Source organism: Ailuropoda melanoleuca, chromosome 12, assembly GCF_002007445.2.
Source record: "Ailuropoda melanoleuca isolate Jingjing chromosome 12, ASM200744v2, whole genome shotgun sequence".
NCBI lineage: Eukaryota > Metazoa > Chordata > Mammalia > Carnivora > Ursidae > Ailuropoda > Ailuropoda melanoleuca.
This window is the reverse complement of record NC_048229.1, coordinates 54,409,864-54,476,759: the sequence shown is the minus strand read 5'-3', so window position 1 is coordinate 54,476,759 and position 66,896 is coordinate 54,409,864. Positions and strand designations below refer to the sequence as shown.

General features: G+C 44.4%; 2 protein-coding genes and 2 long non-coding RNA genes across 9 annotated transcripts in view; 1 reads left to right on the top strand and 3 right to left on the bottom strand.

Moving 5' to 3' along the window:
- Window positions 1–1,864, bottom strand: part of LOC109489374 (metallothionein-4) — a 2,554-nt gene extending 690 nt beyond the window's left edge. The window contains exons 1-2 of the mRNA XM_019797986.2: window positions 1,790–1,864; window positions 352–417 (exon numbers count right to left, since the gene is read on the bottom strand). Of these exons, the coding sequence (XP_019653545.1) occupies window positions 352–417; window positions 1,790–1,820 (97 nt within the window). The 5' untranslated portion in view covers window positions 1,821–1,864. The remainder of the gene's footprint in view (window positions 1–351; window positions 418–1,789) is intronic.
- Window positions 1,865–5,829: 3,965 nt separating this feature from the next.
- Window positions 5,830–8,914, bottom strand: LOC109489367. The gene is made up of 3 exons (XR_002142343.2): window positions 8,753–8,914; window positions 7,672–7,823; window positions 5,830–6,182 (listed from the first exon to the last, which is right to left on the bottom strand). It is a non-coding gene; the product is annotated as an uncharacterized LOC109489367 (long non-coding RNA).
- Window positions 8,915–20,794: 11,880 nt separating this feature from the next.
- LOC105241145 lies at window positions 20,795–34,226 on the bottom strand. Of its 4 annotated transcripts, none has more exons than XR_004619237.1 (6): window positions 34,040–34,226; window positions 32,694–32,800; window positions 26,624–26,757; window positions 25,178–25,480; window positions 22,877–22,900; window positions 20,795–21,377 (listed from the first exon to the last, which is right to left on the bottom strand). It is a non-coding gene; the product is annotated as an uncharacterized LOC105241145 (long non-coding RNA). The 4 variants fall into 4 exon arrangements; XR_004619239.1 differs by having other exon boundaries at window positions 25,178–25,469; XR_004619240.1 differs by having other exon boundaries at window positions 25,178–25,406; window positions 34,040–34,225.
- A 78-nt stretch (window positions 34,227–34,304) lies between these two features.
- On the top strand, window positions 34,305–61,718 carry BBS2 (Bardet-Biedl syndrome 2). 3 transcript variants are annotated; one of them, XM_019804007.2, is made up of 17 exons: window positions 34,305–34,580; window positions 38,904–39,131; window positions 42,093–42,218; window positions 42,486–42,548; window positions 43,363–43,440; window positions 46,418–46,522; window positions 46,606–46,692; window positions 49,439–49,655; window positions 49,817–49,956; window positions 50,818–50,962; window positions 51,050–51,221; window positions 51,648–51,777; window positions 52,899–53,030; window positions 53,517–53,654; window positions 54,326–54,438; window positions 60,623–60,771; window positions 61,585–61,718. In XM_019804007.2, exons 1-17 carry the CDS (start codon window positions 34,464–34,466, stop codon window positions 61,689–61,691), a joined length of 2,247 nt encoding a protein of 748 aa, XP_019659566.1. In that variant the 5' UTR covers window positions 34,305–34,463; the 3' UTR covers window positions 61,692–61,718. The 3 variants fall into 3 exon arrangements, with proteins under 3 accessions (XP_019659566.1, XP_002912294.1, XP_019660320.1); XM_002912248.4 differs by having other exon boundaries at window positions 34,306–34,580; window positions 49,439–49,574; XM_019804761.2 differs by lacking the exon at window positions 34,305–34,580 and having other exon boundaries at window positions 38,957–39,131; window positions 42,486–42,537.
- Window positions 61,719–66,896: the final 5,178 nt, after the last annotated feature.

Genomic DNA, 66,896 nt, shown 5'->3' with positions numbered 1-66,896 from the left:
CTGAGCCACCCAGGCACCCCATGGTCAGTGGCAGATCTGAAACTAAAACCCAGAGCTCATGACGCTAGGCCAGTGCTCTGTCCCTTTCTGCACTGGGCACAGCAGGACCTCCCTACAGCCCTCTTCTTCCGTGAACACCCGCAACCCCGGCGATGCCCTCACCCCCAGGTGAGGCTGCCACCCTTAGGAGCTTTGCCCCAGGCCTCTGCTCAGCTGTCATTTCAGATCCCTCCCAAATGGGTCCCAGGCCTCCAGAACCCGCTTAATCCCACCATGGCTGGAGGGTTGGGAAGGGAGGGGACAGACTCTCCTAGCTTCCAGCCAGCGGTGCCCCTGGTCAGCATAACTCACTTTTTCGGCACGTTTTACAGTTGCAAGTTGTACATTTGCAGTTGTCTCCGCAGATGCAGATGCCTCCTAGAAGAGAGGACAGAGCCCCAAGCGTAAGGACTGAGATCAAACAGGGACGAAAGGTGTGAGGCAGACTTTCACCGTGGCAGGGTTTCTGGGCTGTCCTTGGGGAGTGGCTGGACAAGAGGACGAAGAGGCTGCGGGGCAACACCCCTGGGGTATGGGCCCTTGGATGGCTCCCAGTCACAGTTCCCGGATGGAAACTGGGGTGGCTGCATTGGGCCCCTCAGCCGGGATACTTGCTAAAATGCAGATTCACGGGACCAACCCTTGAGATACTCTGATTCACAAGTCTGGGTAGAGAAGGGGAATCATATTTTAAAAAGCAACCCAGATGATTCTGTTGTACAATGAGGTTTGAGAACCACTAGACCAGGCCAATGTCCCCCAGGGACTGTGAAAGCCTCGTATATCCTCTTCACCTTTTCAAAGCATCAGGCAAGATAGAAACCCAGAATGGGCAGGAGAAAGACCAGGGACATAGATAACCTTAAAATGAGAGCTGTAGCCACAGCTTCTTTTCCGATAAAAACCTTCTACACTTAAAAAAAAAAATCATCCTGGGGCGCCTGAGTGGCACAGCGGTCAAGCGTCTGCCTTCGGCTCAGGGCGTGATCCCGGTGTTGTGGGATCGAGCCCCACATCAGGCTCTTCCGCTATGAGCCTGCTTCTTCCTCTCCCACTCCCCCTGCTTGTGTTCCCTCTGTCGCTGGCTGTCTCTGTCTCTGTCGGATAAATAAATAAAACCTTAAAAAAAAATCATCCCACCTATCATTTTGAATGTCAAATTTTGAGTGTCAAAATGCTGGAAGTTTCTCTTTGGCAAGTTTGGGGTACAGACATGTCCTGTTAAGGACCAGAGAGGCTTGTGAGAATTCTCGATACCATTTCCAAAGACCATAAAAGCCCAAGATGCCTCCAAACTCTGACCTCTCCCCTCCTGAGCTATGTGCTTCCGTAGAATTAAGGGATTTCAGAGACTCAGGAGCCCACATACACTTCTAATGACTCCCCTGACCTCTGCAAGTACCTTACGATTTTAGCACTTTCATAGCAGCCCTGGGAGGTGGGCAGCTGGGGAGGAGTGACCTTAGTTTTCAGGTGAAGATACGGAGGTTCAGAAATACGAAGTGTCAGGAGTGAATGGCAGCAGTGGACCAAAACCAGATTGCCAGGTCCTTAACTCTGGTGGCTGCCCCTAGGGACCTGACGCTAAGCGCCCCCTGAGCCAGGGTCTCCGTTCTAGCAAATCAGGCTGGTAGGGAACAGAGTGGGAGCTCCTAATTGGAGGAAGAGAAATATTCATCAGAGCCCTATGGGCTCCAAATCTGAAGCTGGTGCAAGGTTCCAGGACCCCAGAGTGGGCATCCTTACTCACCAGACATGCAGGTGCATTCCCCGGGGTCCATGGTCCAGGCGGCCAAGGGGCTCCAGTGCTAGCACAGCTGGGGAAGAGAAGTTGAGTGAGCAGCGGCTGGAGGCTCCCTATTTATAGCTGTGTAGGTGTGCACTTGGGCGCTCCCCACCTGTCCCTGGGGCCAGACGCCCTGCACACGGCCCAGCCAGACGCCGCAGGCTGGGGGCTGGAGAGAGCGGGCAGAGGGAGGGCAGAGGAGAGGGAGAGCAGTACAGTCATTCGGATGCTTCTCACAAGGGGAGCAGGTGGCTGCACCCACCCATCTACCCACGTGCCAAGGTGTCAAGGAGCCAGGCTCAGGCTCCAGTGGCACTCACAGTGCTCAGATTGGCAGCTACACCTGTCCGGTTTCCAAGTCCTCTGTAATCTGCCATTTCTGCTCCCTCCTTCACAGGGCCTGGCTCAGGGCCTCATTCTGTCTTCCCTGGTCATAAAAGCCCTTACTGTGGGCAGAAGAGGGCCCTATTCGGGCCTTCTCTTGGCATGTCCCCCAAACTCCCTGGGTGAGAAGGCCAAAAGTCAGGGGCACGTGCCCAAAGGGAGCGTGCAACCTCTCCTTCTAGATCACACATGTAACGCTCTGGATTCTGGAATTTTCTCTCATCCCAAGCCATCCTGCTTCCAAGGGTTTGCTCAGACCTCTGCCCCAGGCTCTGAAGGGCAGATGCGCAGCCACTGTGTGTCCCTTTAGGCCTGAAGCCTGGCTGGAGGTAGCTGTGTGCTGGGGATATGAACAGAGTTTGGATGCATAGGCTAGGTGCCCACAGGCATGCGTGAGGTCTCTCGCAGTGAGGGAAGGGGGTAGGGATGGAAAAAGACTGGACATGGGCCCCAGACTGGAGGTTGGGGACATGGGGCAGATCTCTGGGCACCTTCCGGTGTGAAGATTTGAGAATTAAACATTGAACCTGGCCCTTCAGGTTGCTATGAAGCTCTCTTTGTCAGTGTAGGGGGATAGAAAGTATTTTATTTGTTCATTTGATTTATAACTTTTGGATATTTTAGCCAGTGACCTAGGAACCTTCAATTACACTCCTGCTCTGACCGCCCCCCCCGCCCAAACATTAGGAGGGGCTTGGAACCAGCCTCCTGTAGTCTTGCCTTCTCCTCTTCATTCTCCACCCTGCCCCGGAGATCTAGCCTCCAAATAGCATTGGCCATGTTATTCTCTTGCTCAAAACCTTCAGTGGCTCCCACCATCTGCTGAATGAAGCCCTGACACCTTAGTCTTGCGTTCCAAGCTCAACTTACCTTTCCAAGCTCAAGGTCCACTCATCCCTTCCACCTGCTCCACCGAAACCTAAGGACTCCAGGCTCCCTGTACTTGGCCTTGAACTTTTCCACCTCCAGGCCTTTGCTCCTGTCAGGTGTTCATCCTTTCCTGATCACCCTGAGTCCAAAAAAATCCTCCTCGTTTACCGAGGCACGAATCAAATGCCATGTCTTGAGTGGGAGAAGCAAAGGGCGGGGGGGGGCTTTGGGGGAGAATAAATCCCCCCAATCTCCATTATGACCTTTCTTGGACACAGGCAGCTGACTGATCTTCCGTCTTACATAATGTGCCCTCCTGATGATGCAGCTTCAAGCTGCCCCCAAAGCTGCCATCTTCACCACCTCTCCATGTAGAAATTCTGGAGCTGCCGCTGCTGACCTTTGCTCCAGAAGCTGTCTCTGATCTTTTTCTACTGGAAGAAACCTTTCCTTCTGTGACCCTCTCAGTGACCTGGTTGTATCTTTCTCATGCCATTTACTCCTTTTTACTCTGCTGTGTATGTGGGTTCACGGCTCTCATGCCCTGCACCCCAATCTCAGAGCTCTCGGAGGCCAGATGTACTGTCTGAAGCATCTCGATTCCGCAGTGGTCTGCACAATGTTGAGGAGGTGAATGAATGAATGAGATGAATAGTCAGATGACTGAAGACATGAGGGAGCACCTGAGTGGGCATGGGATGAACAAATGAACGAGCAAGTTGAGTGAGGAGCGGACACGTAAATGCACGAGGCTCCTGCATGTGGGACCTGGGGACCTCTCCTGAAAACCACTGTCACCATCCGGAAAGGCAAGAGAGATGGGGCGTGGCCAGAACCAATGGAGATAGTTCCTCCCTTTTGTAAATTGCTGGGGTCTCCATCCCTTATCCAGAGGAGCGCTGGAAGCATGGGGTTGAGCTGAGACATTCTAGGGAGGACAAAGGCATTCACCCCCACGGGCATCAGCAAGGCACAGGGAGGGTAGGTAGGGGCAATCTTGTATTGATCCAGAAATGGTCCCAGCCTGCAAGGAGTTCACAGCTAGCTTCTAGGGGATCCCAGCACGTTCCATTCATTCACCTCCTTCTAAGGGCCAGCACTGTGCTGGGCACTGGGGAGCCAAGGGTGAGTAACACCAGAGCTTATAGTTGAGAGGGTCAGGAGGACATCTCAGCCCAGGAAACCTCTGCCGGGGCAGGGCTGCTCTCAGAGTTCAGAGGCTGGTTTCATCTTCCTAGGCCCAGATTCCCATGGGCCTAGTGCCGGCCCATGTCTTGGCAGGACCAGCTTCCCCCACCTCTTGCGTGTGTGCCTTGCAGCGGATACCAATACCTTAGGAGGTCTAGCCCAACCCATGAGCCCACAGCAAGGAAGGGATTTTTCTCCACCTTCATCCAAACCATCTCTCCTCCCTCTCTCCTCTCTGAGCCAGGAATGGCTTCTTCCTTGGATGACTGACATCGTGATGTTGCTTAAGGCCCCAGCTGAATGATAATCTCAAAATTCAATCCCACAGGTAGCACAAACTTTCCCAAGTTCTGGGCTGTGCAGACTGAAAGGACCCTCTGTAGCATCGGGCAGTCAAGTTCATGTTGAACTGCGCTATCCTGTCCCTGTTACACGGTCCTTCTTCCGGTGCCTGGGGAAGCATATCCATAGCCCCTCGTGCCCTTCTGCCTGTCTTCTGGGTCTCAGCTCCGAATCTTGCATGGAGCACAAAAACAAAAATACACACACCATCCTGAGTGGGTGCAATGGCTGTAGGCATAGCTTAAATCTGCACTTCGAAAATTAATGTTTCGGGGGCACCTGGGTGGCTTAGTTGGTCAAGCATCTACCTTCCTCTCAGGTCATGATCCTGGGGTCCTCGGATCGAGTCCCGCATCAGGCTCCCTGCTCAGCGGTGGGGGGGTCTGCTTCTCCCTCTCCTCTGCTATCCTCTCCCTCTCTCTCTCACTCTGTCAAATGAATAAATAAAATCTAAAAAAAAGAGAAAACATCAGTATTTCAAAGAAATATTAATTAATCTTTTGATTAGCGAAGAAGTGATCCTTCGCTTTCCTGGGGGTATTCAAGAAGCCCTATGAGAATCTGATGAAAGTTCTCGATCTTCTACCCCAAAAAGAGGCACAAAAACACAGCATTTCCCCCAAAAGTTGAGAGGTTTTGTGCATCTCTTAAATCTCATTGGTGAACCCACCCCAGATCCCTGCACCACACCCAAGGGGTCCTGAGGTAAGAACTTCTCTGCAGAAAAGCAGTCCTGCCTATAGCAGCTCTCCCCTTATCACACAGTAGCTGGAGTTCCTTGGAGCCAGGGTCCTAACTATCTCCTTCTCCAGGTACGGCCTCCCCTTTGTGCATATGTCAAGGGTTTTTCTCAGAATGATGAAACTGCCTGTTCCAAAGGAGCCGCCAATACTCCTGGCTTACAAAACACGAAATGACAGGGTTTCTATAGTCTCCCCCTCCCATCAAGGTAAAAGCTAAATACACGTTCTTGAGCCCAGCGTTTTTTTTGCCGCAAAGTTTCTGGGACTCATGGCTCAGGAATGGAGGTTCGGCCATGGCTCAGGAATGGATGTCAGAGAAGTGTCCTGCGCCATGACTCCACACCCTGGTCTGTGTTTTGCTCTTGGGATCACCATCTTTTCCCACACAGGGACCCTCTGGACATACATCCCCCCCAACTCCCCGCAGGAGCCTGGAGCCATCAGTTTTATTATGTTGGTTTAGATACTGACCTCTCTCTCTAGATGACATGCTTCGCAAGAACAAAGGCTACGTTTATTAATCTCAGCATCCCCGTGGCCAGACTCACTGAGTGCGGCCCCACAGTGGGTGCTCAGTAAATGGTTACGGGTTGACAATGAATAAATGGCTCAGTTCACAGAGTTACATCTAGGCTGTCTTCTCTGGCTCTTGTAGAGGAGATTGAGAGGAACTTTTGCTCAGCAAGAGCCGTCAAACTCTTGAGATGTGGAGTCCTGCGGCCAGGCTCTGTTCCTTCTTTGCTGTGTGACATGGGGCAAGTTGCTTGACCACTCCGAGCCGGCAATATTCTCGTCTGGCTAATGAAAACGATAACCTTATGGCACTGTCCCTGTGATGGTTAAGCGAGAGAACGCATATTAATATGCACTTATTAGCAGTGGTAACGTTATCATTGCCCATGCCTGTTAACAAGCTGGCAGATTGGTTCAGCCACCCACACCGATTTGTATGTTTCGGGGTCAATGGACTATTCTTCAGCCTGTCTTGGGGTCCTGAGGAGGATGCATGCAGACTTTTCAAATATGGTGGGGCCCCTGGGTGGCTTAGTCAGTTAAGCATCCGACTCCTGGTTTTGGATCAGGTCAGGGTTGTGAGATTGAGCCCCGTGTTAAATAATAAATAAATAAATAAATAAATAAACTCTTTAAAAACCACTTTTCAAATATTGTCACTAATAGTTTCTGCTCTGTCACTAAAGTTCTCTGCCTTTAAGCTCAACCTAATTCCTTTGGGGTTCCCCGGGGCCTGGGGACTGTGGAGCCCTGTCCTCTCTGACTCCTCTTGATTAAGTTTTCATCTGTTTGGAGGCAGAGCTGACCTTCCACCTCCAGAGCCCCCTTATCTGCAGGACTAGGCAGGAGAGGTGGGTGGATACCATCTGGGCCAACAGGGACCCTATTGGGGCACCAGCTTGAATCCTGGATGGTCAGCCCTGAAAGAACCCTGAGAAAGTGTGGGTCAGCTTCTTGTTCAAATGGGAAAACTGGGTCAACCCCTGGTCACTGAGCTTAGGTTGGTGGCAGGGGAGGACTCGAACTTGACTCCTCAATTTGTTACCAGTACCCACGCTTTAGGTCCGAGGCACTCCTCACAGAACTGGTCAGTCATTTGGAGCCTTGTGGCCTTATAAACTATTTATTAATTAACTTTATTATTAAAAAGTTCAAACCTACTAAAAAGTACAAAGACGACTATTATAACCACCATCGTATCTACCACCCAGAATTAACAGATGTCAACATGGTCATATTTGCTTCAGCTCTTTTATTTATAAGAAATAAAAAATTAACAGGCTCACGGCTTTAAACGCTGCCTGTGTGCTGGTGACTGCCAATGTACATCTGCAGCCCGGCCTCTCTTTTGAACTCTAGCTCTATACTTCCGGCTGCTACTCAACACCTCCACGTGGATGTCTAACAGTATCTCAAACCCCATCCCTGTCTCACCTCCAACCAAATCCCCCCTTGGTCTTGGTCTCGTGTCCCTCCACCCCTGCCATGTGGTTTGGGCCACTGTCACTCCCCAAGAAGATTTAGCTCGTTTCTTACCTGGCCCCCTTTCATCTTCTCTTCCCTTGTCCTGGACCCTTGTACCATGTTTTATTATAAAAATACTGCAGGGAAAGTCCCCATTCGTATCATGTACATCAGTATACAAAACTCACTCATTCCTGGAAGGATGGCTAGGGGGTAGGGGGACAGTCACTCTCCCAAGATCTTATACTAATTTATACTCCCTCGAGCAATTTCTGACAGTTGCCATTTCCCCACTTCCTCCTCCAGTGCTTCCTGTATTCAGACTTTGACATGTTTACCCACCTGATAAGTGTGAAGAAGTATAATGGTACCTCTATGAGGTGTAATTTGCATGTCCCCGCCTCCCAGCTTCATCGGCCATTAACCTCCAGACGGTGAGCCGTGGTTTAGTTGTCCTCACACTGATGGTGCACTTCTCAGCAGTCTTTCACACCCTAGCAAGAGAGAGCATAGTGAATGTTACGGGCAGTGGTCATTTGCACATGGTTACCATTCTGACTCTTCCATCTCCCTTATCTCTGTGAACCCCAACTATAAAATGGGGGTCATTTGGTCTACTCATGGAGCAGGCATTTAACATACAAGTGCTCGAGGAATGGTAGATATTAAGATTTTGGGTTTGCCGTGGTGTGCTATGTTTATAGACAGCTTGATATGGAGCTGGATATGCCTGGAGTTTGGCTTCAATGCTTTGGCAAGGCATATCACCTTTCCAAACATCAGTCTGTTACTTTTAAAAGGGAGATAATAGTAAGTGGAAGGAGTGGGACAGGAGATGCTAGGATAGAAAAGTCAAAGGAGCAGTAGGAAGCCGTGAAGAACGTAAAGGGCAACTATATTTGTCACAAATCTGTTCCACAGCCTGGCCTGGAAAAAAGCATGGTGCAGAGCGGTGACAGAGCCCCAGACCCTGACGGGTTGGGCTTTGGGGTGGGAGGCTGGTTGAGAGGAGGAGGGGCAGCACCCTCCTTCCCCATGCATTATTACTCCTCCCCTGCTGGGCTAACGAGATGCTTCCTTCTCTGTGATCCAAGTTCTGAAGATCTTATCATCAGGAAGAGGTTCTGTAGATTTTCATAAATGCTAAGGGTCTTCACATTTCCTTTATTTTTTTTCACATTTCCTTTAAATATATGTTTCTAGATATTTGTTCCAACAGCTAAGGTAACAGTCGGTATCTGTGTGTGTGTAAGAGAGAGACAGACAGACAGAGACTGACAAAGCTGCACATGCCAGGGAATCTGGGGCCGTTCTGTCTCAGGATAGCTCCAAGAATGCCTCTTCCCTCCAATCAAAACATACATACACGCAGAATTCTGTTTTCCTGGCCCCCGCTTCCATTCACGGAGCCCAGGTAAAGTACCTCACAACCAGTGTGTGACCAGCCTCCAAGGACGTGGGTCTCAGCTCTGTGGATCATAAAAATCAGGCCAAGGCTAATTAGGAGCCACCTTGCTCGATGCCCAATCCCCTGTGTGCTCGGCAGACTTCACAGACTCTCCAGAGCTTGTGGCTGCTGGTTAATTACAAAGGACTCCAGCTCCGGGGCTGTGATTCGGTCCCTCCGCTTTGCACACGGCCCTAGAGGAAGGATGAGTAAGGCCAAAGCCAACAATTACAAACACTCATTGCCCCCAGCAGCAAAGTGGCTGGCCTGGGTTGGCTGGCAGCCCAGATTAGGGCTACTGAGATGGGACAAGAGGCTTATGACTGTCCATCCATCCTTCCTTTGTCCTTCTTCTTCCTACTTACTTCCCTCCTTCTCTCCCTTCCACTAATAATTCAGGAAACATTCAGGGCCTACTGTGCACTAGGCTTCAGGTTAGCCCTCTGGACGGGGCAAGTGAGTCAGACACAGGGCCTGGTCAAGGAGCTTGCTTTACAGAAGGGGCGATACCTATGTCAATAGCTGTCAGAAAAAGAGAAGGCGAGCAGGACGTAGGGCACACAAGTGCAGGATGACGCTTGAATGACCCTAAGAGTGAGTAGCTCCTTAGATTTTGTGCCCGGGTACCTCACTTGCCTTACTCTGGTCTTGGCCCTTCATTTCTCCCGGTCTAGGCAAGCTCTGAGCTCCTCATGGATTACTCTGGTCTTGGCCCTTCATTTCTCCCGGTCTAGGCAAGCTCTGAGCTCCTCATGGATTGAGCTCCTCACATTGTGCAAGTTCACAGCCCCGGGGGTTCATGGAGGTGTATTACAGGGGCTGCTGCGGACGGGATGCCAGGTCTCATTCCTCCTCTCTTCCCCTACTTGCCCCTAATGGGGCAGGGGCGCCTGGATGGTTCAGTCCATTAAGAGTCTTGACTTTGGCTCAGGTCCTGATCCCAGGGTCCTGGGATAGAGCTCCGTGTCGGGCTCCCTGCTCAGCGGGGAGTCTGCTTGTCTCTCTCCCTCTGCCCATCCCTCTGCTTGTGCTCTCTCTTTTTCTCTCAAATAAATGAATAAAATCTTAAAAAAAAATAAGGCAGCTGCTCTTTTTGTACTCTGTTTTGTCTTGTGCATCCCACCCACCTCCTCTGACATAATAATTATATCCGGAGTAGGGATGGTGCTGCTGCTAGAACCAGTGGGAAAACCATTATAACAGCCTTGCCTTCACGGCTAGTGGACTTGCCCGAGGGAACAGGGGGTGCTGGCAGATCCGCACCTGGAATCTCAACGGGAACCCTGGCCCAATGCCCTTCCTTGTTTTCCCTCTCTTTTAAAATTATTATTTATATTCTGAATGATCTAAAAAACAGGTAAGAATAGAAAGTCAAACACGGAAACTTCCAGTGTTAGCAAATATTAAGTCCTATTCATTTCAATGACTTAAAGAACAAAACAAAGAGGGTGGAAACCTCCCACGTAAACTTCCCATATCTTGTTCCCACCCCACCACCAAACCCGGGAACTAATTTCTCGAAGAGTTTACCATGCCCACGCATGTTTTTCTACTTTCACTGTATATATATGTACCTATAAAAATTACATGGTCTTGTTTTACAAGTTTGTAAACCTCATATAAAACGGCATCATTCTCCATGTAGCCTTTTACAACTATTTTTTTTTTGCTTTTTTTGCCCACCATTTTGAAATTAATGACTTTAACTGCTTTATAGCATTCTTTTTTTTTTTTTTTAAAGATTATTTATTTATTTATTTGACAGAGACAGAGACAGCCAGCGAGAGAGGGAACACAAGCAGGGGGAGTGGGAGAGGAAGAAGCAGGCTCATAGCAGAGGAGCCTGACGTGGGGCTCGATCCCACAACGCCGGGATCACGCCCTGAGCCGAAGGCAGACGCCCAACCGCTGTGCCACCCAGGCGCCCCTGCTTTATAGCATTCTATTATAAGAATATTTCAAGTTTGAGCCTTTCCCCTGTCAATGAGCATTTAGACGCTCCCACTTTTCCGGTATTACAAATATTGTTGCACTGGACTGCCGCATGTACGTGGCTCCTTGTGTGACATGTGCTAGAGTTCCTCCGGGGGTAAAGCTGGGAGCAGACTTGCTGGATGGAAGGTCATGTGCTTATTCTACCTTCCTAGAGAGTCCCAAATTGCTAACCAAAAGTTTACATTCCTGTGACCAATGTCCTCCCTCAAGTGTCCTTGTCCATGTCCTTGCTAACACTTGATATTGTCAGACTTAATTTTCATCAGTCTGACAGATACAAAATGGCATTTCCCTGGTTACTGATTTCCCCTAATTGCTACTGAGGCTGAGCAGACTATCATAAGATTTTTGGCTATTTGGATCCCCTTTCTGTGGTCCAGTATTCTTGCTAACAGGCTGCATTCCACGATAGCTCAGCAGGGCATCGCACTAACGGATCTGACTTTAGGACCGGTTTATACCACTTTCTTGGCCACTGGCCTGTCTCTGTCTTTCCATGTTACTGGGTTTTTTGGTTTTGTTTTTGTTTTTTAAGATTTCTAATTTATTTATTTGTCAGGGACAGAGAGAGAACACAAGCAGGGGGAGGGCAGGCAGAGGGAGAAGCAAGCTCCCACTGAGCAAGGGGCCCGATGCAGGGCTCAATCCCACGTGACCTGAGCCTAAGGCAGACGCTTAACCGACTGAGCCACCCAGGTGTCCCCACATTACTGGTTTTTAATAATTTCCCCATTCAGAGGGCTCAAAGTGACCTTGGGGGATGAAGAAGATGAACATCCTGGTATGTTCCCAGGAAGGACACTCAGGGGCAGGTGGGGAGTGGAGGGAGGCACGGAGCATATCCTCAGCCTTTGAGTTCTCTGCAGGCAGTCACTCAGCCCCCCTGGGAATGGTCAAGTCAGAGAATTCATTTTAGGCTTCTGCATTTTATCCCCTTTGTTTAGAAACCCGTCCTTCCAGTTGACATGTATTTATAGTGCGGGGTTCTGGATTTGCCCTGTGATGCCTCTCAGGAACACCTGAAGAAAGAGGGAAGCAGAAAAACTGGCATTAACATAATTCTGGAACGCCAGGGCTGTAAGGGCCATGATGTGGTCTAAACACCCTCTCAATCCCAAACCCATTACAAGTAGACAGCCTGAGGCTCTGAGCAGGGAAGTGCCTTGCCTATCATCCCCACCCCACACCCCAGGTGCATATCAGCTGGGTGAGGTGATGCGCTGAGGACCCCCCCCCNACCCCCCCCCCCGCCCCCCGCCGCCTGGGCTTTCGAAACTTCCACCTCCTATACGGACTATCAAGTGTGGCCATTCTCTGAACCACCTGCTCGGATGAAGCAACTGCTTAGGGCTCCACATGGTGCCACATGCCTCACCCAGGGGTACAAAGAAGGTTTTATGGTATAATTGGGGAGCCGAGATGCCCAGAGGAAAGACCATTGGCGGGCACCACAGAACCATGTGCTCGGGCAGTGAAATAGAGCAGGGTGTCTGCCCTGCGCACACCTCTCCCCTCCCTGGCTTCTCTCACGCTGCGTTCCTTCCCCGTCATGTCCTCTCTCCTCCTCTTCTCTCATTCCCCTCTGCCTTCACACATCTCACTTTTTTTCTTGTTATCTTCTCTCTCCTAAGGCAAGAAGACCGGCCTGAGACTCAGGGCAATGGAGTCTTCTAAATTCACTCATTGGTATCTCTCACTCACAAGTGCACTTCTCTGCTGGGGGCCTCAGTTTCCCCGAAACGCTGAGGAGGTATCCATAGCTAGATCACCGCTCAGGCCCCTCCCCGCTCTATTCCGGGTGATGGTAAAGAGACAGCTGTTGGGAAGATGCCTAATTCTATGATTTCTGGAGGGGCGACCCCCTCAGCGAAAGTCCCAGAAAAGCAGTTTGTATTTAAAGCATTGGGATCAAAGCCACTTTTTCGAGAAACTTCACTGATTGTTCATTGTCTTCAGGCACTCTTTGGCCGTGCTTTTCGTCCAAAGATGTGGGTGGGAATACAGCAGCTCAGGACCTGCAACCCCTGCGGTGAGCTCTGCCAACAGCAGGCTTGCCAGACCTCCAAGCCCTCTGGCGCTTCCTCCGGTTCCACAGTCTCATTGGGGGGTGGAGGGGTGGCCTGCGGACTTCTGTCTGAACAGGTGTCTCAGGGAGAGGGACCAAGCCTGCAACCATCCAGCCCCTTCCCAGCTGTCCAGGTTCTGCTAAGAACTCGGAACCATAGTGCACCACTTATTCAATTTGTGGATCACTCCAGGATAAATACATGGTTCTCTGAAGATAATCAGATCGTTCGCAATTAATGTTACGGAGAAAAAACAACAACAACAACAACAAAACCAAAGACAAGAGTTTGAAGGTTGTGGAGGAGACTAATGAGCCACTGCAGTCATTTTCTGTGTGGTAGAGGGGTTGATGCCAGAGTTGGTCGCCCCTTCAGTGCCTGTGGGGTTACTGACCTCCTGTCTTCATGCAGCTCAGGTCTGGGAAGCCCAGCGTGAGAATGGGAGGGGCGGTCACGACCACCCAGCTGGGCACGAAAGCCTGGGTGGGCTAGAATTCTGGACCAGATACAGGTCTGTGTGAGCCTCAGATGGACATCGAGGCTGCCATTACTTTGATTCCACCCATCTTGCTCTCTCTCTCTGGCCTGGGGCAGGCCATTTGACCTCCATGTCCCTGCCAGTAAAATAGGAGTAATAACACACCCTTCTAAGGCTGCCTCTTACAAATAATTGGCCAGTTTTTGCAGGGCACTTTGAAGAAAATTGCTGTGAAGATGTTCTGCCGGTCCTGGAATTTTCCTTGGTGCAAATATCAAACAGACAAGGATGGCCAATGTTCTGATTCTGGCACTCCCAGCCGAACCATTTTCCCCAATTCAGCTGGGAGAGAGAGGAAGACAGGGGAGGGGCTATGATCACAGCCTGGGCCTGCCTGGAATATTAAAGACACAACCCTGCCTTTGATGCCTGCCTGCAACGCTTGTTAATTTTAATAGGAAGCGAGCAGAGGCGGTAAGTTTCTGCCTGGCACAGGAAAACAGGCTGAGGCCAAAGAGGATTAGTGTCAACTCAATTTGGATCTTGTGTGGCTTTGAAGTCCTTGGCCCAGTGCTGGACAGAGTTAAAGGACAACTCCTAGATGTCAGCAGGGTGGGAGGCAGGGGGCTGGGAAAATCGCAGACCTAATGGCCCCTTGCTTCCCAGCTCAGCCGGGAACAGACAACCTCTGTCTCATTTTGGGAAACACCTCGGAGTCAACAATCTCTCAAGCTGGGGAACTTGTTTGGAAGCTTCGGATAGTGGTCTCCAACTAACGTGCATGCAGGGACTAGGCAGTTAACTCCTAAGAGTGAAGTAAGCGGATTGTATGTAACAGGGAGTGGTGGGGACTGTGGCAAACACAGTAAGCTTCAGTTGAATATTAAGATTTGGAAATTAGGGTCTAATTTTGTCAGCTCTTTTCTAGGGGATTTATATGAGAAATGTATTGCATTTCATAGGAGACATTGAAAATCTGAAGTGTGTGTGTGTGTGTGTGTGTGAATGATTCCAATTTTTAACTATTGACCAAAGTTGTTTATTATTTTTAAATACTCTTCTCTTGAAAAAACACACTCATAGGCCAGAGCAGGCCATGGGGCCCTGTTTTGTGACCTCTATCTTGGAATTGTAAAGCTTTGGGGGTCCAAAATTGCTTAAAATTCACCGAGGCCTTTGGTTACTAATTTTTAGAGACTTTGGACCAGTCCTTGGTTGAAGCCATCAGAATCACCCAGGGGGAGTCTTTACAAAACACAGTCTGGGGGGGATTCTGAGGCAGTGAGCTTGGAGTGGGAGTCAGGGAGGGTCTCATATTTTTTTTTTTAACTCGTCAGTTGATTCTGATGTGCAGCCAGGTTGGGGGAATGGTGATCTCATCAGTTCCTCTCAATGATTTTTCATCTTTTTTGAGTCATAACCCTTTTGAGAAGCTAAAGAAACTTATCAACACTTTGTATAATGAAAAAAAGATGCTCATCCAGTAAAAAGTTTACATAGTGTCAGAGGGTCTGAGTACTCTCCCACTCTCAGCCACCAAGTGAAGAACCTCAAGAGTACTTGATGCTGGAATCCCATGTACAAGAGTCATAAAAATGGCGTCCAGGGTCTCACTTGTACTCCTCCAGTGACAGGGAGCTCATTACCTTGGTGGTAGCCATTCCTTTTACAGGAGCGTTATTAGCAGAGTTTTGTGGGTTCTTCTGTTTGTTTGGTTAGTTCTTGTAGTTTTTTTTATTTTTTTTAATTTTTTTTTAAAGATTTTATTTTTTATTTATTCGACAGAGATAGAGACAGCCAGAGAGAGGGAACACAAGCAGGGGGAGTGGGAGAGGAAGAAGCAGGCTCATAGCAGAAGAGCCTGATGTGGGGCTCGATCCCAGAACGCCGGGATCATGCCCTGAGCCGAAGGCAGACGCTTAACCGCTGTGCCACCCAGGCGCCCCAGTTCTTGTAGTCTTTTTTAANAACGCCGGGATCACGCCCTGAGCCGAAGGCAGACGCTTAACCGCTGTGCCACCCAGGCGCCCCAGTTCTTGTAGTTTTTTTTTTNTTTTTAAAAAAAGATTTTATTTATTTGAGAGAGAGAGAGAGAGAGCACGCGAGCCTGCACGTGTGCCTGAGGTGGGGACGGCAGGGGGAGAGGGAGAGAATCTTAAACAGACTCCCTACTGAGCGCAGAGCTTGACATGGGGCTCAGTCCCATGACCCTGAGGTCATGACCTGAGCCAAAATCAAGAGTTAGACGCTTAACCGACTGAGCCACCCAGGTGTCCCTGAAGTTTCTTAAACCAGTTTTTATTCTTGGCTCATCCTATGTCTTGGGGTAGAAGACATCATAAGGTCCTCTGCCTTAAGTAGGTTGAGAGAGGTGGCTTTTCTTTGCCTTAAACCCCTTTAAACTTCAAGGGAGATTCTCCTTTTCCTCATAGTTGAGGCTGGGTGTCCATCATCCCTCCCTCTCTGCATCCACTCTGGGACTTTACAGATTTAATTCAAGCCAAGCCTCTTTGTCTGCACCTGGAGGAAACCTCATTTTGTACTCTGTCATCCTGCTGTCTCTTTGATGGCTTTGGTCATCTGTCCTTGCCTGACACATGTATCTGGGTTTGAATGCAAACACCTTGAAGTGTTCTCACTTACCTTTTATCCCAGGGCTTCTGGAAAAGGGAGCACATGTGCCTGCAAACATGGGCCTGAGTGCATGCCACAAGGAAGGTGGGAAAACGGCATCCTCTTATCAACCTTTCAGGAAGACAGGAATGACTGGCCACTTGTCATTGAATGGACATACAGTGGGCATGTCCCACTCATGCATTCATTCACACACTCATGCCACAAATATTTACCAAGTTCCCAAGGGCGCCAAGTTCTGGGCTGCATGTTGCAGACAGAGCAACCAATAACACNTACAGTGGGCATGTCCCACTCATGCATTCATTCACACACTCATGCCACAAATATTTACCAAGTTCCCAAGGGGCGCCAAGTTCTGGGCTGCATGTTGCAGACAGAGCAACCAATAACAACAAGCAAGTTCTTGCCCTCCAAGAGTTTGTATTTTAATAGGGGAGATAGAAGACTAGCAAGTAAGCACACCTATGAATAATGACGAGGCGTGATGTGGCATGGGAGATAACTCTAGATACATATTAAGGGAAGCCCAATTCAGACAGAGGAGGTGATCCTACCACTGAGAGTTGTGGGATAAGGGTGTTCCAGGCAGACAGAACAGCACACACAAAGGTCCTGTGGCTGAAAAGAGTTTGGCTTTTATGAGAAACCCAAAAAAGACCAATACAGCTACAGATAGTAACTAAGGGGGAAGAGACAGTTCAAGAGCTTTGATTCAAATGCTGAGAAGGTTCCCGTACGTTTCATGAGTGAGTGAAGGAAGCCAGGTCAGAGACAAGAGGGAGCACTGGGGTCTGTGGCAAGCTGGCACACACGTGCCCTGTGTAAATAAAGGAGGGAGCCACCATTCAGCTCCAGCTAGCCTCACACCTGTGGTGCTGGTATCTGTGGGTCCAGTGTTGCCAGGCCTTTTGATCTTGCAAGAGAATCCTCAAATTTCCATTTTTCTACAAAATCTTCTATTTAAAAAAAACAAAACACTGAGATCATCACATGTTTGAGGGCCAAATGTGGCCTGCCTGGGTGCTGCCTCATTATAACCCCTGGGCCGGGTAAATCCACAGTAGAGAATTAAAGAATTGTAGAGCAGGGAGTGTCCCCACATTCATATAGGTAAACTGAGGCCCAAAGTACTCTCAGCTTCCAGCTCTTCCTCTACTGGGTAGTTTCCTGAGAACAGGAAGCAGTCTTTCAGGCTGATATCCTCTTTGGGCCCCAGGCAAGAACTTAGCCATGGGGCTCAGTTTCCTAACTTACAAATAGGTATATTGAGGCCAAGTCTGGCGGCTGCCTGGGGCCACAGCGTGTTGGGGTAATTAGGGTTTGTAAACAACTTTGAAGCTTCTAAGTATCCAGCAAAGTTCAGAAGGGGATTTCAAAGGGCTTGTTTCTTCAAGCGCCACCACTGTATCTGTCCCAACCTCTCCCCATCTCCTGGGGGCTTTACCCAGGAGGGAAATGAACAGGTGGCTGCCCTCTGCCGAGGGACTCCAGAAAGCCCTTCCGTGCATTCATGTCTCCCTACCAACCTGTTCTTTCCTTCCCTCCTTTCCGTTCCCCTTTTCTTCCTTGCACAAACACGCCATGAGCCCTTCCAGGTGCCAGTTGCAGTGAGTCACAGTGAGTCACAGCGCCGGCTCTAGGCATGCAGCCTGGCGACTCTTGCAGCCCAGGGAGTCAGAAACCACACGTGCAGCGCATGTGACGAGACAGAACCTTCAGACAGACGGTCATAGGAGCAAACAACATCTGGGGGTTCAGGCCCCTCACTGCCCCCCTCCCATCCAAATAAGTGAATGCTTCAGCTGAAACCTGTAGTCAAGCAGGAGTTAGCCAGAGCAGAGTGGAGAGTGGGGGGAGAGAGTCTAGGTAGGTGGAGCTTCCACAATCAGGGGCTGGAGGAGGGATGTAAGGGAGCTCCAAATGTTCACACACCTGAGAGATGCCCACTGGCAGAGGCCTCAGAGCTCTCGGGACCAGGGGGAGAAGAATTCCTGTCCCCTCAAATGTCCTTCTAGCTAGACTAAGAATCAAATTGACTCAGGACAGATTAATAGGAGAAAATCAAATTTAATAGCGTAGCGATGGGGGAATCCGAACACACGTGCAAATTCCAAAGATGGCCAGGCAAAATGAAGCACGTATGTCATCCTGAACCGAGGGAGTAGCGGGTAGGGGCCTGGGACTTCAGAGTGAAAGAACGCACTTCACGGGACCATAAGAAGAAAAGCAGATGTCTGGTAATTCGATGTTTGCCCTGCCATATAGATGAGTCACTCATATAAAATTTAGCTCTGGTAATAACCCTTATGCTGTAAAAGACCCCCAATTCAGATTCTTCTAGGTAACTGGAGGAGAGGGGCAAAGTTTCTCTTGAGCCTGCAGGGTCTCGATCGCCTTCAGCTCAAAATAATCTTCATGCCAAAGTGGCCCATCTCAGGATGACCTGTCCTCGCCCCCTAACAGAACCCCAGGCTGACTGGTGGATTTGATCTAACGAAGTGAACAGGAGCCTGTTCACAGGGGGCCTTTGGAACAAGCGCAAGGACTGACTGATTGATTTTACTTTTTAACTGTTTACCCTGAAGGTAAGGGTAATTAAAGTTTCTGGATGTCAACCCAAAGGGAAATGTTAGGATTTGATTGCCTTTTTTTTTTTTTTTTTTAAGAACTCAGTGGTTATTTCCTTGGGTTGATCTTCTCAAAGGAAAAGCCTCGCAGATGAATCCCTTCTAATTCTGTTCTTCTGTGATCTGCAAATCCCCCTTCTGCACATCTTCTGTGTCTCAAGACACCAGTTCCTTATCTGAGCAGTAGGTACTCTTGTAAATCCACATTTGCAAGGAGAACACTGGCCCCAAGAGGTCATCTGCTAAGGTCATCCAGCCAGGAAAGGGCAGAGTGGGGATCTGAACCCCAGTCTAGCTGTTTCCAAACCCTGGGATCTGTCTACAAGAAGGGCACGATCAAGATAATGACCTACAGCCCGGCGATGACCCACCTCCGCCAGGTCCCAAGGCAGAAAAAGCCCCTATCTGTAAAGATCTTCCTGCAAGTGTTGGATAGAGAAAAAAAAATCCAATCACTAACATCAGCCTGTGTCCACGTGGAGGTGGGTCCAGGGGCAACTTGGAGGAGCAGCAGCTCTGCTCTGCCTGCGTTTGCATACTAATGAGGCAGGGACGTGATGGCTAATTAACAAGGGCCTGACCTCCAGGGTTCTCAGGATGCCAGATTTTGTCCAAGCCTTTTCTCCTTCAGAGAACACTGAGCTGGTTCCTGGACCGGATGCAGCACAAAAGGGCCTTTCAGGGCCTCCTTTGAATGAAGTGTTCTGTTCCCACCACAGCTTTTTAAAGACTTGGGGAGAAAAGAGAAACCCAGAGGGACTAAGAAGTTCTGTTCTTCAAGGCTGGGCAGGCGGTGCACTGCAGAGTCCCAGGACAGGCCTGCCCTGGGCTGGGCACCGGCAGCTGGCGGCTCAGAGAGGGGGCGGGGGTGCTGGCCTGGGCCTGGGCTGAGTCACGTTCCCAGCTCCCATGGTAAATTATCGCCCTTGGTTTACAGCTAGTAAACCCAAAAGAGGACTGGAGTCACTGGGATGGCTCTGGTCCAGATGCACCAGGAGATAGAGATCCTATTCTTTTCAGTCCCCAGAAGGGTCCAAAGAGGGCTCAGCCTGGGATTAATGCTGTGGGTTTCTCCATAGGAGGGCTATCTGTGGTAGATTTAGACCATTCATATACATGCAGGGAGAGATGACAGAATACAATTGGCTTTTAGAGTAAGTGATAAGATACTCATCTATGCTTACAATAATAGAAATGCAAATTAAAACTACAACCAGATATTATTTAAAAAAAAATCTATCTGATTGGCAGAGATTCTAAAATGTGAGGTGCATGCTTGCGGAGGCAGTGAGGAGAGAGGCATCGCAGCCTGCGGGCCAACGGCAATAGCGTCCACAGCGGGGAAGGCGTATGGACTTCCACGGAGCACCTCCACTTGTGGGAAATTATCCTATATATTTATTTACACACTGTGCACAAAGAAGTGGGTGCAATTTGTTGTAATTTTGTTTATAAAAGATTGGAAAAGAACTAACAGTGCGTGACAATGGGGACTGGTTCAAAGAATTATGACACATCAGTGCAATAGAATTCTAGGCAGCCGTTAAAAATATGAGGTAGCCCCATATATCCCCATCTAGAAGGACTGTGAAGATACACAGAGTTAACTGAGGAAAAGCAAGGTGCAGAATGGTGTGCACAGCAAAGTACAGGATGCCACCATTTGTAGGGGGAAAGTGGGAGGAGGCTACCTAGACATCCACATTTGTATATGGACAGAATACATCTGCAAGGAGAGGCAAGAAACACATAATGGTGGTGGTCACCTCTGAGAGGGGGCCTGGCGAGCTGAGAGTCAGCTCAGCTGGGAGGCAGACTTACACTGGAGGCTTGTCTATGGTATTTGAATTAGTTTTACCTTTGGGGTGCCTGGCTGGCTCAGTTGGCAGAACACGTGCGTCTTGATCTCAGATTTGTGAGTCTGAGCCCCACGTTACGTGTAGAGATTCCTTAAAAAAAAACGAAACAAAAAAACCACACTAGGGTGAATTACTTTTGCCATATTACTTTTCTAAAAGGAAAGAAAGGAAGCAAAGAAGGGAGGGAGGGAGGAAGGAAGAGAGACAGAGGGACGGAGGGAGGGAGGAAAAAGAAAGAGAGAGGAAGGAAGAACAAAGGAAGAAACAAAGTGTAGAAAGGCAAAAAGAAAAAAAAAAGCTCATTGGCAATCCTGCCACACTAATAAGATTTTGGCTTATAACTTTCTATTGTTTCTGAATTAATTTCAAAGTTAAAGAAAATTCACAAGAATGATACAAAGAACTCACACATACCTTTTATTCCAACCTGCATGTTGTCACATTTCTCTCCCTCTCTCTATATATATAACTATATTAATCATTTGAGAGTAGGTTGTCCCTTTATTGCCAAATACTTCATTATGTATTTCCGGAAAACAAGGATATTAATTTACACAGCCATAGTACAATCAACACAGTCAGGAAGTTTCACGTTGATGCAGTCCTCTTATCTAGTCTACACCAATAGTCTCACTCACATGCTTGATTGCAATTTTTCCTTCTGCTCCAGGATCTGCTCCAGGGCCACACGATTACACCTAGCCGCCATGGCTTTTTATCCTCCTTTCATCTAAAATATCTGCCTCTCTTTTTCTTTCATGACCTTGACATGTTGGAGGGGTACCGTCCTGTCATTTTGCAGAACACCCCTCAGGGTTTGCCTGATGTGTCCTTAGGTGTAGATTCAGTCTTGGCTGTTCAGGTAGCAACCCCGCGGATGTGATTCTGGGTCCTCAGTGCATCTGGTCAGCACGCCCGTGATGTCACTGCATCCTATAACTGGTGTCACACATCCATTTTCATTTTTAAAACATAGAAATTAAATTGCATTCAACAAGCTACTTTGTAACCTTTGTCCCTCCCCAGTGATATGCTGTGACCATCTTTATTTTAAAATTTATTTTTATTTATTTTTGAAGAGATAATATAGTCAGATGGTTCAAAATTTAAAGGCAACAAAAGGGGAAGCAGTGAAAAGTCTCTCTCTCTCCCCTGAGCCAGCCCTTCAGTTTTCCTTCTCTGAGCAACAACGATTCCCTGGTTTTTGTGTCTCCTTTGGCTGGGATTTTATATATGCATCTGATGAGAGGCCAGTGAGGCCAGTGTGTGGTGATCATCTTAATGAGCAGCAGGCAGAGGGGTCCCCATTCACATTGTTGTTTTAGGAGGGTGGCCAGAGGCCTGCAGCTTCCCAGGATCTTTTAAGATGCACCTTTTTTTTTTTTTTTTTTTTTAGAATTTATTTGAGAGACTGGGAGAGAGTACGTGCACACATGGGGGGGTGCAGAGGGAGAAGGAGACTCCCCGCTGAGCAGGGAGCCCAATGCGGGGCTTGATCCCAGGACCCTGAGATCATGACCTGAGTGGAAGTCAGACGCTTAACCGACTGAGCCATCCAGGCACCCTGAAGAGGCTCCTTTTGCTTCTTCTAGAAACAGAGAGGTTTCTCCTGGAGCCCAGCCTGATGGAAGAGCTCAACTTCCTCGCTCAGGGCTCCTCTGCCCCAGGAATTCCTGCCCTGCTGAGACACTGTCACCACCACAATCCTCCCCGTCCTGTCCTGCCTCATAGCCTGTAACTGTGGGAACAGGCCCTTTATATGCACAATGTCATCTTCAAAGTGCTTTTGGCTTGTTAATTGGCCACAATTCACATTAAGATGACTAAAGATCCCACACATGCCCAGCAGGGAAGGGCTGATGTCACTGGCCTTGGGAACACCTTGCTGGCACCTCACTGTGGAGAGGCCCCCCAGCGGCTCTGAGTGATAGCCAGTCCTGGGAGAAGACCCCGGCTTTCCCACTTTACTGCATCTCTGGGAGCCTCAGTTTCTTTGGTCGGTGAAATGGAGGTGATAATAGGGTTGTCAGGAGGACTCATCATATGATGTGGCTGGTGCGGGGCGGCTGCTCCATAAATGTTGGTTCCCTTCACACCTGGAGTCACTTCCTTCACAGGGTATTCCTCATCATCTTTCCTCTAACCTCCAGAACATTCCATATGTTCCTCTTTTAACCCTGATCCCTTCTCTGCCTTGTATTAGGGTGAATTGTGCCCCTGCTGCATCCGTTAAGTCATTGAGCATGGGGCTTATGTGCAAGGCATCCTTACGCCTCTCGGCAGGAAGCCCGGGGTCGGTGTGCAATTCAGTCAACGTGTGTGTGCCCGAGAGGCAGGACCAGCACTGTACAAGAACAAAGGGCCCTAGAGCCCCACTCTGTGGGTGCAGCCCCAGTCCCATCATTAATTAGCTATGGGATCTTAGGTGAGCTACTTACCTCTTCATGCCTGGGAGTCTTGACCTGTAAAAGGGGAATAATTAATAACAGCGCCAACATCATAAGCTTGTTGGAAAGATTAAATAAGTTAATGTGCATAGAACACTAGCTGCCACATGGTAAGAGCTTTATAGCTGTTGGCTCTTGTTAGACCAGCATCCATCAAAGGCCCTTTCTCCTGGTGTGGCCTCCATACATGTTTGTTAAGCTGAACTGAAAAGACAGTATCCCCCATTCCGTCCTCGCAAATACACGCTTGGCAGGTTTTCTGAAATGCCACCATTCCTAGTTTATTCCTGGGAGTTCAGGTATTCTACCTTTTTAAAAATGCGAATGTTGATTTCAAATGATAGTCCAACACTTTCTGTGTGAAAGACTTTGTAAAGGAATACCGCTCTGAGGCTGCTCTCCAAGCATACTGTTAAGGGTAAGGAGCAAAATATAAAACCATGTGTCTAGTGGGCTACCATCTATGGAGGGAACAAAAACTAGGGAGAAAGGTGTATCTGGGAAGAGAGGACTTCCTTATGCAATCNGCTTTGTACAGGAATACCGCTCTGAGGCTGCTCTCCAAGCATATTGTTAAGGGTAAGGAGCAAAATATAAAACCATGTGTCTAGTGGGCTACCATCTATGGAGGGAACAAAAACTAGAGAGAAAGGTGTATCTGGGAAGAGAGGACTTCCTTATGCAATCACAGATCATCTTCCGGAGGAGATCCAGGAAACTGGTCTCAGGAGGGTCTCTAGGGAGGGGATTCTATGGAAAGTCCTATGGGGACTTCCTTTTCCATTGTATATTCTTTAAAAATATATTCTTTTGTACCATGGTAAAATATACATAACTTAAATGTTACCTTCTTAAAAAGATTTTATTTATTTATTTGAGAGAGAGAACGAGCGGGGAGAGGGACAAAGAGAGAGGGAGAAGCAGGCTCCCCACTGAGCAGGGAGCCCAATGTGGGGCTCAATCCTAGGACCCCAGGATCATGACCTGAACCAAAGGCAGATGCTTAAACCGACTGAGCCACCCAGGAGCCCTAAATGTAACCTTTTTAACCATTTGTAAGTATACAATTCAGTGGCATTAAGCACATTTACAACGTTAACTAGCCATCACCACTATGTCACGAACTTCTTCCTCATCCCATACAGAACTATACCTATTAAACAGTAACTCCCCATTCTGCCTCCTCCACACCCCTCACCCCTGGTGACCTCTAGTCTACTCTCTGTCTCTATGTATTTGCCTATTCTTGTAGCTCATGTAAGTGGAACTACACAATATTTGTCCTTTTGTGTCTGGCTTCTTTCACTTGGCTTAATATCTTCACGGTTCCTCCATGTTGAAGCATGGAGGCAGTCCTTTTTAGGATTGAATATTGGATGAATATGAATTTTATTGATTTATCCATTCATCTGTTGATAGCTACTTGGGGTGTTACCCCTTTTTGGCTATCGTGAGTAATGGTGTACAAACACTGTTGGACAAATACACTGTTTGAGTCCCTGTCTTCAATCCCTTTGGGTATATCCCCAGAAGAGGAATTTCTGGATCATATGGTCATTCTATGTTTAATGTTTTGAGGCATCATCCTACTGTTTTCCACAGTGGCTGCACCATTTCGCATCCCCACCGACAGGGCACGAAGGTCCAATTTCTTCACATCTTTGTTATATACATATGCTTTTATATCTTTTAATTTGATAGGGTATCAAAGTATTACCACTCTAATAATATATTAAATATTCCAAGAAGCCAGCATTCTAAAGAGGTGAGGTACGTGAGTGGACAAAAGAGTGATGATGAAACAGGCAGTAGGCCTGTATTTAGCAGGAACGCGTGACTGAGAATCCAGATTGTTGAATTCGAGTATTGATTCTGCATTATATTGGCTGCATTGTCACACCCCCTCTTTGGGACGTGGTTTTCTCAGAGGTCAGATGGAAGTGTTGCATGAGGCCCTCCTGAGTTCCCTTCCTGCCGTAGCCGCCAAGGAGCCCACACAGAGAGGTCATAAGAGAAGTGTGGACAATGTGTCCCTCCAGGTAGATTCCTGGTTTGCATCTCCCACCTCCCTTGCCTGCTGGCTTCCACTGGCTTAGGTGATGCAGGAGACTGGAGGGAGGGAGGACAGCACGGTGGGGGTCTTTATTGCTCAGCTCCCTCCTTGCACTGCCACCTCAATGAAAGCAGCTCCAGCCAGGTGCCCCTTCACTAGGCTCCTGAAACATGGTTCCCTCCCGTGGGGAAGGCTTAGGAGTGGTGCGTTAGTTTCCCAGGGCTGCCATGACAACGTACCACAGACTGGGTGGCTTCAACAACAGAAATGCATTCTCTCAGTTCTGGAAGCTAGTGGTCTGACATCAAGGTGTCTGTAGGACTGGTTCCTTCTGAGCGCCTTCTGGTCCATGTTCTGCCCTCACTTCCGGGGTTTGCTGGCCATCTTTGGCTTGAACAAGCATCGCCCTGATCTCTGCCTTCGTCTTCATGTGGCATCCTCTCTGTGCGTCTATTTCCAAATTTCCCCCTTTTGTAAGGACACCAGTCATGTGGACGATGATCCCATAATGACCTCTCTTAAACTTGATATCTGCAAAGACCCTTGCCAAATAAGGTCACATTGTGAGGTTCTGGGGGTGAGGACTACAACATACCTTTTTGGGGGGAGAAGGGACATAATTCAGTCCATACCGGGTGGTCAGGCTGCTGCCTCCTGCTGCTGTGTTGGTTTCCCAAGTCCTGCCCACACCTCTGTAAATAGTCCCTTGGTTCAGTTTCTCACAATCCTGATTGAGAATGTGCCCCTGTGTCCTGCAAACCTGTCAAGCCTTAGTATCTTGGCCAGTTTGCTCTTGCCTTATTCTTCAAAAAAAAAAAAAAAAAAATAGCCCTGATCTTTGTTTCCTGGTGTTGCTTCTGGAGAATTTGGCGGGTAACAGGAAGAACTTCTGTGTATGTGTTGGGGGGGGTGGAATTCAAAATACATCCTTAAGCAAGAAGTCATGGTAAAGTGTGTTCACACACTCCAAGGAAGCCTTGAAGGGTCCACCTGGGGGTGTTCAGCATAAAGAAGCTATGGAGGGATGAGGATCCATCACTGAATACCCAAGAAGCTGACACGGGTAGAGTCAGGAAGTCAATCTGTCTGTTTCTACAGAGAGACTGATATGTGGCTCAGTACAGTATCATGAGTAAGGGGTTATTTATGTAAGTTTACATAAAAAATATATAATATAAACAGATTTATGTAAATAACATAAAATAAGTAAGAGATTTCAGAGAATCGTGTGAGTTGTGGGCAGTCATGGGAAGTATTCAAACAGGGGCTGCATGGTCAAAGGCCGGGGCTGGTGATCTCTCCCCTTTCCTACTGGGAAATGCCATGATCGTAGAAACGGGACTTGGAATTTCTTTAGCCTGCTCTGCCCCCTGAAAATATGGGGCTCACATCTGCAAAGCTGCACAGGGCTTTCAGCTACAAGAATTTATACCAAGGTAGAAAAACTCAAACTTCCAGAGTAGGTGCCCCAGCCGCTGGCTTCCCACCCAAATGGGTAATTACTAAAGCTGAGTCAAGCCTCAGCCAGCGTCTGATGCTGCCCACACCCAGGTACGGCTCCAGGGGGCTATAAAGAGCACACTCCTTGGAAACTGAAACAGACTCCAGCTATCGGCTTTGATGTGCACCCTGGGGGCAGGCTGGGCTGGGAGCCGGTTCCTCTGCTCCTTGGGTGCTGGGCTTACCTCTTGGGTGCCGTGGTCTCCTCTAATTTCAAAATCATTCGAAGGTTCCCGGTCCTTGTCTGGCAGAGACAGCTTGTCGCTGTCAGCAACAACTCTGGTCACGCCTTCCAATCGATACCATTTACTACTGTGGGCTTGGCAGGTGTTGATGAAAGCAGGAGTTTTTCATCAGTCATGAGTAGATTTGTAGATTAAAAACAAAATCACATCAGTTACATAGGTATTTCAGAATGAGAAGCTTATGCTTCAAGCCAGAGGATGCTGGAAAGAACATCAACAAAAATTAATCGAAATGTGTTTCTTTGAATGAATTGTTTGGCAAGGCTATGATATTTGAATCCTGCTAGACCAAATCTTTTCTTTATTTTCCTAAAGAGTCTTTAAATACAACCTACTCCATAGGTCTTTACATAATTGAAGACGTGATGCACAGCATTGCTTTATTGTTGTTTATTAAAAAAAAAAAATGACATCCCGGTCCTCATCTGTGTGCAAATGGTAATCCATTCCCCATAGCTTCTTCTCTTCAGGAGTCTCTGGCTCACCCAGAATCATATTCGGAATCATGTCCAGAATCTCAGGCATGGTCTTGTGGGTGTCATGGTGCAAAACAAGAAAAAGAAAGAGACACCCCTTCTCACTGCTTATTAGTACAAAACCATACAATCTCTCTTGAATTTGTCAGTGGGGAGAAGTTATGTAGGCCAATAGTATGGGGTGAGAGAGATAAAGCAGGGTAATGAGAGAGTGAGCCTGGGGGCTCAGCGTAGGCCTCTCTGAGGAGGGGGCCATTGAGCTGCCATCTGATTGACAGATGGGAGCCAGGTTGGCAAGACCTGGGGGCAGAGCATTCCAGGTGGTGTAGTAGGTATATACAATGTGATATTGATTTATTTGAATTAGACCATCATTCATTCATCAGATATTTAAAGAGTGCCCACTAGGTGTCAGGAACTGCTGAAGGTGCTTGGATGATGTTAGGCTGGGATGTTTCTTGTGGAGAGGGCAGGAATGTTGCACAACAGCCCCGATGTCTTTTGCCCCGGCTGCCCGGCTCTTACTCCTGGGCTGGTGTCTTAGCCTCCCCTGCAGAGCTGGCCTGCTTTACTCCTTGATGCCTGATGAAAGGGGCCTGACCCAGGACTTGGCCTGTGGTTCTCCAGTAATGGACAAATCTCTCTGACTCAGGCATTCAGGATGAGGAAGTTCATTTTTTCAGCAAACAGAAGTCACATTCTCCATGATCAGTTCTCCCGGGGGATAAAGTCGTATTTCTGCTTCTACCTGCCTGACTTCTACCTCTCTCTCTTTCTCTTTAGGTGGGGGTGGGAGGGTTGCTAGTTATTGGGCTCCACTATCAGAAGTGGCCACCTTCTGACAGGGGGGTCACCTGATAGACACCTGCAGAACTTGGATTTGTATGTGGAGAGCCAGGCAAAAAACAAGTAAAGAAATAAATTAGATATTCTCAGAAAGAGATAAACGCTTTGAAGAAAATCAAGCAGCGAGGGGGAGAGAGAGAGAGCTGGGACACAGGGCAGGCCTCTCCGAGGAGAGAGGTATTGAGTTGAGACCTAACTGACATGTGGGAGCCAGACTTGACAAGATCTGGGGGCAGAGCATTTCAGGTGGAGAGAGCTCCAAGTGCAAAGGTCCTGAGGTGAGGTCACACTTGGTGTGTTGGGATGGTTCAGACACTACAGCTCCGTAGGCCAAATTAGGATTTTGGATTTTATTTACTGTGTAATGGGAAGCCATTCAAGGGTTTTATGTATGTGACTTAAAAACTGATTAAAAATTTTTTTAAATTTCAATTTAAATTTAGATTTAAAAAATTTTTAAAAAATCTACTTCCTAGAGGCATAATTTACATACGATAAAATATTTAAAATGTACAGTTTGAAGAGTTTTGACAGATGTATACATCTACATAACCACCACCACAATCGAAAGATATAACATTCATACCACCCCAAAAAGTTCCCTTGTGCCCCTTTGCAGTCAATTCTACCCCCCACGACCATCCCGATCCCTAGCACTATGCGAGACTGCAGACTCTTCATCCAGCCCCCCTGATGGTACCATCTTACATCATCACCATATGTCTGTCAAAAACATGACACTGACATTGGTACAACATTAACCCAAACTATAAACTCTAGTCGGACTCCCCAGTTTTCTCTCTGATGTTCTTTTTCTCCTCCAAGTTCCAATCCAGGATTGCGTTTCCTAATCTCGTGTCCTGAATCTCGTCCATTCTGTGACAGTTTCTTAGTTTTTCTCTGCTTTTCATCATCTCGGCAGTTTTGAGGCAGACTGGCTAGGTGTTTTGTAGACTCTCTCTCATTTTGGGTTATCTCTTGTTTTCTTGTGATCAGACAGGGCTTACGAGTTTGAGGAAAGTACCACAGAGGTGAAATGCCTTGCATGGTAAAGTGACTTCACCTCATCCATCCTGATGACCTGGTTAAAATGGCGTTTACCAGGTTTCCTACTAGTTTGGTGACATGTGTGGGCGGTGGGGGGTGGGGTAGAAGAAAACTGGAGTTGAAATTAGTTTCTGCATCTGTAAAATGGGGACAATATTACCTATCTCCTAGCGTTACTGTGAGGATTAAGAGACATAATAACACAAGTAAGGAATTTAGCATCTGGTACATAGTGGGTGCTCAACAGGTGTTAGCTTCTACTATTACTATGAGTAGTAGTGGTGGCACATTTTCTCCTGTCTACCTTCCAGAAGGAGCAGTTTCTGGTTTTTTATATGTGACATGCTGCTATGTAAGTGGCCCGGAACAGGATTCTTCCCTTCCTCACTGCTCACATGTGAGAAATGGGCTAACAGGACCCCCAGATGGACAGCCTCGCTCCCATGGCCCATGGCAGACCCATCCTGGAGTCAGGTGATGGGGGTCAGGTGACGAAGGGTTGAAGGAGGGGCCCCCTGGAAAGGCTGCTCGTACAGTGTTCTCACAGGGCTGGACCCTGTGCTGCCTGCTCTGCTCCAGTGGTCTCTGGCCCCTGCCCCTTCTGTGTGTTGGGGAGAGATCCTAACGGCCACTCCCCTTAATTGGGGGTAAACTTAAGACCAGGGTCCTTTATAGGTAGGTTCTGGGGCAACAGGGTGGGGAGGGGCTGTGGATCTGGGTCTCTGAAATTCACAGACATCCTCCACTCGCACACTACTTTATTTTTTTTAAAGATTTCATTTATGTATTTATTTATTTGAGAGAGAGAGCACAAGTGGGGGCAGAGGGAAGTGCAGAGGGAGAGGGAGAAGCAGACTCCCTGCTGAGCAGGAAGCCTGACGTGGGGCTTGATCCTAGGACACTGAGATTGTGACCTGAGCCAAAGGCAGACGCCCAACTGACTGAGCCACCCAGGCGCCCCACATGATACTTTATTTTAAAGTGTGTGTTTGGGGTGCCTGGGTGGCTCAGCTGTTAAGCATCTGCCTTCGGCTCAGGGCGTGATCCCAGTGTTCTGGGATCGAGCCCCGCATCAGGCTCCTCCCCTGGGAGCCTGCTTCTTCCTCTTCCAATCCCCCTGCTTGTGTTCCCTCTCTGGCTGGCTGTCTCTCTCTGTCCAATAAATAAATAAAATCTTAAAAAAATAATAAAAAAATAATAATAAAAAAAATAATAATAAAATAAAAATAAAATGGACTCCTTCCGCATGAGGTGTGGGAATCTGCATAAAAAAATAATAAAGTGTGTGTTTGTGTTTATTACAAAAGTACAAGCTTGCTGTGAGAACAGCAAACACCACCGTGCACAAAAGAAAAGTCAAAAGTCCTCCTCCAGCCGGCCCCCTGCCTCAGCCCACTCTCCAGAAGTCACCTGGTGACTGACAGCTGGAGGCCTTCTGCCGAGGGGCCCTCTCACGAGGCCTGCTGCAGGCCTGTAATTCAGAGTCCTGAAGTGCACGAACCTCCGTTCTTTACACCTGCACACCCTCTAGTGGGGCTGCTTCACATAGCTTCGCACAGTGAGGTGAGGACATGGAGGGTGGGGGAGGGGGCAGGTATGGCCCAGGGAAGTCAGCATTCCAAGTGGGGTCTCACCTAGTTTCCACCAGACCTTGTCTAGCTAGGTGGGTTTCTTCCCACCCCCGGGGCTGAGAGGGAACCAGAAACAACGCTACTAGCTAAAAAAAAGAAAAAAAGAAAAAAAAAAAAGACACCAAATTTATTACAGTAACGACCTTACCAAGTCAAAGGCAGCCTTCTCACCAAGAGGGAATCATAAAAAGCTCAAAATAATCATAATAACCATTTATGGGAGCCCTTATTAAGGCAGGGCATTGTTTTACTTATATTAATTTGTATAATTATCATGACACTCCCCAGAAGAGGTACTCCAGATAGTTCTCTTTTCTAGAAGAGGACGCTGGTGCTTGGGAAGTTCACTGCAGGAGACAGTACGGTACGTGCAATGGTTCATAGCTCAAGGCCTGGAGCCAGACCACCTGGGTGTGCCATCCTGGTTCTGCCACTTACCAGCCGTGTGACCTTGGGCTTGAGTAGTCCAACCTCCCGTGACTCAGTTTCCATTCTTGTAAAATGGGGATGATGATAGAATCTGCCTCAGAGGGTGGCTGTGAGGATTAGGTGAGTAAGTGTGTATGTCAAGTACCTCGCACAGAGAAGGCACTCAATAAATATGAGCGTTAGGATTAAATGATGGGCCCAAGTCTCAGTGAGTGACTGATGGGGGAGGGATATGAACTCAGGTCTTCATACTTCGAGACTTGTAGGCTCACCCACTAGGTAATGCTGCTAACCTAGAATCCACCAGCAACTCCCCACAAGTCCTGGGTCCTCAGAAGCCCCAGGTCTCACTAATGTGAAGATGACAGTGGTCCCCTTGGAAGAGCCAGTGATTCTGGCAGGGTCACCAGGGGTAGAGAAGACTCGGACTGTTGGTAGGAGAGTCATCTCTGGGCCAGCCTCTCCTGGCTGTTGTTCCTTTCTCCTTGCAGGAGAGCCTCCCCAAGTCCCCTTCTCTGATTAGTGTTTGTCAAGGAGGATGGGGATTATCTACCCTTCTGGTGATCCTTGCTGATCCTAACTAGGACTGTGATCTAAGGACTCAAATAGCTCCAACATGGTAAATAATGTGATTGCCAGGGAACCCATGAAAGGGTGGCTACCTCCTAAATGTGGGAGCAGACATGACTGTCTGGAGTGGTGACATCCAACCTGTCTCCCAAGATGGGAGGGAGTTATGAAGTGAGGGAAGGACTTTCTAGGCAGGCAGAGGGCCAATGTGAGCAAAGGCAGGGAAACTAGAGACAGCAATGAAGAAGGGATCAAGTTTGAGGCAAGAAAGAGGTGGCAGAAGAGGAGGCTTGCAGAGGCCAGAGGTGGTCAGAATTTGATCTCCATAAGCTGTCAAAGTGCTTGAACTTTCTTTGGTTGAAACTGGGGTGCCAATGAAGAGTCATTGGGAGGAGGTGACAGTGGAAAAGTTTTGTCATCTGTGGAATGGGCTAACAATAGCCACCTGCCTCACAGGGTTATTACAGAATTAAGTGAGCCAATCCACATGAAGTACTTAGAAATGGTGGTACGTAGGAAATGAAATGTTAGTGATATAAATGTTAGTGATGCTGCTGCCGCTGCCTGTAACGTCCTGTTAGGAAGAGACCTTGTAAAGTAAAGGTGGAGGCCACCAAGGCGGTCCATAGAGTGAGTGAGGCTTTGCTGGGTGGATGGAGGCCAAGGCCAGCCTTACATAGAAATCCAGTAAGCCATGGACTTGTCTGCCTGCTAAGGAGTAAAACCCAAGCTTCTTGGTGTGGCTCACGGCCTCAGGTGATGTGACCTCTTTCTCACTCACTAGGTTCCAGCCACGTTGTCTTCTTTCTGATCTTGGAACATACCCAACCTGGGCCTTTTCCTTTATTGTCCCTTTCACCACATCTTCTAATGGCTGCTGCTTTCTTGTCATCAAGATCTTAGATCAAATTTCTTCTGAGAGCCTCTCCCTGAACCCATCCATCACAACAGCCTTATGACCAGAAAAAATGATCTTATTTGCTTTTATGTGCAAAGTTTGTTGTTCCTTACCTCCTCTAGGTTGTAAACTCCACAGGGGCACCAGTTACATCTTCCTTGTCCACCACTGTTTTCATAGGTCCTTGAACACTGCCCGGCATAGGGAGACTGTCTGAAAACTGAAGGCCCAAAATGATCTCTGTTAGAGATTCATTCCTTTCAAGCTGTTTGTGGGAAATGTGGCCTATCAAGTTGGGATCAGCATTAGCAAAGTAGATTCAGTTTGCTGACAACTTTGTGGAAGTAGACTCTGGGGGTGGAGGGGAAGGATACTTCACAAAACAAATTAGTTCCGATGGACGAGGGCAGGGGGACAAGCCAGGGCAATTTCTACTATGAGGCTGTTGGGGAACTGCTATGAACTGTGGTGTCCTGACAGATGACAGAGGATGTGGTGGGGCAGAAAGGGGCTGGGGGAACTCAGAGGCAAGGCCTATCAGAGGGGCTGCAGAGGGCCATTGTCTCAGGTCTTACATTCCATCAAGGCCCTCAAATTTAGTCTTATGACATGATCTCCAAAGGAGGTTACACCTAGTCACAGACACGACAGAAGGCTTTAAGAAAGATGCTCGTTTGTACAGCGGTAGTTACAGAATCCAAGTAACAAGAATATTCTAGAACTCATCTTTCAGCATCTGACACAGTTATTCTCCTTCTTCCTGTCTTCACTCGGCTTCCAGAACACTATACTGTCCTGGTCCTACTTCCTCAACGGCTGCTCCTTCTCAATTTCCTCTATTGGTTCCTACTCATCCCTCACTTCTGAATGTCTATTTCTAGAAGGCGGCCAAAGGGAGAACTCAGGGCCTTTGCACCTGCTGAACACTCTTCCCCAAGACTGGCTCTCTCGCTTTCAAGTCCTTACTTAAATGTCACCTGTCAGTGAGGTCTCGTCCCTACCACCCTATGTAGTACTCCACTCTCTCAAATCCCCTAACCCTCTTCCCTCCTTTATGGTTCTCACCACCAAATGACCTACTGCATGCATTTCTTGTTTAGTGCTTGTCTCTGCTGACTAGTAAGCGCCAGGAGATGTCCAGGAGAACTCCAACAGAGCAGTGAACATACTAGTTCACTGCTAAACCTCAATTGTCTGGAACAAATATGTCACAGCATATTTGAATGACTGTTGGGAAGTTTTATGACTTTTCAATTTTGTATATTTCCATTTAAAAATATATAGGAAATTTTATAAGGGGGGGCTGGACTACTTAAATATGACATGATTTTTATTTATTTGGAAAGGACTGGTATAGTTAGTGCAGGCAACTGCTGTGGTTTGCCCTGACTAAATCAAAAGGCAGAGCAGCCATTCAAGACACCTTTCCTGAACTCATGACCCTTTGGGAGTGGGGTACCTGTGTGTGGAAATCTGCAGGGGTGCAGCTTGGTTGTGGTGCTAGGAGAAGTCCGGGGGGTGCAACGGCTCAGACACGTTTGTAGAGTGGGCTCGAACGAGGTAAAGTTACAGCCGCAAAATACGCGACTCGGCCAGACAGAAACAACTTCAGTCTCCGCCCAGCGCGAGGCTCGACCACGCAGCCGCAGAAGGACCTGGGCGGAGCCTGCGCAGCCGCAGAAGAGGCTAAGTGGGCCTGCGCAGCCGCAGAAAGAGTGGGCGGTCTGCGGCGGATCGCCTCGATCCCGCGCTGTTTCGGCCCAGGCTTGAAGCAGCTGGAAACGAGCTACTGTGGTCCCCGAACCTTGCACCGCGGCGGGTGAGGCCGGCTCCGCTGCGCAGGCCTGGGGCCGCGGGCCCTCTTCCCCTGAGCCGCCGCCATCATGCTGCTGCCTGTGTTCACCCTGAAACTGCGCCACAAAATCAGCCCCCGCATGGTGGCCATAGGGCGCTACGACGGGACTCACCCGTGCCTGGCAGCCGCCACCCAAGCGGGCAAGGTAACCGCCCCCACCGCACGGAGTCCGGGTCCCTCGAGTCCCTAGGATCTCCGCCGGCCGCACCCCTCCGACCCCGCCCTTCACCCTGCGACCCCGCCCCCAGCCACGGTTGCCCGGCAACGGGTCGGCAGTCTCTGTAGCTCTCTGTCCTGCGCAGAATAACAAAGAATAATGGGGTCTCCCCTGAAGGGCTTTTCCGAGCAGTTAACTTTATAGGCACTTAAACTTGGACAGTGTTGGAGCCCCTGTATAGATAGGGAGCTTAGGGAAGAAAAGTCCCCAGGAGGGAAGGGGCTTGGTCAGGGTTAGGAGTGGTAGCGTACCCCAGCGTGCCCAGGGTCTCTGCCTGTCACTCTGGAGGTCCTCCCAGTATTTTATATTGCCTCTCGAACCAAACAACTTTATGGCAGAAAAATACAAAGACGCCTAAATTAAATAATTCAGATTTCACTTGATCTTTATCCATATACATTTACGTCTTTTCCTATAATTTATTCACCAAGTACCTGTTAGGTGCTTACTGTGTGCCAGGTGCTGTGCAAGGTGTGGGAGTCACAGAGATGAAATGGAGACCTACTGAACACCTCCTTTGTGCTAGATGTTGGGGATTCAGAGATAAAGCTGAAATCCCTACTTTCACAAAGCTTAAAATCCAGCAGGCAAGGCATATCAAGGCACTCTGTACTGACAAAGGCCTGTTCAAAATACATGGAATACAGTGACACCAAGCGTAATAACTTTTAATGGGTACAAAGCTTCATTACACGAATTATCTCAGCATCCTTCCTACAATGCCAAGGGCAACAGCATAGCACAGGTGTGATCCTGGCTCCAGTACCTACTAATTTCATGACCTTGGGCAAAGTACTTAATGATAGTATCTACCACATAGGGTTGTTACGAGGACTAAGTAAGTTAATACATGTAAACCGCTTGGGGTATGGGAAATGTAGGCACATAAGTCACTGTTAGTTGTTATTTTCTTGTTGTTACTCCCACTTCACTGACTAGTGGTTCAGAGAGGTTTGAAGTAATGCTTGAGTTCGTGCAACCAAAAAGTGGTGGAAATGAAAGTTAAAGTACCTGTTCTTGATCCAGTGTGGATTTGGTAAGCTAACATTTATGTAATGTTTTATAGTTTTCAAGACACTTCTACCTATGTTGTATGTTAGATGATATGCCTTGGGATACATAAATAGAAAGTAATGATTCCTTTTCATTAGGTACTATAATGAAATAGAGCTCCCTAGCACGGGGCCTGGCATGGAATAATGTTAGTTATTGTTAAGACGTACTGCAAATGCCCCCCCCCCAAAAAAAATCATATTGGTTCCGTGGGTGCATAGCAGCTAAATAAATGGGCTGAAAAGGTCCCGTGGATATTGGCTGTGCCCCTTATTTGTCGAGGGCTTACTACTCCTGAGCACTGTTCTTAGCTTTGTAGTTGCAAGGTTGAAAGTGACAAGTCTCACCCATTTGGAGTTTACATATGAGAGGGGGAGCTAGACACCAGAGGGGAGAAAAAAATATGTATATTTATATTATATATTTGTATATTTTTATTTTTTATATTTATATGTTAAAATATATTTATATATTTTAAAATTAGTAAGGAGATGGGAATGACGGGAGATTGCTACTTTTGATAGGGTGATTCATAGGCCTCTGATAAGGTAATTGTAGATCAGAGATTGGAAGAAAAGGAAGAAACAAGCGCTGCAAATATGTGTGGTGAATGCCTTCCAGGCAGAGGGATCAGCAAGTGCAAAGGCCTTGAGGTGGAAATATGCTTGGTGTGTTCCAGGAAAACGAGACTGCTGGGGCTGGGATGGAATGAAGGAAGCAGTGAGGTCGCTAGGGGCCAGATCATATAGGGCCGGCCAGTAGGCCATGTAAAGACCATTGTTTTCAGGTGATGGGGTTTGGTTACAGTTTCAAGGTAAAGCACAACTCTGGTGCAGGGAGGTGAGTGTTGAAGTAGAAGCAGGGAGGTCAGGCAGAGGTGTCTATGGAAGCCCTTTCATTAGAATGTGACCTAGAGTGGAAGGCGGGGACACGAGTCTAGATCAGTTTCTGGAGTTAGAAAAAATAGAGAAAGCCCTGTGACCTGTGTAATTGGATATTTTGTTTAGAACTTTAAACAAATCTGAAAAGTTATGACCTGATATTTTATATTGAGACTTTAAAAAAATGGTTAACATTTTTTTAATGTTTTTTTATTATATTACGTTAGTCGCCATACAGTACGTCCCTGGTTTCTGATGCAAAAGTTTGATGATTCATTAGTTGCGTATAACACCCAGTGATGGTTAACATTTATGATCCAAGTAATACAGGAATATATTCTTTAAAGATAATGAAGCAACAACACAATAATAACAATTAAACATTCCAGGTAAGGCTAAAGCCCGCCTTGACCGTTGGAGCCCACCTGTCTAGAAACAGGATTTTGTCATTGTAAGTGGGATTCTGTTGAGAACGTGAATCTGACTTACTGGGATCTGGGTCTCTGAGCCTGAGCAAGGATTTTATTTGTTTTGTTTTGAGGAAGGATATTTTAAAAAGGGGTTTCTTTCAAGGTAAATGTTATTGTTCTCCTCTGGGGACATTTTTCCTCTCACCATGGGGCTGAGGGGACCCGTTGAATTTCTACTGTCAGCAGCATCCCCTCAGCTAGAACAAAGGTTCCATGAACTTCAACCAGTCCTTTGGCTGAAGGCATGGGGACTGATCCATTTGTTGGGTGAGTGAGCTTGGCTTTTTCCATGCCTGAGGGACAGGTAGGTCTCCTGGAGACTCAGAGAACAGCAAGAGGGGAACTAGGGAGAAGTCAGCTCCTGGGAGTCTTGCTGCTCTTGGCCACAAACCCCAAACTCTTTCTGTTCCAATAGCAGTGAACATGAAGTCCATAGGTGATTTCCCCTCCTGTTCTCCCTCAGCCTGTCTAATTACTGGAAGACTCTGAAAGAATTCTTTTGTTCTGAACTGTTCTAAAAGGTAGTAAGACATGGTGGCTAGAGTGTAGGTTCCGGAACCAGACGCCAGGCATCAGGTCTTAGCCCAGTCACTTACCAGTCACCAGACCTTGGGAAAGGGCTTTGGCCCTTCTGACCTCATCTATAAACCAGGGCTTGTTGTGAGGATCAAATGGAATAATGTTTATAAAAGCAGGTTGTGAAGTATTACACAAATGAGGACATCAACATGATATTCCATAGCTATGTACCTTTTCTGTATATTTCCAGTCAATTCCTTTGAAAATTATTTGTTGTTGAGAAGGCTGTCTTGTTTAGATAATAACTTAAAATTAATCTTCTTTGGATTTCTTGCGAAGGGATGAAATACTTATTTAAAACCCAGTGAATTTTAAAACTAGAAGAGGTTTAAGGGATCTCTAGTCCAGTATTTCCCACCCTTTTCTTCTTTGTATTTTTTAGACAGTGAAGATTTCCCTAATGAAATTTTAATACCACAGATATGCTGCACTGCTGTTTTTGTACTGTACCCTTTTGGAGGGCCACAAGCCAATTTAACATCTAACATCTCCTACCCCACAAATAGTGACCCCTCTTGGGGTGATTATATCTATGAGAGTTGAAACTGCCAAGTTAATTAACTTTGGACTAATTATTTAACTCTGTCTTACTAGTATAGACCATGAAACCTTGAAAAAGCTTGACTGCATGTCGCAGTTTAAGTTTGTAAAACAGATCTACGAACAATCAGACTTTAAAACTATCCGTTTTAACCCTTAAAACAGCTGGGTTCTTTTTTTTTTTTAAGTTTTATTTAAGTAATCTCTACACCCAACATGGGGCTTGAACTTATAACCCCAAGATCAAGAGTCACATGCTCTTTCAAATGAGCCAGCCAGGTGCCCCTGAAACAAACAATTTTAAGGGTTAGGAAGTGAATGAATTAGGTGCTTGGATGAAAGATACTACAGGAAGTATTTATTACTGTATGTTATGTGATTGTCTTAGTGTGTAGCAATCACATTGTAGCTGGTAGCGCTTCCTGAAGGTTGACCAGGAAGAGGCTAGTTTGTGAGAGTGCTTTGACATTCTTCTGGTGAGCAACAACTACGTCTGGTCCATTACCTTACTCTTGACAAGGCTAAGAACCACTGGGTTTCCACAATTCCTAGTGATTGAAAGCTAGCAATACACAGAACTGTGTATGAGTGTTTCAAGTTTTCTAGGTGATTAAAGTGACCTCTTGTTAGAGTTGATATTTGTTAATACCCTGGGTCTCTTTGAAAATATATGTTAATTTTACATTTTTGTTATCTTAAGGGGATGTAATTAACTGTTTCTGTTTTAGGTTTTTATTCACAATCCTCATACTCGGAGCCAGCATTTCAGTGCCTCCAGGGTCTTCCAGAGCCCCCTGGAATCTGATGTTTCGCTTCTCAACATTAATCAGGCAGTCAGCTGCCTGACCGCAGGAGTACTGAACCCAGAACTTGGGTATGATGCTCTTTTAGTGGGGACGCAGACTAATCTTCTGGCTTATGATGTCTACAATAACTCGGATCTGTTCTACAGAGAGGCAAGTATATCCCTTTACAACCGTAGCATTTCCATTACTCATGAATGTCCATTGGTATTTTACGCTTGAAAGAGATGAGACATTTATTTTGGTTTGCTTATTGTATGGCTCTTGTAATGTAAACAACTCAGAGATTTTTCCATTCCATCTGCATTCTGCCTGACACTTACTTGTTTTATCATGGTTGGTAACCACTGGGTGCCATTCCAGCTCGTCTCCCATGAGGTACATCTGTGCTATCACCACCTGTCAAGATCTATTGAGAGCTCAACCAAGAGCCAGGAAGTCAGTGATCAGACCTCCTAGTAGCTTTGCATTAAAGTTTAATATGGTAGTTTATAGAAGCACTTACTGTGCTCTGCCATCTACAGGCTACTGCAGCTTTTTACCCAAGTTATTCATATTTATTACGGAAAAGATAGGGAAGCAAAAAAAAATACTCATAATTTCTCCATCTAGAAATAACACAGCTTTTAAACTGATTTTACTAAGTGAAATTTTTTATAAAATAGGATCATACTGTATACATGTAGGCTTTTTCTCTACAACTTATTATATTAACATAGATTAAGATATAATTCACATACCGTACAATTCACCCATTTAAAAGATACAATCCAGTTGTTTTGTAAAAGAAAAAGCACACCTTTTCTTGTGCTTAGTTCCCACTTATCTGCCTTCTTTTGTAAAATGTCTAATAAAAAGTTCCTTTGCCTGTTTTTTTATTGATACTTTGGGTGTATTATTGATTTGTGGATTTTCTTTGGATATACTGGGTATAAATTCTTATATATATATATACACACACACACAATATATATATATATAACAAATAACAATATATATAACAAATATATTCTCTCAGTATGTGGCTCATTTGAATAAGTAGGTATCTTTTGATGAACAAAAGTTTCTGATTTTGTTGGAAGTCTAGCTGTTTGGCTTTTTCTTTAATAGTTAGTGCTCTTTCTGTCCTGAGAAGTCTTTGCCTATTTCAGGGTCACAAAGATAATTCCTCCTGTTGTTTTTGTGCAAAACTGAAATTGAGTGTAGGACGTGTATATGTACATATAGGAAGAGAGAGATTGTTTATTTTAAGGAATTGGCTCACACAATTGTGGAGGCTAGCAAGTGCAAAATTGCAGGTTAGGCATCATCCAGGGAAGAGATGATGTTGAAACTTGAGTCCAAAGACAGTCTGGTGGCAGAATCCTTCCTCCAGGGAGGTCAGTTTTTTTTTCTATTAAGGTCTTCAACTGATCGGATGCAGCCCACCCATATTATTTTGGGCAATCTGCTTTTCTCAGAGTCTGCTGATTTAAATGTTAAATCTCAATAAAAAAATACCTGCACAGAAACACCTAGAATAATACTTGATTCAATATCTGGGTACCATGGTCTAGCCAAGTTGACACATAAAATTAATGATCTCAAGAATGCAGCTCTGCAATTGCTGAGTTAAAGGCCTTTCTCAAATGAGGTTTTTGATAGGTATTGCTAAATTGCTGTCTACAAAGACTATGATTTTCCACTTTCCCCACAGAATATGAGAGTGCTTGTTTTATCACACCCCAACCAACAATGGATAATATTATTATTATTTTTTTTAAAAGATTTTATTTATTTATTTGACAGAGATAGAGACAGCCAGCGAGAGAGGAGACACAAGCAGGGGGAGTGGGAGAGGAAGAAGCAGGCTCACAGCAGAGGAGCCTGATGTGGGGCTCGATCCCATAACGCCAGGATCACGCACTGAGCCGAAGGCAGATGCCTAACCGCTGTGCCACCCAGGCACCCCTATTTTTTATCTTTTCTAATCTGAAAATTGAAAATGATACATTGTAAGAATGAAGATTTTCATGTTCATTAGTGATTTGCATTTCTTGTGAATTTCCTGTTCTTTTTTTTTCTTCTTCTCTTTTTGGCTTGGGTGTTTATCTTTTTCTTATTTATTTGCTTTCTATTACCTCTTTTATTTTATTAATAAAAAATTAGTTCTTGGGGCGCCTGGGTAGCGCAGTCGTTAAGCGTCTGCCTTCGGCTCAGGGCGTGATCCCGGCGTTCCGGGATCGAGTCCCACATCGGGTTCCTCTGGGAGCCTGCTTCTTTCCTCTCCCACTCCCCTGCTGTGTTCCCTCTCTCGCTGGCTATCTCTCTGTCACATAAATAAATAAAATCTTTAAAAAGAAATTAGTTCTTTGTCTTAGATATTGTAGGTATTTTTCCCAGTTCACTGTTTACCTTTTTATCTGTTGATTGATTGGCCATTTAGCAGTTTTGACTTCTAATGAATTTTTCTTTCCTTTATAGCCAACCTTTTTTTTAATAGTTTTCCTACATGCAGATTATGTAAATAAGGACTATTTTCTTGTATAATAAACAGTATTTCCAAAGATATCCTTGAATTTTTAAAAAATAAATTAAATTATGCTTATATGCCTTATTCAAGAAGTCTGGAATGTTTATTAATTCTGGATGGTGGGATGTAGGTGTTTTATTATTCTTTGTACTTCTCAGGAACTTTACCATTAAAAAGAGTAGTAGCAAGAGAACTAGGTAATGAGTATTAAAAAGATTTCCATCCATCATGGTTAAAGTGGATTATAAAAGCGTGGGAGTTTTAAAGGCATAAGTTTGATTCTGTCAAGCATTTGGCCTCTAGAACTCATAGTTCTAGAGAGCCTTGGATTCTGTAGCAGTTGATTGTGGCGGCTTAGTGTGAGAGGCCAGCAGCCTGAGTCAGTCCTGTATCTCTGTGCATCCCCGTGGAAGCACACACAGGCTTTAGTGACTGTCCTCAGTACAAGGCCCAGGCCTGCCTCTCAGGAGACCATGTGGCTTCTCACAAATGATGACAGAGATTTGAGTATCCCAATAATAATAAGGATATATGATACCTCCACTACCTCCACGGTGCCTGTGCGTCACCGTATCTGAGATTTTCTTTTTTGTCCTCCTCAGGTTGCAGATGGGGCCAATGCAATTGTGCTGGGAACACTGGGAGACATTTCTTCTCCTCTTGCCATTATTGGTGGAAATTGTGCTCTGCAGGGTTTTGATCACGAAGGAAATGATCTCTTTTGGACGGTATGAACAAAACATTCTCTTAATCCTCTTAAACATTTTTACTTTTAATGTTCTTTATGCTTTGTTTGTTTTTTACCATTGACTATAATGAATAAGAAAAATGAAATAGAATAAATCCTATTTATAATTCTGTACATTAAAAAAAAGAACATTTGTAATTTGGATAATACCCATTGGTGGTTTGTATAATCCTCTTTCATGTAGCTAATGTATTTGGATTAAGTGAAAAAAAGATGGCATATTAATGAGTTTTGGTTTTATTTTCAGGTTACTGGAGATAATGTTCATTCCTTGGCCTTATGTGACTTTGACGGTGATGGTAAGAAAGAGGTGTGTGGAGGAGGGGATACTTACCTTCTGTGTTCAGCTGAATAATTTCCCCGTGACAATGACAGTAGTGTTAAGAGAAGCGTTAGCTTCTCTTGGTTGATTTTGGTGCTCTTTTGCCTAAATGACAAGCTAACTGGCCTCATTTGTCTTTCTCCTCTTTGAACAATACATCACTTGTGTTTGTCTAATACAAAGATCAAGGCCATGATGTTTCAAAGACAGAGGACAGGGAGAGGGGGCAGAATGGTTGATGGGACCACAGCCATATTCACAATCTTACAACTCACTTCTGATGCTTTGACACCATATTAGGAAGTAGTTTTCAGTTGTGGCTAATATTTTCAGGAATCTAAACATTTTAGAAGATGGGCCCTTAGCCTTTGCAGTTATTCTGATGCTTCCTCTAGGAGTCAGCTTCTTGGGCAGCCCGCACAGTGCTGTGTCGGGCACCGACTCACCTGTCCCTTGTCCATGGCTACTGGTCTCTGGCATTTGAAACAGGGCTTCCATCTGCAGCCAGAGAAGGCACTGAGCTGGGGCGTGTTTTCCATTGCTGGGTGGAAGTTCATACTCTGGCACGATGTGCAGCCCACATGGAAGGATACAATCTGTAGTGGCCACTTTTTCTTCACTAACTGAAGCTGGGGACTGTCCCAATGGGAAGAAGCTTCCTGAGTACCGGATTCTCGGGAGACTGAAACTCTCGGGGAGCAGTCGCAGTGTATAAAGTATTGTGCAGTTTTTTGTCTTATCTATGGAAATTCTACTGTGTTCACTTGTTGCAGTAAATATGTGTGATTCTTTTCCCTTTCAGCTTCTTGTTGGATCAGAGGATTTTGATATCCGAGTTTTTAAAGAAGATGAGATTGTGGCAGAAATGACAGAAACAGAGGTAAGAAGTGCTGCGTCAGAGTCATGGTAATCTTGGGCAAGATTGATCAGCACCGTGAAATGTCACATCAGATGAGAGTGCTGGGACCTCTTCTCACAACACAGACAGTCTTGGGGTAAAAACTGTGGGGACTAAACAGAACTGCACATTACAGAGAAAGATGCACTTAAAAATCCTGGATCAAGATTTATTTTGAGAGTTGGGGGGAGGTGGTGGTGGCGGCACAGAAAAAAAAGATGCATTTTGAACAGATTGATTAAATAGAGAAAAATTACGGAGTACATAAAGGCCTTCCTTTCAATGAGTTAGTGGATACTGATAATAATAATAACACTAATAATTATAACCATTTATTGTACACCTAATAGATGCCAGATACTGTTCTAAGTGTTTTATGTAAACTAACTCATTTAATCCTACAACAGCCCTATTAGGAAGATATTATTATTATTATTATTATTATTATTCCTCTTTACCGATGAGGAAGCTGGTGTTAAGTTTCTTTTTTTTTTTTTTTAAGATTGTATTTATCCATTTATTTGAGAGGGAGAGAGAGAGCACAAGCAGGGAGAGGGGTAGGGGGAGAGGGAGCAGCAGACTCTTCTCTGAGCAGGGAGGCCGATGGTGGGGCTCAATCCCAGGACCCTGAGCCGAAGGCAGATGCTTAATTGACTGAGCCACCTAGACGCCCCTAATGTTAAGTTTCTTTGTTAAATTACTTACACTCGGTCATGGCTATGAAGTGGTGTGGTCAGGATTTGAACTTTGCCTTGTCCGCCTCCTCATCACATGTATTAAATGGGATTGAATGAAGTACCCAAACAAGATTTTTATAACTGTTCTCCTTCATTCAAATTAAGTACTTCTTAGGCACATTTCTGTCAGTAAACTTAAAATCAGATGTTGGAGAACTTGGCTGGTTTCTCCGTGATTAGAATTACTCATGTAATAGAACCTAAATGAAGTTTAAGCTTCATTTGCCTAGGGAATGGCCTCATCCATTGTAGTTTTGGCATTCTCAGGCTGTTTATTTGCTGCTGGTTCTCTAGGATTGGGCAAGATGGAAACAGAAAAATGAATTAGGGTATTCTGAAGGAAGGAAGGAGACGAGGATAAAGGAGCATGGCTCGTGAACATTCTAAAGGGGCAGCAAAAACAACAGAAGGGAGTCTGAGCCGTCTGAATGCTGGGATCCTGCAAAATTTATTCAGGTCGTGTCTGAGAGTCTGGATCAGAAAGCTTGAGGGCACTGGCCTCAGAACCCGTCCTAGCCACTGTCCTTGCTTCTTGCCACTTACAGAAGCTAAGTGTCTGTTCCACTAACTACAAAAAAAGACCAAAAAGCAAAACTTGCATATTGATAAACAAAGTGTTATCCTTGATTTAGCTAATTTACCTTTATCCTATAGTGAGATCATAGATTTTTATTTAGTTATACCATGCTTTTTGTAGATTCACAGTTATTATCATTATAAACTGATAGTTGTGGGTAGAGAAAATTAATGGCCCTAATGAAGGCTAAGGGGTTCTGTTTAAGTGTCTGTGGTTAATGTGTGATTTTTTTTTTGGAGAGTGTCCTTAGCTTTCATTAGGTTTTTAAAGGGGTTTGCTACTCCCTCTTTCCCCCCCTGCAAAAAAAAAAAAAAAAAAAAAGCCAACTTGCGAATCACTGGCCTATAGGTGCTGTGTCCTGCATTATCGTTTATCTTTCACTCAAATTGGTAGTAAATCTTTTCCAGTTTGGTGGGAATTATTCAGATTTTGTTGGATTTCTGTTTATTGTCAATGCTAGGTGTGAGGAGGCTGCATTCTTTGAAACATCTTTTTCCTAAATCCTAGAAAAGGACAGGAGACCATGAAATAGAGGTAGGGACTTGAGCTGATGTTGGTCCTCTGGTCGCTGGTCCAAGAAAAGAGAAACTAGTGAACTAATTAATGAAGGATGGAGGGACCTACAGAATTTGGGGCTAAGTTTATGAAAATCTGAACTTCATAAAATTGTTCATTTCAGGGCCATTTTCCTGTTCTTTTGGTTTGATTTTGCTCCTAGCTCAAATGTCGTTCTGCAGATCAGCAAAATTATAATTCATTTGGCAGTTGAACAGTACTGACTATTGCCAAAAGAATGCCTTGAGCTAAATAATTCTGGAATCCTACACAGCACTTTGCATTCAGAGTTAAGTGAAGTGGGTGGTTTTGTAGAAAAGCTGTAGGTGTAGAGGAAATTATATAACTATTCTCTGCTTTATACAATTTATTTCTTAATATCTCTTGTATTCGTGGCAGAATTAGAAAGCAGATCTGCAGGAGCATAGATATCATTAAGCTTTGGTCTTTAAATAAAGGATAATTTTGTTCAGTATCTAAAATTTTATCCTTTTAAAGGTGTTAAATCCTCAAACAGTCCCATAGATATTTGTGTGATGTACACATTCTGTGTATTGTTACATACATAAATTCATGTGCTTTTGTTTGTACTTTTCAAAGAATTATGTTTTCTTCTAAAAAATATCTTTCATCTCTAGCAAGCAATAAATTTTGTCATAGAAAAAAAGCATGTACACAAAAGATATTCAGTTGTGGGTTTTACAGGTCTTTAAAATTTAGACTGTAGGATATTAAAACATTTTTTGAGTTAGTGTTTATAACAGTGTCTGGTGTACATTTTCTATATCTTGTATACTCACTTTATTTTATCCTTAATCACTTAATTGTTTTTTTTTTAAATAATTTGCTGAAACTTGCCACGTAAGTTTGATAAAAAACAGCAAACTTTGTGAGTTTATTTAATTCTGATTACCCAACTCTGAAACAGATGACATGGATCCTAGAGAAGAGGAGTACATTCCCCTCTAACAGATTTACATCTAATTTTAACACACTTGGTAATAAGGCATGTGATTTTATAAAGCCATACTTCGCATCAAATTGAACCTTAATGGGAGGATGTTGTGTTTTTATGTGTTATTTCTTGCAGATAATCACCTCTCTTTGCCCCATGTATGGCAGTCGATTTGGTTATGCCCTTTCTAATGGCACAGTTGGAGTTTATGACAAAACAGCCCGATACTGGAGAATTAAAGTTAGTATAATTCCACCTCCAATATTCAGGGATTTTATACATATTGAAAGACTTCTAGACTAATTATTGAAATTCTTTTTCAGTCCAAAAATCATGCCATGAGCATTCATGCTTTTGACCTTAATTCTGACGGAGTGTGTGAACTGATAACTGGTTGGTCCAATGGGAAGGTAAGTTTAAATACAGAGTTCAGGTATAATTCAGAGGACTACTTGTTTGAGATATACTGGCTGCATGACTCAGAACCAGTAACAGAATATAAACTTGTTTTCCTTGGCTGTGCTTTCCAAGTTAACTTCATAATCCTTGCACATTTTTTCTTCCTGCCCTGGTGTCAACACTACAAGTGAGTGAATGTCCTTTTAGTCTTAAAGACCCTATTTGGAGAAATCTTTGGGAAGATCTTTCAAAATCTCTTCCTTGAAGAAATGAGAATCAGTTTAATCTGGTTGATCATAGGTGTAGGACTGTAAAAAAAGGAATTTTAATAAGCAAATAGTGAACTGTTTGTATAGCTCTTCTCTAATAAATCTTTAAGACTGACTGAAAACTTAGAGTTAATGGGAAGAATCGTGTTATCATATTGTTTTCCCAGCTATAAAATTCAAAATAAAGTCTTTTTGCTTTCTTTCCTTTTTTAAGTTCAAATCAGAATTTTCTGCAGACTTCTGGCAAGTCAGGATTGTCTTGTTAGAAGCTGCTTTAGTAGCTGCCAGATCTCCATGGGTACCATTTGCCCTAGCTTTCTTGTGTGAAGTGCTGGATTGCCTGAAGGAGATCAGCTAATTCCTGCCTTTTCTTCTTTGATTTTTCTTCACTTTTGGCCAGGACCTTGTAACCTTCCTTTGGTGTTGTGTGAAGAATAGGGTCTACAGAACTGTTGTGTTGGTTCCTGCTTCTCTACCTGGTTTTGTCTTTGGCATGGGCATTAAAAATGTTAAGGGAAGACTGGGGCGCTGGGGGGCTCAGTCAGTTAAGCATCCGACTCTTGATTTCAGCTCAGGTCGTCATCTCAGGGTCATTGGATCGAGCCCCCCCCCCTCCCCCGCAATCCAGGCTTTGCGCTCAGTGGAGAGTCTGCTTGAGATTCTCTCTCTCTCTCCCTCCCACTGTGCGTATAGTCTCTCTCTTTCTCTCAAAGAAGTAAATCTTTAACAAAAATTAAAAATAAAAAAATTGTAAGGAAGACTATGTTCCTTAGTAAGAAACATGAAAATTGTAAAGTGGACCATATTCTGGGGGGATATAAATATAAATAATAAATATAAATTAAATTATTATGATTGAGTCAAGAATTAGAAACCACTAGACTTGAGAAGTTATCAAAAGTTACCTTAAAAAAAAAAGCTACCTTCAAATATGACTCTGGACCTAGATGTTTTTAGAGTTAAATGCTTTCAAAATTTTAAGGAATTTCTATTATATAATCTGTTCCAGAACATAAAAAAAGATAAGAAATTAACACAGTTCATTATATAAGTAGAAAAACTGATAGCTACACTTAACAGAAGTAGCATACAAAAGGGAGATATACAGATCCAGCATGTGAATATAGGTGCAGAAATCCTAAATGAATACAAGCAACCAATTAACTTTGCCTTTAGTAGGTCGTTTGTTGACTTGGAGGGCCATGCTTTGCTCAGGGCAAAACCTCCATGTCGGATAAAGCAAAGAGCAGAATATCCAGAGAAATATTAATTTGTAGCCTTGCCTCTTAGTAAGTGAACCCTCTTATTTGTCCAATATTGTGTAAGTGCAGAAGCAAGTTCAGTTCAGTCTGAGTTAGAGAGTTATTATTTTTTTTAAGTAATCTCTAAACTCAACATGGGGCTCGAACTCAGGACCACGAGATCAAGAGTTGCCTGCTCCACTGACGAGCCAGCCAGGCTTCCCCAACTCCAACATTGATAATTATGACACGTACATGTTATTGTTATTAAGAGCATGGATACTTGAATGTGATATTCTCCAGACAAGGGGTAGGAGCTAGTAGTAGGCTATGACCTAAATGACTTTGATGGTGAATGGCACTGGCTATTGAAATGATTGCTCTACCAGATTTTCTATGCTACCTTTTATTGATAACACTTGTTCTTGCTTGAAACAAAAGTCATCACTTTAAGTGGTTATCCTTCATTGTTGTTTTTCAGGTGCATTTGTTTCTGATCATTTATTTATTTGCCTTTCTTGGGGAGAGGAGACTCAGCGAGGATAGGAGGGGCTCTCTGGGGTATCTCAATAGTTTTTACATGGAAGAGTGACCAACTCTGAAACAGGGTTATTATAAAAGGTTATATGATGGAGTGTTGAGCTAGCTTAGAGTTTGGTATTTTTCAAACTTCAGATGTAAATATGATTTATATACATAGATGATAAAGATTTTATGTAGAACTGACATTTCGCGTATATGTCTATGTGCCAGGCTCTAAGTGCTTTAATGTGTTAACTTCTGTAGGCCTCATTCCAGCCCTGTGGGGTGTAGGTATAGTTATTTTGCTCAGGTTCTTGTTCTTGACCCCCAGATGAGGAGAGCAAGCATGGAATGGTTAAGAGACTTTCCCAAGGTCCCACAGGTAGTAAGTAAGTGCCAGAGCAGGAATTGGAACCTAGACAGTTTGGACTTGCCCTATTCTCTGTATATGAACTGGCAACCCATTTCTCCAAACAACATTATGTAAAGGCCAGTGTGTAAAACAGCTTTTATTTAAAAAGAAGAAAGTATAGCTGGTTGTGGCCCCTTATGGTCACCTCAGCCCCAGGGGTCGTAGGTGTCTCCTGAGAAGCCACAGGGCTCCATAGAGCACTCTTGAGAACTGCTAGACTGACCTTTAAAGCTGATTTTGACTTTAGAATTTTGTGTGTGCTTTTTTTAAATTATAGCATAAGCTATTTTTCAAGTTCTTATTCTTTTTTTAGGTTGATGCTCGAAGTGACCGAACTGGCGAGGTCATCTTTAAAGACAACTTTTCTTCTGCAATTGCTGGTGTGCTGGAGGGAGACTACCGGATGGACGGCCACACACAGCTAATCTGCTGCGCAGTGGACGGGGAAAGTACAGTGGGACGGGAAAAATCCCTGAAAAGTCAGATTTTCAATTTGATTGAGTCAGAATACCAGGAAATTCCACTACAAGGTGTTTGTATGGATATCCTCCCATCCTAATAAAGTCACCTTGTTGGTGGGGGATCAGAACTTAGGTTTTTGGCTTTTAGGAACAGACAGTTGATGATTTAAAAGTAGAGCTGGCTATGCCTGGGTATTCTTCAATGTGGTAAGAGTTTTTTCCGTTGTTAGTTCGGGGCTACCTGCCAGGCACAGCAGAGATGAGAGGGAACCTCATGGACACCAGCGTAGAGCAGGACCTGATCCGAGAGCTGAGTCAGAAGAAACAGAATCTGTTGCTGGAACTCCGGAACTATGAGGAAAACGCCAAGGTAGGTCCTTGTTCTCATGGAAATGGAGATTTTCTGGTGGGAAAGGCAAATGTGAAGGAAGACTGTCAGTGTCTGCATGGCGGGAGCCCCTCCTGCCCACTGGCGAAGCACGCATTGCTTCAGCCTTTTTGCCAGGGTCAGAGAGGAGAGGGCACGTACCCTTTCATCTGGAAATGCCACTTCCATGGAGCTGAACTATGGAAATATTTGCACACGTGTTCAAAGACATTTACGGTAGCGCTATTTGTGGCAGTGAACAGTTGGAAGCATCCGAAATGTTGACCAGTAGTAGGGAGTGTGCTGGGGGGTACTGAGCAGCTCAGGAGAATGAGGGGTATGCACTTGGACTGATATGGAAGGATATCTGTGGCCTTAATGAGGGAAAAATGCAAGAACAATATGTATAGAATATCTCTTACCTTTTTCAGAAACAAATAACATAAAAGTTGACAACCACAAAACCTCTGTGTGTGTGTCTGCCTGTGTGTGCGTGTAGGTTCCAACCTGGCTGTAGGATGAACTGGGAGGTGGGACTTTAATTTGCCTTGTCATGGGTAATTGTATTTGAATTTTTTATTACGTGAATTAATTTTGCTATTTTAAAAGAATAACTCCTAAACTATAAAAGGGATGATGGGGTACAGTGGACCCTAACCACAGAAAGGGAGGGTATTTTCCCTTGGGAAGAGGCTGGGTAGAGAAAGGGAGTGATAATGAGGTGAGTCCTTTGAATTCTAAAGAATCAGATTAACGTCAGATGATTGGGAGTCAGTCTTTTGAAGCCGAGTAACTATATTATTTAAAATTGACATTAGTTTACTGCTTTGGTGACTGAGTTGGGAGTGGGGGCATGTTTTGCAGGCTGAATTGAGCAGTCCACAAAGTGAGGCTGATGGGCCTCGGGGCATCATCCCAGCCAATACCAAGCTCCACACTGCCCTCTCGGTCAATCTGGGGCATGAGACCCAGGCTGCTCATGCAGAATTGTGTATTTCCACCTCTAATGGTAAGAAATTATTTATAGTTGGCGTCTGTGGACACCTGTGCCATCTTGGAGTCGTTCTTGAACTGCCGTTTTCTCTCTTCTCTGCAGACACCATTATCCGAGCAGTATTGATTTTTGCTGAGGGAATTTTTCTAGGTGAAAGCCATGTGGTTCACCCCAGCATTCACAACCTTTCCAGCTCCATCCGCATCCCAATTACACCTCCCAAAGATGTCCCTGTGGATCTGCACTTGAAAACCTTCGTGGGTTACAGAAGCAGGTGACCCTTTGCGAGTCACAGTTTCTTTCTAGTCAGCACTTAGAGGAGGGCAAATGGGTAGATTTTCTGTTGTGCCATGGATTTTGGGGGGCCAAAGGAGCCATTTGATGGTTCTACCCACCCAGGCAAGATTTCTCATGACCTTTACTTTCCTAATTGGAAATCTTTCAAAAATAAAAAAGGGCATTTTAAACCCTTGGTGCATGTCTGTGTGTATGTATAAGACTCATGTTCTCTCTAACCCCAAACCCCATTACTGTAGTACGCAACCCTCAAGTTTTTTGGTTTTTTTTCCCATCAGCTAAACCCGTAAATAACAACTTGATGACCCAGTAGTGACTTTGTAGTTATTTTCTGGGCTTTGCATTTTGAAATAATATTCCATGCAACCCATTTCTCTTTTTGTGTTCCATCGGTTGACCATAGCACCCAGTTTCATGTATTTGAACTGACAAGACAGCTCCCCCGCTTCTCCATGTATGCACTGACCAGCCCTGACCCTGCCAGAGAGCCACTCAGCTATGTCAACTTTGTCATTGCAGAACGGGCACAGAGGGTGAGTATCAGGCTTTTCTCTTTCAGTATTTTTGCACTTTAGAATCCTTTGGATGTCCTTTCATAGAAAGGGGAAATGACATGAATGAGCTATTTGGTATCAGTGATTATGACATGACAGAGGTAGGTAGTCTGGCATTGGCTTATAACCTGTGACGAAAATACTGCTAAAGTATCTTCTCTCACTTTGAAAAGATACGTACCTTATTTACCAGAGCAATCCTCAGTTACAGGTAAATTCTCACCAGCTTCTAATTCCTCTCTTTCTTTTGTCATGATGTTGGTGTACTTGTCTTGACCCAGTGTTCCAGGAGGAACCTGCTTCAGAATGGAAAGAGAGTGCGAGTTGGAGCTAGGAACATTTTGGGTTCAGATGCTACCTTAACTAATTAAATTCTTCGTGATTTTCTTAGTGCTGTCAGCCGTCACCAGTCTGGGCCTCAATGCTCTTATCTGGAAGGGAGGAGAGTCCCACCTCACAGGGGGCCCTGCAGATTACAGACTTGGTATGACTTATATAGGGTAAAAGACCAATACTGGTGGCCTTTAACCTTGGCTAGACTTCAGAAATCTCAGGGAGGCTTTGTAGTCATGTAGATTCTTATGTAGATTCTTACATAGACCTGGTGCTGCAACCCGTGTAAGTACCATTATTGTTATGAATATTAAAACTTACTTTTTACTTATCATGTATGTGTATCTCTGTGTCTGTCTCTCATGCGTTTGCATGCATACTTCATTTTAGATTCTGTTTAATGGACGGAATGGAATCGTTTTAAGCAGACTGCGTTGTCCAGGATGTAGCCACAGAAGAGCTATTGTATAAACAGACTTAGCATCATACCCGAAGTGTTCCTACATTCCATATACGATTATGTCTACACTGAAAATGCTCTGTAGGCATGCATGCTGTGGGGCCAGACATTATGAGTGTTACCTAAGATCATGTATGGGGTGGGAAAAAGGAGTGTGATTAGTGTATTCTTGGTGGGAGGGGGTGTGAAGTATAATTCTTTGTGTTTTTTTTTTCTTTATCAAGCAATAATTCTAGAAAGAAGGATAATTCTTAAGAATGACTGTCATTTAAAAATAGAAGTTCATTTCATCCTATTCATTTTTAAGGTTGTTATATGGCTCAACCAGAATTTCCTGTTACCAGAAGACACTAATATTCAAAATGCTCCATTTCAAGTGTGTTTCACATCCTTACGGAATGGTGGCCAGCTGTATATAAAGATAAAACTTAGTGGAGAGGTAACGTTTACTGTCACGGGCATAGATTTCTTATGGACTGTTGACCATTCAGTGCAAAGTGAGGTGGGTGGCACCAGTCTCAAGGTCATAAAACCGTGTGTTTCAACGTAGTCTGTTATTGTTAATTGTTTTAGACATTGGGATGTGATCTAGAATGGTGGTGTTCTGTCTTCCTCCATCTTTCCTTTCAGCCCTTGCTTGTCTAACTTGGGAAGGAATGGGGATACAGAGGTGAACAAAAACATTTCCAATGTTTGAATGATTTTGTTGTTAACAAGGCCAGATGATTGATCTTTTAGCCTGCTGCTAGAGTGTGACACATATGGTTTGTAATTTCCTCCAGGGCTAACCCCTGTCTTATTTACCACCACATATAAATTTAGGTTCAATCAATATGTTGAATATGGGGAAATTCTGGTACTGTTTCAGCTAGGTTTGTCTTTAGTATCTGAGGATGCTAAGCTCATCTTTTTTTCCCCTGGATAGATCACTGTAAATACTGATGATATTGATTTGGCTGGTGATATCATCCAGTCGATGGCATCATTTTTTGCTATCGAAGACCTTCAAGTAGAAGCAGATTTCCCTGTCTACTTTGAGGAATTACGAAAGGTGCTAGTTAAGGTGAGGGGACCCCCTGGATGCATTTGTGACAACTTGGTAGTGTCATAATATTTAAAATGTTTCTCTTACGAGATGAATGATACCCCAAATGTGTATATGTATCTGACAGTCATGTTTTAAAGAATTTTTGAAAATTGTTCAACTTCAACTAGTTTTAGAGGGTTCACTAGTTAAAGGATTTCTTTTATAAAAGTGAGTGGTTTAGCTCTAGACCACCCTGCTTTCTTTGGTTTGAGGGGATCCTTTTTAAAAAAATATGTCATATTAACCTTTTCTTTTGCTAGCCCTTCATTTTATCTGTTGTAGTTATAGTGCTCTGTTGGTTCAGTGCTTTCCAAAAACCCAAATCAAAAGAAAAATAAGGATTTTGACTGGCCCTAAATTATAACCATATTCTCACCCCAAATCTCTAAAACACTGTGTGTGTTGCTAGGGCTCCCAGTGGTAAGACATGGAAAGATCCAGACGGAATGTCATCTTGAGTGTTGGAGGTGGTGTAGACGAATTATTTCATTGATGAGGAGGTAAAACAATGGGGGACAGTCAAGATGGTCCAGGTGAAAAGGGAAAGAGAAGGGCCTCTGTATATGGCAGAGAGTGTCTTCTCAGTCTGACTAGGTTTCAACAAGTCTGGGAGGTCTTTTTAATTCCTGAGTGTTCATGGTCTTCAGGTGGATGAATATCATTCAGTGCATCAGAAGCTCAGTGCTGAGATGGCTGATAATTCTAACCTGATCCGAAGTTTGCTGGTCCGGGCTGAAGACGCTCGTCTGATGAGGGACATGTGAGTATTTACCAGGCTAAGACAGGTGCAAGGTTAAAAATGTCAATATTATGGAACAGCAACTCTCAAATGCTACTGGTAGGAGTGTAAATTGGTAGTGACTTTGGAGAATAACTTGGAATTGTCAGTGAAGTTGGAAATGGACATTCCCTGTAACCCAGCAATTCTACTCGTGGTTTATAACCTAGAGACACTTGTGTTGACATATAAACCAGGATATTTGTACAAGAATGTTCATAAGAATCCCAACGTGGAAACAGTCTAAACTAGCATCAACAATATAATGGCTAAACTACGGTATAATCGCACAATGGAATAGGATACGCAGTGAGAATGCATCTGTCTCAATGACATGTGATAACATGGACAAATCTTACAGGCATAAGGGTGACTGAAAGAAGTAAGACTCGAAAGAATGTGTACACAATGCTTCCTTTTATATAGTTGGGAAACGAAACACTAAAGTGTATCATTTGTGGGCACCTGGGTGGCTCAGTGGGTTAAGCGTCTGACTTTGGCTCAGGTCATGATCTCAGGGTCCTGGGATTGAGCCCTGCGTTGGGCTCTGTGCTCTGCAGAGAGCCTGCTTCTCCCTCTGCCTGCCGCTCCCCCTGCTTGTGTGCTCTCCCCACCTCCCCGTGTCTAATAAATAAATAAAAATCTTAAAAAAATAGAGTGTATCATTTGGGAAGCATACCTAGATGAAGAATCTATAAGGAAGCGCAAGGAGAGATTGTATCTAGGACAGTATTCTCTCTTAGGGCAGGAGGGACTGTGTTCAGAAAGAGCCTGTTGGAAAGTTTCGGGATGTGGCAGGTCCTGTTTCTGGGCCTGGTTTACAGACATTTGTTCTGTCAGCTTTTCCGAATGTGTATTATATTTTACAGTAAAACAGTTCACGATGTGCAGATGTAGCCTCTTGCAGAATTTATCTTGGCACTCAAAGTTACTGCGGTGGAGACAGTAACATCGGTAACCAGTGACAGATGAAGTTTCTGTGCCTACATTACAGGCAAGAGTGCCCGGGCTTGTGCTTTTTCCTGAAAGGCCTGAGTTATTGGCATATATTAAAATGGTATTGCTCAGAAGTAAGTGATTTTTGAAGTAATCATATTATTGAAAATTTCAAACACGTACAAAAGCAGATTAAGCAACACAGTGATTTCCTATACACCCGCTACCTGGCTTCAGTAGTCATCACCTACTGGCCCTTCTGGTCTCCTCGCTGCACTCACCTTCTTCCTCTCCCAGGCAGGGGGCTATTTGGAAGCAGATTCCAGACATCGCATCCTTTCAGCCACGAATATTTCAGATAGTGAGCCTTTAAAAAACAATAACCACGTTATCACACTTAGGAAAAGAATTTCTTAATATCACAAAATAACCTAGTCAGTGTTTAATTTCCCCAGTTGCCTCACAAGTGTGTGTGTGTTTTAAGTTGGTTTTTTCAAGCAAAGACCAAAGATTAAGTTTCTTGTAATCCGCATGCTTGCTTGCTCTTTTTCCCAGCCCTCTCCCTCTACTGTGGTTTCCCATTTTGGATTTTGCGGATTGGATCCTCGTGGTAATGTCTAGTAGTATTCTTCTGTCCCCTGCATTTCTCTTAGAGTGGTAGGTGGATGTAGAGGCGTGGTCAGATTCAGGTTCAGTGTTTTGGCAAGAATGCTTCTTAAGCGGTGCTGTGTACTTCCAGGAGGGAGCATATGCCTGGTTGTCTCCTGTTCTGTTATCAGTCATTGATGACCATTGCCTAGATCTGTTATTTCTTTTGGAGTTTGCGAAACAGTGATATTCTAATTCTGTTACTTTTTCTTCATTTTTTAGCTGAAATACTTCTATAAAGCATAACATTCCCTCATGAATTAATGATTATTTGGTTCCCTGAGATATTGTTTGTAAGAAAAGACAGATTATTTATCAGCTTGAAAATAAGGAGTTGGGGGGGGTGCCTGGATGGCTCAGTCGGTTGAACATCCAACTCTTGATCTGAGCTCAGGTTTATGTTTTTTTTTTAAGGTTTTATTTACTTATTTGACAGAAAGGGGGGGGGAGAGAGAGAGAGAGAGCAGGGGGAGGGGCAGAAGGAGAGAGAGAGAAGCAAACTCCCCGCTGAGCAGGGAGCCCAACGTGGGGCTTGATTCCAGGACCCTGGGATGGTGACCTGAACTGAAGGCAGACGCTTAACCAACTGAGACACCCAGGCGCCCCTGAGCTCAGGTTTTGATCTCAGGGTTCAAGCCCCATGGTGGGCTCCATGCTGGGCATGGAGCCTACTTAAATAAAATAAATATATATTAATAATAATAATAAAATAACGAGTTGGTTCCCTAGTATCCTCCATACTGACCAGTGAGATTTTTAAATCCTTATAAACTCATGTATTTTAACATATTTAACGTGCTTCAATCCATTTCAGTTGTTCTGTATGATGGCTATATTGTCCTCTTTGGCCAGTGGAAACCTTCTCAGTTTGGCTATAGCTACCTTTGGACATAGCCAATATTTCTGTTACGTCCTTGTTTTCTTGTGCAAGATGTTTTAGGCTTATCTGGTTGATCTGTTCTGAATCAGGAATCAGCCATTTCTCTAAGGAGCCTTAGTTCTTTTTAGTGGGAAATGGTATTTAGAGATCATAGTCTGCACTTTAGAGGTTGGTTACTGTTCCTAGGACCATTCAATGGATAGAGCCAGGAAACATATGTATATTAATGAGAGACTGTATCATGAGTACATACTGATTCCATTTCAGATTTATGAATGAGGCCTCTTAGCTTTGATTTTAAAGCTGTATCTCTTCTTTCTCACATTGGAAATCATGGCTCTAACCAGTATCCACATGAGTCTTTGCTAGAAAAATACCAATATTACCATCAACAGTATGACTGCTGAAAACAGGAAAAACTTTTTTTCTAGTTTTTTTGTGACTTTACAGTATATTCCAGTGGGAATTTTTAGTCAAGTTATTGTATTTGAAATAATTCCCCTTTTTGGTTTTGCCACAAATTTGATATATAGTTAGCTTCATTTCATTCATTTTGCTTTTGGTCTTGTGGAAACTGACATTTTTTCCTTTTTGGTGTAATTTTATTACACATTTATTAAAATCTTTATGTGGTTCCAAAGTCAGCGCTATAAAACAATGTGCAGAAAAGTCTAACTTCTAATCCGTGTCACCTCCATCCTGTTCCCTCCCTCTCACTGTACATAACCAACCAAAATTTGAATACACACACACCCACGTATACACACATTCACGTCTCCTCCGTCACTAGATAAATCATAGCACGTTATTCTTCTCTGTCTGACTTTTTTTATGTTTAAAAATACTGCGATCACTTCACAGTCATGTACAGAGATACTTCTCGTTTTTACAGCTGTACAGTACTCCTTCTCTGGGTGCTTAGTCAGCCAGTTCCCTACATTTGGGTCGTTCTTTTGCTGTTGTAGATGATGCTGCAGCCCAGAGCTTTGTTACATAATTTTTTCATATTTTTGCCGAGATATCGTTGGGAAAAAGTCCTGAAATGGAATTGCCAGAGTAAATGATAATTGCATACAGAATTTTGCAAGATATTGCCAAATTCTCCTCCATAGGTGTGATATCATTTTGCATTCTCAGCAGTGACATATGAGAGTGCCTGTTTTTCAGTCTTGCCAGTGGAGTATGTTGGCACACTTTTAGATGTTTACCAACTCAATGGGTAAGAAGTGGTCTCATTGTGGTTTTCATTTTCATTTGTTTTATTGTGAGCAGTGTTGAGCATCTTTTCTTTGTTTCAAGGGCCATTTGTATTTCTTTTTGTGTGTGAACTATTTAATTATTTTGCGTGTTTATATGTTGGTCTGTTAATCGTTTGTGACATGGGATGCAGATTTTTTTCAGCTTGCCATTTGTATCTGTTCTTTGCTTTGATTTGTAAACTTTATTTTTGCTTTTGCCATGTAACAGCTTTTTAAAGTTTTTGCATAGTCAAATTGGTCATTAATTAAACTTCCACTCTGAGTTTATAGAATCATTCACCTATTTCTTTTTCTTTCAGTACTTGTATGTTTTCATTTTGTATGTTTAAGTCTCTGTTCCAGTTGGAGTTTATCCTGGTGTTTGGCATAACAGTGATAAAATCAGTTTTCTCTTTTTCTGTTCTGTTTTAATACTATTACTTTAAAAGCCCATTTTCCCACTAATTTGATTTTAGAAGCTTGCCTTTATCATGTGTCATATTTCCATATGCACTGGGTCTGTTTCTGGATTCCCTATCCTGTTCTATTGGGCTGTCTTGTCTCTTCATTTGACAGTACCATTCTTTTCTTTATAGGTGCTTTTTGTGTTTTCTGGTATGGCTGGGTGCCCCTCTTCCCAGCCCCCGTTCTTCCTTTTCATGGTTTTCCTGCCTGCTATACTTGTCTTTTCCAGTGAACCTTATCATCAGCTTGTTCAGCTCCAGAAAAAGAAAAGGTGTTTTTCTTGGGATCATGTTTAATTTATGAACTTGATCTGACATTGTTACAAGGATGTTTAGTCTTACTAGGAACACGGTATGTCTTTATATGTGTTCCAGTCATGTTTTAGGTCCTTCATGTAGGTATTAGCTATTTTCTTGTCTTCTTACATAAAGAAAATGCCCAAGTATTTTATTTTTGCAATTGTAAATAGGATCTTTCTTCCACATTACATCTTCTAGGTTTTTGTTTGTTTGGATATATGAACACTGCTGAGTTTTTATATTGATTTTATAATCTACTACTTTACTAAATTACAGTTTTTTCCAGGTGTGAATTTGTAGCCTTTGTAAATTGAGGCTATTTTGCCTCTTACTTTGCAATTCATTTTCTTCCTATTGTTGTCTTTGAGGTATATGAAGTTTTTGCTTTTTCTGGCCAACTTTATCTCCAGCGCTGCTTTTCTACTCTCTCGCTGGCCCCCCCGTTTTACAGTCAGAGAGCTGTTGTTTAGGCATTTGATTGCTAAACTGGAGGAAAGTGACCACCAACCTCTAAATCCCTTTTTTTCCCTGAATTATTTATATTTCATTTGGAGACTCAGATGTATGTTTGTTTTTATTTTTTAAAGCCAACTTCGTTGATATATAATTTATTATATACATGCAGAAAATTCGCTCTTTTAAAGTTCAGTAAATTTTAGAATCATATAAAACCGTGTTGCTCCTGCCACAGTTAAGATGCAGACCCTTTCCGTCACCCTTGTGCCTCGCTGGGTCAGTACCCCCTCACCTCCGATCCTTGGCATGCACTGATCTGATTTCCCCCCTGTAGTTTTTCCTTTTCCAGAAGGTCATTTAAATGGAATCCTATAGTATATGCCTTTTGAGCCTGGCTTCTTCCGCTTACCCTCATGCCTTGGAGATTCATCCATGTTGTTGCCTGTATCAGTAATTTGTTCCTTTTTATTGCTGGCTACAGTACTGTTCCACTGAACGGATATACCATACTTTGTTTATCCACTCACCGATTGACATTGGGTTGTTTCCAAACTCCAGTGATTGTGAATAAAGCTGCTATAAACATTTGCACACAGTTTTTTTGCAGACATGTTTTCACTTATTTTGGGTAAATACTTGTAATGGAATTTCTGGGTTGCAGAGTAAGTGTATATTTAACTTTGAAAGAAACCACGCAGTCATTTTACAAAGTAGCTGCACCATTTTGCATTCGCATCAGCAGGGCGAGAGACTTCCAGTTGCTCTACGTCCTTGCCAGCATTTGTCTTTATCAGCTTCTTTTATTTTAGTCATTTTCATCGTTGTGTAGTAATGTCTGAGTGTGGTTTTAATTTTATGCCTTTGTTTTTTAAGACCTTGATAAAATTAGAAGCTGAATTTATCAGTTGTCTAAAAATATTAAGAATAAGGTCACTTTTGCCCAATGAATATTAATCAGAAACTTTGAAGCTAGCTTCTTGCCTTGCCTACTTTTCCTTACCCCCCCAACACAGTGGGCACTTAATAATTCTCAGCTCCATGGACCAATAATCAAGAAAGGCTACTTGTCTTCCATTTATCTGGAAGAAATGGGGTATTTTGATAGAAACTTCTCAATGTTTCAAGCAAACATTTCGAAGTTTAAAATTTGGTGTTGTCTTTATGTAGAAGTTTGTAAGTTTTTTCATCTAAGCCCGCCATACTGAGGTATAGTGATGTTAATTCACTTCTGTTGATTTACACAGGAAAACCATGAAGAACCGCTACATGGAACTGTACGACCTTAATAAAGACTTGCTAAATGGATACAAAATTCGCTGTAACAACCACACGGAGCTCCTGGGGAACCTTAAAGCAGTAAATCAGGCCATTCAAAGAGCTGGTCGTCTGCGGGGTAAGTCTCTTTTTGTAGCCCTGTTCAAGTAGTCTGTAATTTGGGGGTGAGAACCCTTAGAGCTAGTGCTAGCTTCTAGAATTCATACTGGGGCCGACAGCAGCATACCTTTGACACCCAGCTTGGCCGCAGTCACTCGAGGTTGGTCAGCCTATTGTTTGGCTTTAGTCCGTCTGAAGACTTCAGAGGGAAAGAAAACTTTCAGCTCCTTTTCTTAGATCTTGCTGCATCTTCCCGGAAAAACCTAGTGACCTATACTGGGGAAAGCCTTAAATATACCTATTTTTTAAAAAAGGAGACTGAAAATTAATGAGCTGTGTCCAACTTAAAATACAGAAAAAGAACAATAGAATAAATCAAAGGAAGCAGAAATGTTGCCAGAGAGTTATACCTGAAATCTGCTGTTTGGGTCAATGTTTTGACCTTTTAGAAAAATAAGCTTTGCTTGGGCACCTGGGTGGCTCAGTCTGAAGACCATGCAACTCTTGATCTTGGGGTCATGAGTTCGAGCCCTATGTTGGGTATAAAGATTACTTAAAATTTTTAGGAGAAAAAAAAAGATCTTTGCTAGGTGGATATATGCTTTGATCCTCTTTTATAAAACTTTGTTTCTAGGTTTGAGATGGTCCCTAGGTTTGGTTTGTGATAAATTCTCTCACAGTTGTCTTTTTTAGGGAATGGTAAGGTAAATTTGCCCACCATATATCTCTTTTCTACCAGAGTTTTATGCTGTTTTAAAGCTGGCCTCTGATTTATAATTTCACTTTTAATCATCTTTTGGATTGTACTGATCTGATGTTTCATCCCACACAGTTGGAAAACCAAAGAACCAGGTGATCACTGCTTGTCGGGATGCGATTCGAAGCAACAACATCAACACGCTGTTCAGAATTATGCGGGTGGGAACAGCTTCTTCTTAGGAAAAGAAAGAATAGGTAATGAAGTTCCTAAAAAGGGATTTTCCCTAAAAATCAAGGCTAGTTTGCTTGGATCACATCCTGGTGAAGGCAGCCCACCACTGCATCTGAAAAGTACGTCCCTTTCTATTTTTAGAATCAGTTGCACTGTTACCGAATACCAGGTCTTTGTAGAGAATACTTTTAAAGTGTTAGGGCTTCAAAGTCCAACTTTTCTGTATGTATGTAAAATTGGTATATGATGTATAGACACATCTTCTTCCTTGAAATTGTAATTGAATTTGTAATTAAATTTCTTTTTCATTAAAACTTAAGAGTTGCTCTTTATGTTGACTGTAAAATCACCACCATATTAGAATTGCAGAAACCATTTGTATGATGTGGAGGAAAACACAAGAGTGGGTATTGGATTTGTGTGCCTTTTTATCACTGACAGGTGGGTGTAAGCAACACATCTGCATTTAACGTGATCTGTTAGTTGGGGGTAATGTTAGCTACTGAAACTAATAGATCTCAAAGTTCACAATGACCCATTTATTTCTCATTTATATCAGGATGTCTCTATAGTTATTCAGGGACCCAGTTTCCTGTGATCATGCAGCCGTGTCATCCTCTAGGGCAGCCGATCTTGGAGTTCTCTAGAGAGAGAAGCTTCAGGAAATGGATTCTGGTTACTATTTTCACGTTCATTGCATATGATGACGGCCTAATGGCGCCGGGAACCCGATGTGAGAAGGCCTTGCTGTGATTTAAGTCCAAGTCAGTAGAACAGGGATAGCTTTTCTCAAAGCTGTGGTCTGGAAATAGCACATGACCATTTCTGCTTGTGTTCCGTCAGCTAACATGGCCACATCTCACTGCAGAAGGGCCAGGAAATATCACCAGCCGTGTGTTGGTGAGGAAGAGAAAGCTGGTGTCTATGCCAACAGCTAGCAGCTCCTTCCCTAAGAGTGAAAATTTTGCCTCAGGTAGATTCCAGGACTGGTTACATTCACCAGTTTTCACTTCTTTTTTTTTTTTAAAGATTTATTTATTTATTTGACAGAGACAGAGACAGCCAGTGAGAGAGGGAACACAAGCAGGGGGAGTGGGAGAGGAAGAAGCAGTCTCATAGCAGAGGAGCCTGATGTGGGGCTCGATCCCATAACGCCGGAATCACGCCGTGAGCCAAAGGCAGATGCTTAACCGCTGTGCCACCCAGGCGCCCCTCCAGTTTTCACTTCTTAACAGCATTCCTAAGTAGTGGGGAAGACAGTCCATCCCGCTGTGGTAAATTAATCTTATGAGTCTCTTCCGTGTAGGCATTTAGGATGACCTCTTCTGTTTCTGAAATGTGAGCTTTGTGGAATCCTAATTTTTATGAGACTATGCCCTAGAATACCTTTGTTCAGCATTTTTAACCTATAAGCTCAAAAGACACCCACATATACTGTATCGTTTTTCATAATCCCTGAAGTAGTGAAGCATCTTCTATGTGTTTTGAAGATGAGGGAACTGAGGCACAGGGATTAATTACTTGCCAGAGTCACAGAGCTAAAACTCGAGTCTCACTCGAGTCTTTTTCTGTTTTGTTTTTAAAAATTAATTAAAAAGATTTATTTATTAGAGAGATAGTGAGAGAAGAACACAAGCAGGGGGAGCAGGAGAGGGAGAAGCTGATTCCCCACTGAGTAGGGAGCCCAACGCGGGCCTCGATCCCAGGACCCTGGGATCATGACTTGAGCTGAAGGCAGATGCTTAACCAACTGAGCCACCCAGGTGCCCCACAGTCTTTTTCTGTTTTAACCATAGTCTCACCTATACGTTTTGAGATTAAAATCTCTAGTTGGTGCTGGTTTTAAATTGTATGGCACTATATTCAGTTTTAGGGACCTTAACAGAATAATCTCATCAAAGGTCATTGTGTTCTTTAGCCAAAAATCTTCCTTCTTAGACCTAAAAATACAGCTAGTCCTGAAGGGGTTGACCTGCAGCAGAATATATCTTTAAATAGTCCTGATTTATAGGGTACAAATAGGTGATTTTCACATTAATTTGATCCTCTTGGCATTTATTGCTGAGCTCAGAGAGGCGGAATGTTTTCTACAGGCTCTCACAGGTTGCTGAGGCACGGTGTGGGTTTGAAACCAAGTAGCCATGGCCCTTCCTGCTATTCCAAGTCAGGTAGAGAATCAGTTCCTTCTGTTTTGTTGCCATACTTTTCCATCGATAGAATCTGAGGCCGTCTAAGAAGTCACAGCTTAAGCTTATTTTGTTGCTGCATTTTGTTGAAGCTTTATGTGAACACTGAGCCTTCACTGGAAAGCTGATCTGGAGGATCCTGGTATCTGGGGGAAAGCTTTGAAGTCATTTTTCAAGCATCCCTTTAAAAAAGTCCCCCCGCCCCCTCCCAGATTCAGGTACTCAATATTTTTGAAAGAGGATGGTTTTTATTATGTCCCACGTGTCTGCCTATCCACATCCATCAAGGCTTGGGTCCGTGCTCTCTCCTCAGATCATCCCCTCCCGTGGCTATTCCGTAGCGCTTATTACATCCTGCATTTAGGTCGCTGTTAATCCTCTCCTGAGAACAGGGGCTGCGTCTCAATCAGCTTTCTCCTCCCAGTGGGGCTGAGCCAGTGCCCTGAGCACAGAAGGCACCTGCTGCTCTCCACGGAACTGCCTGTCCTCAGCCAGCCCATCAGGAGCTTCAGAAATCAGAGAACTAGGGACTTTACAACAATTATGCAGCCCTAGAAGTGCTTTACAAGAATGAGTTCCAACATTATTTATGTTTCAAAGTTTATAATTAGCAGTTACAAATCTGCCAGTGCAGAGGCCTGTGATCACAGAACTAAATTATCTCCACTTTCACTTTGAAACCGAAGTACAGTAAGACACCCGTTGGCAGCGTGGTGTTTTGCATTTTGCCTCTTTCCCATCTGGCCCCTGCCCACACGAGATGCTGTAGCTCCTGACTCATCTTTTTATCTGTATGGTACAGAAATCTGCTTTTCCTAAAATGATGCCACATGGACGATTCCCAAGTAGTTTTCAGAGCTGTCTATGTGGACTGATTTTGCATCAATCGGAGAAAGAAATCGTGTGTTTCTGCAGGAACATTCAGTTCATTGGGGGAGAGCTGGTGTCACAAGGACCCTTCAAATGGGGCTTGCATTTTCTCACTCAGTGTCAGTGACATATACGGAAGTACATCATGGTACTGAAGAGCTAGGACAGCCAAAGCTTCTGGCTGAAGAAAGACTGGTCTAGGAGAGGGAGCCCAAGCAGTGATTTTTTCCCTTCAGTATTCTGCGGGAAAGAAACCACCACGTTCAGTGGAGTTTGGGAGCCAATGAGCAGTAGAAGAGCCAGGTTCAAAACCAGCCTCTTTCCCTTCTAGGCTTCATTTTCCACATCTTCAAAATGGGGGACAGAAATTAGATTATTAATAGCGTTCTTCCTTAAACTTTTTATTTTTCCTCCTCTTAATAGAAATGCTAATATGCTCTCAAATAACTTTATGAAAACATTCTTAATTTCCATCATTATGAACACATACAGGAGATTTGTTCTGGGGATGTCGACCTTATGCAGCTGTAGGAAGTGGCGAAGCAGTCTTTGGAAGGCACATTCTCTGTCTCAGTACGTTACAAAGTGCCACAGCGGCTGTCACAGGATGGTGGGATTCCAGATGACCTTTCCTTTATATTTTTCCATGTTTTAATTCTTCACAATGAACACGTATCATTTATATAATCTGAAAAAATATAAAGCTGTTCTCTTTGGGGGGAAAAATCTTCCTTTTCTATAAGGAATTATAAGAATTGGAGGTTCACTGTTAAGAGAGAAGGTCCCATATGTTAAACAGGTGAACATCATAGTTCTTATCTGAAACAAGTATTTAAAAGATGCCCATGTTTTAATTCCTTTTTTACCACTAAACAGTTGTGGACACTGGCTGAAGCCCTAAAAATCCAGATGAGGAATGAAGTACTAGGAAAAACAGCTTCTCAGTCACTGAGGGTCTTCAGTGCAGGAAAGCGACCTGCGAGCTACACGGTCCTCTAAGAGGCGCTGCTGTAGATGATGTAACGGACAGAAACATCAGAGTCTGGCTCTCAGGGACTTGCTCTCCCTTCAGACACCGAAATCCTTTTCCATAGTGTATAGAAAAGTCTGTCGTGTTGACAGACCATAAACACACTGGGATTAAGGAGAAACCAATAAGTACATTTTAACGCTTGTGCTAAGATTTAGACTGAGCGCTCCAGAACAGGAAAAGTGGGGCGGCCTCATACCTGTCACCTAGAGCCACGAGTCTTTCTTTCCCCAGCTTGGCACATGTGACAGTTTCACCTGCCTGGCATTTTCTCCTGGGCCTTCTGCTTCCAGTTACGCCCCTGACGGGTTCACTAGAACCTCATCCCTCTTGCTCCTGCTCATGAAAACACATCAGAAAGCAAGTGAGTGAAAGTCATATTGTCGGGATGACCTTCATTCAGTCTGTAGCAACTGAAAAGAAAAGGCAAGCTTTGAAACTGTAAGCCATTAGTTACAAAGTCACCATGGTGAAAAAACTGCTCTACAAAATAGTATGCATGTGCACTGGCCCAGTACCATGTGGGCGTGGGAAGACACCATTAGAACTAGTTCTAGGTGCTTCTTTTTCATCTCACCTGGGGAAAAGTAGTGTTTTGTAACAATATTGAATATTAGTGCATGTGAAAAGTTTCTAGACAGATATCCATATAATGGGTATAAATGCTAAAATATTTTTTACTGACTGGGGTGCAAAATTAAAAAAAATTTTGAAACCACCAACCTAAAAGAAAGTAAAACTCATTCTTTCATTTAAGGTCAACTTTAGAATAGAGTCAGTACTCAAAGTGTTACGAGATTAATGAAGATAAAAGCCCAATGCTTTTCCTCTTGATTAATAAAACCCCAAATAAAAGCTGCAGTGACAGCTAGTAATACATGTAAAAAAGAGAGAGGAAGCAAGAAGACAAGAATGGAATGAGAATAGCATCTTTCAGCTAAAGATGCAGTGACCCCGATGCCTGCCTGGCACACCCACATGGACAGGTGGGACTTCTCACGTAACCCCCACAACGGTCCAGGGGAAAAGAATGTAACAGAGTGCATAGCCCCTTGGCATTGTGATGGGGCCTTTAGCATTTGTCCTTTTAAAGAAAAAAAGGCAACAAACTTTATAGCTGATCCAAG

Bases quoted from the DNA above. Each gene is read 5' to 3' on its own strand.
- BBS2 (XM_019804007.2), top strand. From the start codon at position 34,464: ATGCTGCTGCCTGTGTTCACCCTGAAACTGCGCCACAAAATCAGCCCC. The intron at 34,581-38,903 runs GTAACCGCCCCC...TTTCTGTTTTAG, and splicing joins CCGCCACCCAAGCGGGCAAG to GTTTTTATTCACAATCCTCA. The intron at 53,655-54,325 runs GTGAGGGGACCC...CATGGTCTTCAG, and splicing joins TACGAAAGGTGCTAGTTAAG to GTGGATGAATATCATTCAGT.